Genomic DNA, 72,089 nt, shown 5'->3' on the forward strand with positions numbered 1-72,089 from the left:
CAAGGAGTTAATCCCGGCAGGAGCCATCCTAAAGGGAAGATTACATTGCCGGTGACATTTGGGGGAGAACTGAACTATCAGACTGAGAAGATTGTGGTTGATGTGGTTGATCTCCACCTGCCGTACAATGGGACTCTTGGACACCCGGCCCTGGCAAAATTCATGGCGGCATCCCACTATGCCTACAACACCTTGAAGATGCCTGGGCCACTGGGAGTCATTACTATCCCATCAGATGAGAAGGATGCAATTATCTGTGTGGACAAGATGTACCGGGACGCAGTCACAGCAGAGGCAGCGGCAGTGGTAGCTCCCGCCAAGGAAAGCAATGGAAAGAAGAGGGATTGTAGGACCTCCGGCAAGGAGTCCGGGAAGCGTGCCCCCTCTGAGTGCACGGCACCCATTGACGACGTGCCGGAGTGTTCCAACAGCAAGGGATCCAAGGTTGCTGCGCCCCAAGTGAAGAAGGTCCCGACAGGGCTGGCTGGCGTTGATGGTACTTTCACTACCAGCGTCGCCCTCGATGACAAATAGGAAAGCGCGCTCGTTGCCTTCCTGCGGGCGAATGTCGATGTGTTTGCCTGGCAACCATCTGATATCCCCGGTGTTCCCATGGAGGTAATCGAGCACCACCTTGTTGTCTGCTGATGTCTACTACACAACCTTCTTCTTGTAGACGTTGTTGGGCCTCCAAGTGCAGAGGTTTGTAGGACAGTAACAAATTTCCCTCAAGTGGATGACCTAAGGTTTATCAATCCGTGGGAGGCGTAGGTTGAAGATGGTCTCTCTCAAACCCTGCAACCAAATAACAAGGAGTCTCTTGTGTCCCCAACACACCCAATACAAAGGTAAATTGTATAGGCGCACTAGTTCGGTGAAGAGATGGTGATACAAGTGCAATATGGATGGTAGATATATGTTTTTGTAATCTGAAAATATAAAAACGGCAAGGTAACAAGTGGTAAAAGTGAGCGTAAACAAGGCCTAGGGTTCATACTTTCACTAGTGCAAGTTCTCTCAACAATAATAACATAATTGGATCATATAATTATCCCTCAACATGCAACAAAGAGTCACTCCAAAGTCACTAATAGCGGAGAACAAACGAAGAGATTATTGCAGGGTACGAAACCACCTCAAAGTTATCCTTTCTGATCGATCTATTCAAGAGTCCGTAGTAAAATAACACGAAGCTATTCTTTCCATTCGATCTGTCATAGAGTTCGTACTAGAATAACACCTGAAGACACAAATCAACCAAAACCCTAATGTCACCTAGATACTCTAATGTCACCTCAAGTACCCGTGGGTATGATTATATGATATGCATCACACAATCTCAGATTCATCTATTCAACCAACACAAAGAACTTCAAAGAGTGCCCCAAAGTTTCTACCGGAGAGTCAAGACGAAAACGTGTGCCAACCCCTATGCATAAGTTCACGAGGTCACGGAACCCGCAAGTTGATCACCAAAATGTACATCAAGTAGATCACGTGATATCCCATTGTCACCACAGATAAGCACATGCAAGACATACATCAAGTGTTCTCAAATCCTTAAAGACTCAATCTGATAAGATAACTTCAAAGGGAAAACTCAATCCATTACAAGAGAGTAGAGGGGGAGAAACATCATAAGATCCAACTATAATAGCAAAGCTCGCGATACATCAAGATCGTACCACCTCAAGAACACGAGAGAGAGAGAGAGATCAAACACATAGCTACTGGTACATACCCTCATCCCCGAGGGTGAACTACTCCCTCCTCATCATGGAGAGCGCCGGGATGATGGAGATGGCCACCGACAAGGGATCCCCCCTCCGGCAGGGTGCCGGAACAGGGCCCCGATTGGTTTTTGGTGGGTACAGAGGCTTGCGGTGGCGGAACTCCTGATCTTTTGTGCCCTCGATGTTTTTAGGGTATATGAACATATATAGGCGAAAGAAGTCGGTCAGGGGAGCCACGAGGGGCCCACGAGGCTGGGGGCACGCCCAGGGGGTAGGGCGCGCCTCCCTGCCTCGTGGCTTCCTCGAAGCTTCCTTGACGTCTACTCCAAGTCTCCTGGATTGCTTTCGTTCCAAAAATAACTCTCCCGAAGGTTTCATTCCGTTTGGACTCCGCTTTATATTCCTTTTCTTCGAAACACTGAAATAGGCAAGAAAACAGCAATTTGGGCTGGGCCTTCGGTTAATAGGTTAGTACCAAAAATAATATAAAAGTGTTTAGTAAAGCCCATAAACATACAAAACAGATAATATAATAGCATGAATACTTCATAAATTATAGATACATTGGAGACGTATCATCTGCCCACATGCTCGACCTGTCAAGCAGAAAGTCCGAAAGCAGGCCTTGGAGAGGCAGTAGTTCATTGCCGAAGAGATCAAGAAACTGGAGGCAGCTAGTTTGGTCAGAGGAGTACTGCATCCCACATGGTTGGAAAATCCTGTGGTAGTCCGGAACGCTAATGGGAAATGGAGGCTTTGCATTGATTTCACGGATCTCAACAAGGCTTGCCCGAAGGACCCATATCCCTTGCCGCACATCGACCAGATTGTGGATTCCACTTCTGGTTGTGATTTGCTCTCCTTTCTGGACGCATACTCCGGATATCACCAGATCTTCTTGTCCAAAGAAGATGAAGAGAAGACGTCGTTTATCACTCCATGTGGTACGTACTGCTTTGTCCGCATGCCATTTGGATTAAAGAGCGCCGGGTCCACTTTTGCAAGGGCAGTCCAGATTGGTTTTGAGCCACAATTACACAGAACTATAGAAGCCTATATGGATGATATCGTGGTCAAAACCAAGGATATGGTCACCCTTCTCCAAGATTTGGAGGAGACATTTGCTGATCTGCGCAAGATCAGTCTGAAGCTTAATTCATAGAAGTGCTTGTTTGGTGTTCCCTCTGGCAAGCTACTTGGTTTCTTCGTGTCCCATCAGGGGATCGAAGCTAACCCCGACAAGATCAAAGCCATTGAGCTGATCCAAGCGCCAAGGATAGTTAAGGATGTGAGGCGCTTAACAGGATGTGTTGCCGCACTAAGCAGATTCATCTCCAAGTCTGCCGAGCGTGCCCTGCCGGTCTTTAAAATTCTAAAGAAGGCAGGGCCTATGAAGTGGACCCTGGAAGCAGATGCAGCTTTGCAGGAGTTGAAGGCCTACCTATCGTCTGTGCCTACCTTGGTTGCGCCCAAACCCCATGAACCATTGTTGTTATACTTGGCGGCAACCAACCAAGTGGTCGGTGCGGCCTTGGTAGCGCAGCGAGAAGTGGATGAGGCAGAAAGTGAGAAGAAAACAGCAGAGTCAGATAAGGACCAGGACATCAATGAGCACGACAATGAGAACAACCCCAAGGATGCGGCAAGGAAGAAAGTGGTGCAGCGCCGAGGTACTCTGGTGTGCAGAAGTTGATCTTTGGTCTCATTATGGCCTCAAGGAAACTGTGCCACTACTTCCAAGCCCACGAGAACATGGTTGTCACCCGTTTTCCATTGCAAAGGATACTCCAAAACCCTGAGACTATTGGCAGAATAGTGGAGTGGGCTTTGGAGTTATCCAGCTTTGGTTTGAAGTTTGAGAGCACATCAACTATTCAGAGGAGGGCACTAGCAAAGTTTATTGTAGAATGGACGCCAACCCCTGATGACGAAATAACGGAGACAACTATCCCCGGCAAGGGATCACCCCAAGAATGTATTATGTATTTTGATGGTGCTTTTTCCCTACAAGGTGCAGGGGATGGCGTGCTTCTTGTTGCCCCCTCCGGGGAGCACTTGAAGTACGTCGTCCAAATGCATTTTGCCAGGGAAGAAGCCACCAACAATACAACTGAGTATGAAGGGCTCCTCGCCGGGCTCAGGGTTGCAGCAGAATTGGGAATCAAGAAGTTGATCATTCGAGGAGATTCACAACTTGTGGTGAGACAAGTCAACAAAGATTATCAAAGCCCATTGATGGAAGCATATGTCGAGGAAGTGAGGAGATTGCAGGATGATACATCCATTTTGCATCATGTTTATTTACTGTTATTTATGATGTTTTTATCCATAATAATGCTTTTTGGAGTAATTCTAATGCCTTTTCTCTCATAATATGCAAGGTATACACATAGAGGGAGAATTATGGCAGCTAGAAATCTGGACCTGGAAAAGCTACATCAGGCTACCTATTCTGCACAACTCCAAACAAGCTGAAACTTCATGGAGATTTTTATGGAATATTTGAGGAATATTGGAGCAAATAACTACCAGAGGGGGCCCACCTGGGCGCGCCAGGGAGCCCAAGCGCACCCTGGTGGGTTGTGCTCACCCAGGCCCACCTCCGGTGCCCATCTTCTGGTATATAGGTCATTTTGACCTAGAAAAAAAATAAGGAGAGGACTTTCGGGACGGAGCACTGCCATCTCGAGGCGGAACTTGGGCAGGAGCAGTTTTGCCCTCCGGCGGAGCGATTCCGCCGGGGGAACTTCCCTCCCGGAGGAGGAAATCATCGTCATCATCATCACCAACAACTCTCCCATCTTGGGGAGGGCAATCTCCATCAACATATTCAACAACACCATGTCATCTCAAACCCTAGTTCATCTCTTGTGTTCAATCTTGTTACCGGAACTATAGATTGGTGCTTGTGGGTGACTAGTAGTGTTGATTACATCTTGTAGTTGATTACTATATGGTTTATTTGGTGGAAGATTATATGTTCAGATCCATTATGCTATTTAATACCCCTCTGATCTTGAGCATTATTATCATTTGTGATTAGTTACTTTTGTTCTGGAGGTCACGAGAGAAATCATGTTGCAAGTAATCATGTGAATTTGATATGTGTTTGATATTTTCATAGTATGTATGTTGTGATTCCCTTACTGGTGTCATGTGAACGTCGACTACATGACACTTCACCATATTTGGGCCTAAGGGAATGCATTGTGGAGTAGCAATTAGATGATGGGTTGCGAGAGTGACAAAAGCTTAAACCCCAGTTTATGCACTATTCCGTAAGGGACCGATGGACCCAAAAGTTTACTGCTATGGTTAGAATTTATTCTTAATACTTTTCTCGTAGTTGCGGATGCTTGCCGCAGGGTTAATCATAAGTAGGAGGTTTGTTCAAGTAAGAACAGCACCTAAGCACCGGTCCACCCACATATCAAATTATCAAAGTACCGAACACGAATTAAACCAACATGATGAAAGTGACTAGATGAAAATCCCGTGTACCCTCAAGAACGCTTTGCTTATCATAAGAGACCGTTTTGGCCTGTCCTTTGCCTCAAAAGGATTGGGTTACCTTGCTGCACTTTTTTTACTACTATAGTTACTTGCTCGTTACAAATTATCTTGCTATCAAACTACTCTCTACTTACAATTTCAGCACTTGGAGACATCACCTTGCTGAAAACCACTTGTCATTTCCTTCTGCTCCTTGTTGGGTTCGACACTCTTACATATCGAAAAGAGCTACAATTGATCCCCTATACTTGTGGGTCATCAAGGCCATTTTCTGGTGCCATTGCCGCGGAGTGAAGCGCCTTTGGTAAGTGGAATTTGGTAAGGAAACATTTATATAGTGTGCTGAAATTTATTGTCACTTATTACTATGGAAAACAATCCTTTGAGGGGTTTGTTCGGGGTATCTTCACCTCGACCGGAACCACAATTAGCTACCCCTCAACCTTCTGCACCTACTGAAAATATTGAATATGAAATTCATTCGGGTATGATAGAACAACTGCTAGCTAATCCTTATGCAAGAGATGGCACCGAACATCCTGATATGCACTTGATACATGTAGAACAAATTTGTGGATTGTTCAACCTTGCAGGTTTACCCGGAGATGAAGTTATGAAGAAGGTTTTCCCTTTATCTTTGAAGGGAAAAACATTGGCATGGTATAGGCTATGCGATGATATTGGATCTTGGAATTGGAATCGATTGAAATTGGAGTTCCATCAAAAATATTATCCTATGCATCTAGTTCATCGTGATCGGAATTATATATATAATTTTTGGCCTCGTGAAGGACAAAGTATTGCTCTAGCTTGGGGGAGGCTTAAGTCAATGTTATATTCATGCCCCAATCATGAGCTCTCAAGATAAATTATTATCCAGAACTTTTATGCTTGGCTTTCTTGTAATGATCAAACCATGCTTGATACTTCTTGTGCTGGTTCTTTTATGAAGAAGACTATTGAATTCAGGTGGGATCTTTGGAAAGAATTAAATGCAACTCCGAAGATTGGGAACTCAACGAAGGTAAAGAGTCAGGTATCAAACTTAAGTATGATTGTGTTAAATCTTTTATGGATACCGATGCTTTTCAAAAGTTCAGCACAAAATATGGACTTGACTTTGAGATAGTAGCCTCCTTTTGTGAATCATTTGCTACTCATGTTGATCTCCCTAAATAGAAGTGGTTTAAATATCACCCACCTATTAAAGAAGAAATTAAAGAACTGGTACCAGTTAAAGAAGAAAATATACTTTACAATGTTGATCCAGTTGTTCCTACTACTTATATTGAGAAACCACCTTTCCCTGTTAGGATAAAGGAACATGCTAAAGTTTCAACTGTGGTCAACAAAAGCTATATTAGAACACCTAAACCTGATGAACAAATTAAAGTAGAACCTAGTATTGTTATGGTTAAAGATCTCTTGGAAGAAGATATGGATGGGCATGTTATTTACTTTTGTGAAGAAGCTACTAGAATTGCCAAACCTGATAAAAAGGATAAACATAGACCTGTTGTTGGCATGCCCGTCATCTCAGTTAAAATAGGAGATCACTGTTATATATCATGGTTTATGTGACATAGGTGCTAGTGTGAGTGCTATTCCTTACACCTTATATCAAGAAATTATGAATGACATAGCACCCAAAGAGATAGAAGACATTGATGTTACTATTAAACTTGCTAATAGAGACACTATATCACCAATTGGGATTGTTAGAGATGTTGAAGTCTTGTGTGGGAAAATAAAATACCCTACTGATTTTCTTGTTCTTGGTTCCCCACAAGATGACTTTTGTCCCATTATCTTTGGTAGACCTTTCTTGAACACCGTTAATGCTAAGATAGACTGTGAGAAACAAATTGTTGGTGTTTGTTTTGGTGATGAGTCTCATGAGTTTAATTTTTCCAAGTTTAGTAGAAAGCTTCATGAAAAAGAATTTCCTAGTAAGGATGAATTAATTGGTCTTGGTTCTATTGCTGTACCACCTACTGATCCTTTAGAACAATATTTGCTAGACCATGAAAAATGATTTTCATATGCATGAAAGAAACACAATAGATAAGATTTTCTTTGAACAACGTCCTCTGCTTAAACACAATTTGCCTATCGAAACTCTAGGAGGTCGTCCTCCACCTAAAGGTGATCCTGTGTTTGAATTAAAACAATTGCCAGACACTTTAAAATATGCTTATCTTGATGAAAAGAAGATATATCCTGTTATTATTAGTGGTAACCTTTCAGAACATGAAGAAGAAATATTATTGAAAGTTCTAAGTAAGCACCGCGCTTCTATTAGATATACTCTGGATGATTTAAAAGGCATTAGTCCCACTCTATGTCAGCACAAAATTAATATGGAACCTGATGCTAAACTAGTTGTTGATCACCAACGTCGGTTAAATCCAAAAATGAAGGAAGTGGTAAGAACGGAAATCTTAAAACTGTTGGAAGTAGGTATAATCTATCCTATAGCTAATAGTAGATGGGTAAGTCCTGTTCATTGTGTCCCTAAGAAAGGAGGTATAACTGTTGTTCCTAATGATAAGAATGAACTTATTCCACAAAGAATTGTTACAGGTTATAGAATGGTAATTGATTTTAGAAAATTGAACAAAGCAACTAGAAAGGATCATTACCCCCGCCTTTTATTGATCAAATGCTAGAAAGATTATCTAAGCACACACATTTTTGCTTCCTTGATGGATATTCTGGTTTTCCAAAAATACATGTTTCTCAACCTGATCAAGAAAAGACCACTTTTACTTGTCCCTTTGGAACGTATGCTTATAGACGTATGCCTTTCAGTTTATGTAATGCACCTGCTACCTTTCAAAGATGTATGACTGCTATATTCTCTGACTTTTGTGAAAAGATTGTTGAGGTTTTCATGGATGACTTCTCTATTTATGGGAAGTCTTTTGATGATTGTTTAAGCAATCTTGACCGAGTTTTGCAGAGATGTGAACAAACAAATCTTGTCTTGAATTGGGAGAAGGACCACTTTATGGTTAATGAAGGCATTGTCTTGGGTCATAAAATTTCTGAAAGAGGTGTTGAAGTGGACAAAGCTAAGGTTGATGCAATTGAGAAAATGACATGTCCTAAATATATAAAAGGTATTCATAGTTACTTAGGTCATGCTGGTTTCTATAGGAGATTTATCAAAGACTTTTCTAAAATTTCTAGGCCTCTTACGAGTCTTTTGCAAAAGGATATTCCTTTTGTTTTTAATGATGATTGTTTAGAAGCTTTTGAAACACTCAAGAAAGCTTAATTTCTGCACCTATTGTTCAACCACCTGATTGGAACTTGCCTTTTGAAATTATGTGTGATGCTAGTGATTATGCTATTGGTGTTGTTCTAGGGCAAAGAGTTGATAAAAACTGAATGTTATTAATTATGCTAGTAAAACTCTAGATAGTGCTCAACGAAATTATGCTACTACTGAAAAAGAATTCTTAGCAGTGGTGTTTGCTTATGATAAATTTAGACCTTATATTATTGATTCCAAAGTAATTATTCACACAGACCATGCTGCTATTAAATATCTTATGGAAAATAAAGATGCTAAACCTAGACTTATTCGATGGGTTCTCTTATTACAAGAATTTGATTTACATATAATTGATAGAAAAGGAGCTGAGAACCTCGTAGCTGATAATTTATCTAGGCTTGAAAATGTGCCTGATGACCCACTACCTATTAATGATAGTTATCCCGATGAGCAGTTATCTGAAATAAATGTTGCTCATAATACTCCTTGGTATGCTGACTATGCTAATTACATTGTTGCTAAATATTTACCACCTAGCTTTACATACCAATAAAGCAAAAAATTCTTCTATGATTTAAGACATTACTTTTGGGATGACCCACATCTTTATAAATAAGGAGTAGATGGCATTATTAGATGTTGTGTACCTGAGCATGAACAGGGAGAAATCCTACGGAAATGTCACTCCGAAGCTTATGGAGGGCATCATGCTGGAGATAGAACTGCTCACAAGGTATTTCAATCTGGATTTTATTGGCCTACTCTCTTCAAGGATGCCCGTAAGTTCGTCTTATCTTGTGATGAATGTCAAAGAATAGGTAACATCAGTAAGCGTCAAGAAATGCCTATGAATTATTCACTTGCTGGTTAACCATTTGATGTTTGGGGATTTGATTACATGGGACCTTTTCCTTCCTCTAATGGGTATACACATATTTTGGTTGTTGTTGATTATGTTACTAAATGGGTAGAAGCTATTCCAACCACTAGTGTTGATCACAACACCTCTATTAAAATGCTTAAGGAAGTTATTTTCCCAAGGTTTGGAGTCCCTAGATATTTAATGACTGATGGTGGTTCACACTTTATTCATGGTGCTTTCCGTAAAATGCTTGCCAAGTATGATGTTAACCATAGAACTGCATCACCTTATCATCCTTAGTCTAGTGGTCAAGTTGAACTTAGCAATAGAGAAATAAAATTAATTTTGCAAAAGGCTGTCAATAGGTCCACAAAGAATTGGTCTAAGAAATTAGATGATGCACTTTGGGCTTATAGAACAGCATATAACAATCCTATGGGTATGTCTCCTTATAAAATGGTTTATGGAAAAGCTTGTCATTTGCCTCTTGAGTTAGAACATAAAGCATATTGGGCCAACAAAGAGCTCAACTATGATTTCAAACTTGCTGGTGAAAAGAGGTTATTTGATATTAGCTCACTAGATGAATGGAGAACCCAAGCTTATGAAAATGCAAAATTATTTAAAGAAAAAGTTAAAAGATGATGACAAAAGAATCCAAAAGCGTGAGTTTAAGGTCGGAGAATATGTCCTTTTGTACAACTCTCGTTTTAGATTCTTTTCAGGAAAACTCCTCTCAAATGGGAAGGCCCTTACGTTATCGAGGAGGTTTATCGGTCTGGAGCCATCAAAATAAATAATGCTGAAGGTACTAACCCGAAGGTTGTCAATGGGCAACGAATAAAACATTATATCTCAGGTATGCCCATTAATGTTGAAAGTAATATTATCCAAACTTTTACATCGGAAGAACACATAAAAGAGTCCTTCCAGAACACTCCAGAATCGTGGAAATAAGGAGGTACGTGATACGGTAAGTAAACGGATTCCGAAAAATCCACAAAAATATTTTTTACCACTTTTGGAATATTTAGAAAATTAGGAAATAAAGAAACTTCCAGGAAGCCTACCCTGGTGGGCACAAGACACCAGGGAGCGCCAGGCTTGCCTGACGCGCCCAGGTGGGTTGTGCCCACCTGGGACACCTTCCGGACTCCGTTTTTCTATAGTTTGCTTGTCCCCCAAGATAAAAAAATCTATATATACTTCCCGAACCTATTAATCACCGTATCACGGAGAAATCCTCTCTCTTCTTTTCCTTGTTATTTTCTATCAGATCCCATCTACCATGGCTGCTTCAAGCTCCTCCAAGGACAAGTTCTTCAAGAACATCGTCAACCCATACCTTCGGGAGGTGGTGCGGCATCCTCAGGTCATCTAGATGCATGAGGGCGTGCTTCACCTACGCGATGTGCCATGTCCCAAGGGGACGGGAACCGTGGAGGCCAGGCTTGAAGCTATGGAGCAAGACATCTTGCGGTGCAAGGGGATGGTAGAGCGTGGACTCAACGCCAATCACCTTATGATCACGGACCTCTCCCTTGATCTCAAGGTGGATGGCAAGCCCATGAAGGACATCGTCTTCACCCTCAACGAGCAAATCAACTTCCTTCAAAGCCAGATCTATGATCTCCAAAACCAAGTCTTTGAATATGAGGCGAGGTTTAAAGGTATGAGTTTGGCTGCTAGTTGCAGGACCCGTGAAACTCACTCCTCCTCTAATGATGGTGGACCACTGCCATGGAAATCTGAGGACAAGATCTCTTCTTCATCACCACCACCTTCTTCTTCACCACCAAAGGAAAATTGAGTATCGGGTATGGGCACTCCCCTTGGCTTCCGCCAAGCTTGGGGGAGGTGCCCCGGTTTCGTATCATCCCACTATATTTTTGCCTTTACTTATTTTGGTTCAATCTTTTTTCCTTAGATGAAAAAAAGTTTAGTTTGATCCTTTCTTCTTTGAGATTTTGCTTAGTGATCTATCCTTGTAATCGTGTGCAAGTTATATAATAAAGTTTAGTTTGAGTTTTTGCTTTCTTTACTTCCATGTTGCAAATAAAAGAAAATAAAGAAGAAAGAGATTTTAATAAGGAAAAGTATAAGTAGAAAATTTTATTAGAGATTGAAAAACATAGCATTAGTCAATGATGCAACTCATGATAGAATTAATAAGGGAAGAGAAGATTCACATATGAATATACTATCCTAGAAATCTTTTGTGATTGTGAGCCCTCATCAAAATATTATATGCCAAAATTGTTGACGTTGGACAAGGAAGACAACTTAATGGTTTATGTTTGTTTATATTCACATAGAAGTCATATTGTCATGGATCCTTTAACATGTGGTGCTTGCCCCCTATCTTTGCTAGCCAAAAATTCCGCACTAAGTAGAGATACTACTTGTGCATCCAAAAACCCTTAAACCCAAATCTTATTTACAAGTGTCCACCATACCTACCCATGGATTGAGCAAGATCCCTCAAGTAAGTTGTCATCGGTGAAAAAAGGCAATAAAATAGCTTCTAAATGTGTGAGATCATTTAGCGTACGAGAAAATTGAGTGTTGCACGAACTTGTGATGGTGAAGAATAAAAGCGACAGATTGCATAATAAAGGTTGCTATCACAAGGGGCAATGCAACGTGATGTCATTTTGCACTAAGGGGTTGAGCATACAAACAAATAAGCGCATGGCAACCTCTGCTTCCCTCTGCGAAGGACCTATCTTTTACTTTTATGCAAAGAGTCAAAGTTTTTCCTTCTATCCTGTTTTATTTTTCTCCTTTGGCAAGCATCATGTAGTGAGGAAAGATCTAGGCACATATGTCCAATTGAATATAGATAGCATGAGTTATATATTTTATTGTTGACATCAGCCTTGAGATGAATACGTTGGGAGGCGAAACTATAAGCCCCTACCTTTCTATGTGTCCGATTGAAATGTTTTGCTCATGTGTGCGCGGTGAGTGTTAGCAATCATAGAAGACTATATGATGGTTGAATATGTGGACTTGCCTAAAGGCTCCGATATGTGACCCTTCCTGAAAAGATGATGAAATGTAATTGCAAAGTTGACTGAGAACATAGTTTGTTGGTTTTAATAGAGTTTTTGCTTTATACTTCGATTGTGTGATGAATTGTCACTTATTCATGAGAAGTATATGATAAAGGTTCTATGATAAAAGTCTAATGTTTAATTTTGTTGTTGTTATAATAATCAACATGATGCTCTATGTCAATATTTTCTTTTTATCGACACCTCTCTCTCAAAGCATGTGGACATGTTTTTCGATTTCGGTTTTTGCTTGAGGACAAGCGAGGTCTAACCTTGGGGGAGTTGATACGTCCATTTTGCATCATGTTTCTTTACTGTTATTTATGATGTTTTTATCCATAATAATGCTTTGTGGAGTAATTCTAATGCCTTTTCTCTCATGATATGCAAGGTATACACAAAGAGGGAGAATTCCGGCAGCTGGAAATCTGGACCTGGAAAAGCTACGTCAGGCTACCTATTCTGCACAACTCCAAACAAGTTGAAACTTCATGGAGATTTTTATGGAATATTGGATCAAATAATTACCAGAGAGGGCCCACTAGATGGGCACAACCCACCTGGGCGCGCCAGGGAGCCCAAGCGCGCCCTGGTGGGTTGTGCTCCCCCAGGGCCACCTCCGGTGCCCATCTTCTGGTATATAGGTTATTTTGACCTAGAAAAAAATAAGGAGAGGACTTCCGGGATGGAGCGCCGCCGTCTTGAGGCGGAACTTGGGCAGGAGCAACTTCCCTCCCGGAAAGGGAAATCATCGTCATCATCATCACCAACAACTCTCCATCTTGGGGAGGGCAATCTCCATCAACATCTTCAATAGCACCATCTCATCTCAAACCCTAGTTCATCTCTTGTGTTCAATCTTGTTACCGGAACTATAGATTGGTGCTTGTGGGTGACTAGTAGTGTTGATTACATCTTGTAGTTGATTACTATATGGTTTATTTGGTGGAAGATTATATGTTTAGATCCATTATGCTATTTAATACCCCTCTGATCTTGAGCATGATTATCATTTGTGAGTAGTTACTTTTGTTCTTGAGTTCACGGGAGAAATCATGTTGCAAGTAATCATATGAATTTGATATGTGTTCGATATTTTGATAGTATGTATGTTGTGATTTCCTTAGTAGTGTCATGTGAACGTCGACTACATGACACTTCACCATATTTGGGCCTAAGGGAATGCATTATGGAGTAGCAATTAGATGATGTGTTGCGAGAGTGACAGAAGCTTAAACCTCAGTTTATGCGCTATTCCATAAGGGATAGATTAGACCCAAAAGTTTAATGATGTGCTTAGAATTTATTCTTAATACTTTTCTCGTAGTTGTGGATGCTTGCGGGAGGGTTAATCATAAGTAGGAGGTTTGTTCAAGTAAGAACATCACCTAAGCACTGGTCCACCCACATATCAAATTATCAAAGTACCGAACACGAATTAAACCAACATGATGAAAGTGACTAGATGAAAATCCCGTGTACCCTCAAGAACGCTTTGCTTATCATAAGAGACCGTTTTGGCCTGTCCTTTGCCTCAAAAGGATTGGGTTACCTTGCTGCACTTTTGTTACTAATATAGTTACTTGCTCGTTACAAATTATCTTGCTATCAAACTACTCTGCTACTTACAATTTCAGCACTTTGCAGACATCACCTTGCTGAAAACCACTTGTCATTTCCTTCTGCTCCTCGTTGGGTTCGACACTCTTACTTATCGAAAAGAGCTACAATTGATCCCCTATACTTGTGGGTCATCAGAGGAGCACTTTGACGGGTTGCAAACAGAGCACGTACCCCGTGCGGAAAACAACATAGTTGGTCACCTGTCAAAGTGTGCTGCGCAGAAGCTTCCTGTGGAACCAGGAACTTTTGTTCTTCGTCTCTCTCAGCCCTCCGTATCACCAGCAACAATGGCCTGGAAAAGTAGAAAGTTGGACTATGGTAAGCCTCTCCCGGTCGAGCCGTCCGCTCCCAGCAGAGACCCTGCCAGAAACAACTCCTCACAGCCTGCCGGACCACCCCCTCTAGCCGGGCCCATGGACCCCACGAATGAGGCTGGTGCTCCCGCAGTAGAGGAGGTGCCGCCAGTCCTCGTTGGCGAGCCTCAGGCTCCAACTTGGGCAAGGCACATTGTGCACTTCCTCCAGACCGGAGAACTCCCCGGCGACCAAGATGAAGCTGAAAAAGTAGCCCGGAGGGCCAGTACGTATCAGTTTGTCGATGCCACTCTGTATAGAAGGAGGCCCAACGGTGTGAAATTGAAGTGTGTCTGCCGGGAGGATGGAAAGGAACTGCTGGTTGAGATTCACAAAGGAATGCGCAGCTCCCACATTGGATCAAGGGCATTAGTTGGGAAAGCATTCCGGCAAGGATTCTATTGGCCCACAGCCCTCCAAGATGCGGCTGAGCTCGTCATGACATGTGACGCCTGCCAGTTCCATTCCAAGAAAACACACATGCCTGCCCAAGCTCTTCAAACAATCCCTCTATCATGGCCATTTCCGTTCTGGGGGCACGATATCCTCGGGCCCTTCCCCCGAGCAATCGGGGGCTTTAAATTCTTGTTTGTTGCAATCGACAAGTTTACAAAGTGGCCTGAAGTGACTGCCTTGAGAAAGGTGACTGCTCAGTCAGCTATCAAGTTCTTGAAAGAATTGGTGTGTCGTTTTGGAGTTTCGACAAGGATCATCACCGACAACGGCACCCAGTTCACAAGCCACACCTTCATGCAATATGTTCGTACCCTTGAATGTAAGATCTAATTCGCCTCTGTGGCACACCCCACGGAGAAATGGACATGCTGAGAGGGCAGCTGAAGTGCTACGTGGACTCAAGACAAGAACTTTTGATACGCTACAGAAGCACGGCAGACGGTGGATCGAGGAGCTGCCGGTAGTTCTCTGGTCCCTCAGAACGACACCTAACTAAGCTACCGGGCAGACTCCCTTCTCCCAGGTCAACGGGTCAAAAGAAGTTATCCCCATGGAACTCATTTACGGGTCCCCTCGAATGCTTGCCTACGATGATGTAGCGCAAGATCAGCACCGGCGTGATGACGCTGTGCTACTCGAGGAGAACCGTCTCCGGGCTGCTACGCGTGCTGCATGCTACTAGCATGCCCTGCATCGCTAACACAGCCGCAGGGTTCACGCCCGGTGTTTTGAGGATGGTGACCTTGTCCTTAGGCGCGTTCAGTCCGCCAAGGGTACAAACAAGTTGTCACCAAAGTGGGAAGGCCCTTACCGGGTGGTACGAGTCACCAGACCTGGCATAGTCTGTCTGGAAACCGGAGATGGCACTTAATTGCAAAACTCATGGAATATTGAGCATCTCCGCAAGTACTACCTGTAAGGCGCGACTGTCAGGCCGTGCCCGATAGCCGCCCTTTTGTACAGGCCTTGCCTCAACTGCATGTAACCCCTTGTATGAAGCCGGGGCGATGACCCCGTGCAAGAGAAAATAAAGAAGCGCTGTAGGGGGGGCCCATCTAAGATTGCATGCATGCATGAGCACACCAAGATCACTACATAGGCATTTCATGAGCATTTGCATATGCATATAGATAGGATTGCATCCTGCATTCATTCTCATCTACATGAAGTTGTAGGTTCCTGCCGTGGATTTGGCTTCGTCAAGGAGTTGAGAAGATGCCCCGGCGCTGCGATCCCCGACAATCCAAATAGATAAGTTCTACCTCTTGTCCATTAGTGTTCTGTAAGCTATAACTTGTGCATTAGAAAACCCCGCCTCCCTTTTGAAACTTAGGTTCTCCCATCCATGACTCGAACGCTGCTTCGGTCAGGATGGTTGTAGTGGCCTTTGGCGGAAAGGAGTTGGCTAGGGGCTGGTCCCTCTGTCTGTTCCCCGGCAGATGCAGCTCTCCGGCAGACAAAAAGGGTACCGGCAGGATAGCCTATCAGGGAAAACTCGTTTATTTACATTAAAGAGGCATCTCACCTCTGCATGGACATACACATGCGCGAGTTCCCGGCAAAGTCATCCTTTTCATTCATATGCTAATACAAGTACAAGCATTACAGAACGCAAAGATGGACTGGAGGGATCACATTATTTGAATTAAAATTTGCAGTTTCCTACAAATTTAAGATTGAAAAAAGATAAGTCTTCCGTAATGCCCTTTCTTGTGCCTCTCCTCCTAGGCACGGCCGTCGAAGACGAGGAGGGCAAAAGGAGCGCCCAGGCAGGAGCCCAGGCCGCTCCCATCGGGCTCCAGGAGAGGTAGCCCGGCGGGAACGGGGGCGCGAGGGAACGCCTCGATGGAGAGCACGGCGGAAGGCGGCCCCATCAACCACCATCACCAGGGCCAGCAGGACTCGGCAGGGCTAATGGAGCTGCAACCCGAGAGGAAGCCTGCCAGGGTCCAGCTAGAAGTCTGCTGGAGGAGCCCGGCAGCACCATCCACACCTCTGTACCCAACCCCCAGCAAATCGCATTGCCGGGGAGGAGACGCAGATGCAGATGATGGTGCTGCCGCCTGATGAAGATGGTGCGGGCGACGATCAGCCGGAGTCAGAGTTGTTGCTCCTCCGCCTATTGCCATCGTCATCATTGTCACTGTCCTCCTCGTCGCTTTCACTCGAGGAGGAGCTTTCGTCGTCAGTCGAGCTCTCCGCGCAGCACCCTAAGCGACCTCCCGAGCACCCGAAGATTTTGACGGAGAGCAGGCCGTCCTCCATTAATTTGAACTGGAGAACATGCCCCTCCGAGAAGCCGTGGGCACGGCCAAAGGTCTTCCAGCCACGACGAAGTTACATCACATGAGGGGCGGGGAAGTCGACATCGACCCTCATACCTCCATTCCCACAGCCCCTCATGTGCAGCCGCAGAGCGCGTGGTTGCTCGAGCCCCATCTCCCGCGCGAAGGGAGTTGGGAGACGAAGATGACCACACAGAGGCTTGTATAGCCTGATGATGAACTCCTGAGGTTGGTCACCGACGTGGCCTTCCATCGGGGGAGGAGCCGCCGGCGGGGGCTCCACCAAGGCACCGCCCTCCTCCTCCTCGAGCACCACGGCGGCCGCGGCCTCGTCCCCTTCCTCCTCTCTTCGCAGACGATCCCGCTGCCTCAGGGTGCGGGGGAGGAGGGGCACGCTGTCGAGCAGAAGCCCTCGTCGCCGCCACCGGGGCACCGCCGCGCCCTCGCACCATTACTAGAAAGAGAAGGATCACAGAGAAGAAGGAGAGTGTGCAGAGAGGCACCGCCCCGACTCCTTTTTATAGGGAAATGGGGCTGGGGCTGGCTCTTCATATGGGAAACGGCCACCCCTCTCCTCCAATGCGGCCTCTCTGCACCCACTGCAGCTTTGAGAAACAAGGCCGACCCTCTGCTCCAACCGACGAAGCTCGGTTTTCAGCCATGGCACTCCTCCCCGTGTCCACCGCATCCACCACCTACCACGCCCAATGCATGCGGAACATGTGGCAAGTGCGTGCGGAACGGGAGGCAAGTGGGATGGCAGTTTCTGCCCCGTGATTGTGGGGCGAGGAAAATCCACGGGCCACGATCAAAATTCTTCCATGACGTCGCGCACGGCACACGGAGGAACTGGGAACTGGCCCGGAACCAAGACTAATGAAGAAGCAAGAGGAGACTTCAAGAGACCAACCTCTTCAACAACCCTTGCCTGTGCACTTATTAGGCCCTACTGCTACCTCTTGAGCATGCGTTGGTTTTCCCTTGAAGAGGAAAGGGTGATGCAGCAAAGTAGCGTAAGTATTTCCCTAAGTTTTTGAGAACCAAGGTATCAATCCAGTAGGAGGTTACACGCAAGTCGCCTTGTACCTGCACAAACAAATAAGAACCTTGCAACCAACGCGATAAAGGGGTTGGCAATCCCTTCACGGCCACTTGCAAAAGCAAGGTCTGATCGAGATAATAAGATAAATATTTTTGGTATTTTTATGATATAGATTGGAAAGTAAAGATTGCAAAATAAACGGCGGAAGAAATAGTAAATTGATAGGAAAATAATATGATGGAAGATAGACCCGGGGGCCATAGGTTTCACTAGTGGCTTCTCTCAAGATAGCAAATTCTACGGTGGGTGAACAAATTACTGTCGAGCAATTGATAGAAAAGCGCATAGTTATGAGAATATCTAGGCATGATCATGTATATAGGCATCACGTCCGCGACAAGTAGACCGAAACGATTCTCCATCTACTACTATTACTCCACAAATCGACCGCTATCTAGCATGCATCTAGCGTATTAAGTTCATAAGAACAGAGTAACGCATTAGGCAAGATGACATGATGTAGAGGGATAAACTCAAGCAATATGATATAAACCCCAACTTTTTATCCTCGATGGCAACAATACAATACGTGCCTTGCTGCCCCTGCTGTCACTGGGAAAGGACACCGCAAGATTGAACCCAAAGCTAAGCACTTCTCCCATTGCAAGAAAGATCAATCTAGTAGGCCAAACCAAACTGATAATTCGAAGAGACTTGCAAAGATAACAAATCATACATATAAGAATTCAGAGAAGAACCAAATATTGTTCATAGATAATCTTGATCATAAACCCACAATTCATCGGATCTCGACAAACACACCGCAAAAAGAATTACATCGAATAGATCTCCAAGAGAATCGAGGTGAACTTTGTATTGAGATCCAAAGAGAGAGAAGAAGCCATCTAGCTAATAACTATGGACCCGAAGGTCTGTGGTAAACTACTCACACATCATCGGAGAGGCTATGGTGTTGATGTAGAAGCCCTCTGTGATCGATTCCCCCTTCGGCGGAGCGCCGGAAAAGGCCCCAAGATGGGATCTCACGGGTACAGAAGGTTGTGGCGGTGGAAATAGGGTTTCGTGGTGCTCTCGGATGTTTTCATGGTATATGAGTATATATAGGTGAAAGAAGTAGGTCGGTGGAGCCACGAGGGGCCCATGAGGGTGAGGGGCGCGCCTCCCTGCCTCGTGGTCGCCTCGTTGCTTCCTTGACGTCCACTCCAAGTCTCCTGGATTGTGTTTCTTCCAAAAGTAACTCTCCCGAAGGTTTCATTCCATTTGGAATCCGTTTGATATTCCTTCTCTACGAAACACTCAAATATGCAAAAAAACAACAATTTGCACTGGGCCTTTGGTTAGTAGGTTAGTCCCAAAATAATATAAAAGTGCATAATAAAGCCCATTAAACATCCAAAACAGATAATATAATAGCATGGAACAATAAAAAATTATAGATGCGTTGAAGACGTATCAAGCATCGCCAAGCTTAATTCCTACTCGTCCTCGAGTAGGTAAATGATAAAAATAGAATTTTTGATGTGGAATGCTACCTAGCATAATTCTTAATGTAATTTTCTTTATTGTGGCATGAATGTTCAGATCCGAAAGATTCAAGATAAAAGTTTAATATTGACATAAAAATAATAATACTTCAAGCATACTAACTAAGCAATTATGTCTTCTCAAAATAACATGGCCAAAGAAAGCTTATCCCTACAAAATCATATAGTTTGGCTATGCTTCATTTTCGTCACACAAAAATGCTCTCATCATGCACAACCCCGATGACAAGCCAAGCAATTGTTTCATACTTTAGTAATCTCAAACTTTCTTCTACTTTCACGCAATACATGAGCGTGAGCCATGGACATAGCACTATGGGTGGAATAGAATATAATGATTGGGGTTGTGTGGAGAAGACAAAAAAGGAGAAAGTCTCACATTGACGCGGCTAATCAACGGGCTAGGGAGATGCCCATCAATTGATGTCAATGCAAGGAGTAGGGATTGCCATGCAATGGATGCACTAGAGCTATAAATGTATGAAAGCTCAACAAAAGAAACTAAGTGGGTGTGCATCCAACTTGCTTGCTCACGAAGACCTAGGGCATTTGAGGAAGCCCATTGTTGGAATATACAAGCCAAGTTCTATAATGAAAAATTCCCACTAGTATATGAAAGTGACAAAACAAGAGACTCTCTATCATAAAGATCATGGTGCTACTTTGAAGCGCAAGTGTGGAAAAGAGGATAGTAGCATTGTCCCTTTTATTTCTTTATTTCTTTTTTCTTTTTTTGGGCCTTCCTTTTTTTATTTGGCCTTTCTCTTTTATTTTCTATTTGGGACAACGCTCTATTAATGATGATCATCACACTTCTACTTATTTACAACTCAATGATTACAACTCGATACTAGAACAAAATATGACTCTATATGAATGCCTCCGGCGGTGTACCGGGATGAGTAATGAATCAAGAGTGACATGTATGAAAATTATGCATGGTGGCTTTGCCACAAATACGATGTCATGATCATGCAAGGCAATATGACAATGATGAAGCGTGTCATAATAAATGAAACAGTGGAAAGTTGCATGGCAATATATCTCGGAATGGCTATGGAAATGCCATAATAGGTAGGTATGGTGGCTGTTTTGAGGAAGATATAAGGAGGTTTATGTGTGATAGAGCGTATTGTATCACGGGGTTTGGATGCACCGGTGAAGTTTGCACCAACTCTCAAGGTGAGAAAGGGCAATGCACGGTACTGAAGAGGCTAGCAATGATGGAAAGGTGAGAGTGCGTATAATCCATGGACTCGACATTAGTCATAAAGAACTCACATACTTATTGCAAAAATCTACAAGTCATCAAAAACCAAGCATTATGTGCATGCTCCTAGGGGGATAGATTGGTAGGAAAAGACCATCGCTTGTCCCCGACCACCACTCGTAAGGATGACAATCAAAGAACACCTCATGTTTCGAATTTGTCACACAACGGTTACCATACGTGCATGCTACGGGACTTGCAAACTTCAACACAAGTATTTCTCAAATTCACAAATACTCAACTAGCATGACTCTAATATTACCATCTTCATATCTCAAAACAATCATCAAGTATCAAACTTCTCATAGTATTCAATGCACCTTTTATGAAAGTTTTTATTATACCCATCTTGGATGCCTATCATATTAGGACTAATTTTATAGCCAAAGCAAATTACCATGCTATTCTAAAGGACTCTCAAAATAATATAAGTGAAGCATGGGAGATCAATAATTTCTATAAAATAAAACCACCACCGTTCTCTAAAAGATATAAGTGAAGCACTAGAGCAAAATTATCTAGCTCAAAAAATATAAGTGAAGCACATAGAGTATTCTAATAAATTTCGATTCATGTGTGTCTCTCCAAAAGGTGTGTACAGTAAGGATGATTGTGGTAAACTAAAAATCAAAGACTCAAATCATACAAGACGCTCCAAGCAAAACACATATCATGTGGTGAATAAAAATATAGCCTCAAGTAAAGTTACCGATAGACGAAGCCGAAAGAGGGGATGCCTTCCGGGGCATCCCCAGGCTTAGGCTTTTGGTTGTCCTTGAATTTTACCTTGGGGTGCCTTGGGAATCCCCAAGCTTAGGCTCTTTCCACTCCTTATTTCATAATCCATCAAATCTTTACCCAAAACTTTAAAACTTCACAACACAAAACTCAACAGAAAATCTCACGAGCTCCGTTAGTATAAGAAAACAAATCACCACTTTAAGGTACTGTAGTAAACTCATTCTTTATTTATATTGGTGTTAAACCTACTGTATTCCAACTTCTCTATGGTTCATACCCTCCGATACTAGCCATAGATTCATCAAAATAAGCAAACAACACACGAAAAACAGAATCTGTCAAAAACAGAACAGTCTGTAGTAATCTGGATCAAACGTATACTTATGTAACTCCAAAAATTCTGAAATAAATTTGTGGACGTGAGGAATTTGTCTATTAATCATCTGAAAAAAGAATCGACCTAAAATCACTCTCCAGTAAAAAATGGCAGCTAATCTCGTGAGCGCTAAAATTTCTGTTTTTTACAGCAAGATCATAAAGACTTCACCCAAGTCTTCCCAAAGGTTCTACTTGGCACAAACACTAATTAAAACATAAAACCACATCTAAACAGAAGCTAGATTAATTATACATTACTAAACATAAACAAAAAGCAAGAAACAAAAATAAAATTGGGTTGCCTCCCAACAAGCGCTATCGTTTAACGCCCCTAGCTAGGCATAAAAACAAGAATAGATCTAGGTATTATCATCTTTGGTATGCAATCCATAAGAGGCTCTCATAATAGATTCATAAGGTAATTTAATTTTCTTTCTAGGAAAGTGTTCCATGCCTTTCCTTAACGGAAATTGGAATCTAATATTTCCTTCTTTCATATCAATAATTGCACCAATCGTTCTAAGGAAAGGTCTACCAAGAATAATAGGACATGTAGGATTGCAATCTATATCAAGAACAATAAAATCTACGGGCACATAATCCCTATTTGCAACAATAATAACATCATTAATCCTTCCCATAGGTTTCTTAATGGTGGAATCCGCAAGATGCAAGTTTAAAGAACAATCATCAAATTCACGAAAACCTAACATATCAAACAAAGTTTTCGGAATCGTGGAAACACGAGCACCCAAATCACACAAAGCATAGCATTAGTGATCTTTAATCTTGATTTTAATAGTAGGTTCTCACTCATCATAAAGTTCTCTAGGGATAGAGACTTCTAATTCAAGCTTTTCTTCATAAGATTGCATTAAAGCATCAACGATATGTTTAGTAAAAGCTTTATTTTGATCATAAGCATGAGGAGAATTTAACACGGATTGCAACAAGGAAATACAATCTATTAAAGAAAAATTATCATAATTAAATTCCTTGAAATCCAAAATAGTGGGTTCATTGCTATGTAAAGTTTTGACCTCTTCAATCCCACTTTTACCAATTTTTGCATCAACATCTAAAAAGTCCGAATCATTGGGACGCCTCTTAACTAAAGTTGACTCATCTCCAGTCCCATCATTATCAAGATTCATATTGCAAACCAAAGATTTAATATGAGACACATCAATCACTTTTATATCTTCATCCTTATTATCATGAAAACTAGAAGAACACGGTTTTCATAAAGCAATTTTTTTAGCACGCATCCTAGCGGTTCTTTCTTTGCACTCATCAATGGAAATTCTCAAAGCTTTGAGAGACTCATTGATATCATGCTTAGGTGGAATAGATCTAAGTTTCAAAGAATCAACATCAAGAGAAATTATATCCACGTTCCTAGCCAACTCATCAATCTTAGGCAATTTTTCTTCAAGCAAAGCATTGAAATTCTTTTGCGAAATCATAAATTCTTTAACACTAGTCTCAAAATCAGAGGGAATCTTATTAAAATTTCCATAAGAGTTGTTGTAGGAATTACCATAATTATTAGAGGAATTACTAGGAAACGGCCTAGGATTAAAGTTTCCTCTATACGCGTTGTTACGAAAATTGTTCCTACCAACAAAATTCACACCCATAGATTCATTATTATTATCAATCAAAGTAGACAAAGGCATATCATTAGGATCAGAAGAAACACTCTTATTAGCAAACAATTTCATAAGTTCATCCGTCTTTCCACTCAAAACATTAATCTCTTCTATCACATGAACCTTTTTACTAGTAGATCTTTCGGTGTGCCATTGAGAATAATTAACCATAATATTATCTAGGAGTTTAGTAGCTTCTCCTAAAGTGATTTCCATAAAAGTGCCTCCCGCGGCCGAATCTAAAAGATTTCTAGAAGCAAAATTCAATCCGGCATAAAAATTTTGTATATTCATCCATAAATTCAAACCATGTGTAGGGAAATTACGTATCATTAATTTCATCCTCTCCCAAGATTGTGCACATGCTCGTGATCAAGTTGCTTAAAATTCATAATATCGTTTCTAAGAGAGATGATCTTAGCGGGAGGAAAATACTTAGAGATAAAAGCATCTTTGCACTTATTCCATAAATCAATACTATTTTTAGGCAAAGACGAAAATCAAGTTTTAGCACGATCTCTAAGCGAAAACGGAAATAGCTTCAATTTAACAATATCATTATCCACATCTTTCTTCTTTTGCATATCACACAAATCAACAAAGTTGTTTAGATGTGTAGCGGCATCTTTACTAGGAAGGCCAGAGAATTGATCTCTCATGACAAGATTCAGCAAAGCAGCATTAATTTCACAAGATTCAGCATCGGTAATAGGAGCAATCGAAGTGCTAAGAAAATCATTGTTGTTGGTATTGGAAAAATCACACAATTTAGTATTATCTTGAGCCATCGTGACAAACAATCCAACACACAAGGACACAAGAAGCAAGCGAAAAAGAGGCGAACGGAAAAAGAGGGCGAATAAAACGGCAAAGGTGAAGTGGGGGAGAGGAAAACGAGAGGAAAATGGCAAATAAAATGTGAGGGATAAGAGTTTGTGATGGGTACGTGGTATGTCTTGACTTGTGCGTAGATCTCTCCGGCAATGGAGCCAGAAATCCTTCTTGCTACCTCTTGAGCATGCGTTGGTTTTCCCTTGAAGAGGAAAGGGTGATGCAACAAAGTAGCGTAAGTATTTCCCTCAATTTTTGAGAACCAAGGTATCAATCCAGTAGGAGGTTACATGCAAGTCTCCTTGTACCTGCACAAACAAATAAGAACCTTGCAACCAACGCGATAAAGGGGTTGTCAATCCCTTCACGGCCACTTGCAAAAGTGAGATCTGATAGAGATAATAAGATAAATATTTTTGGTATTTTTATGATATAGATTGGAAAGTAAAGATTGCAAAATAAACGGCGGAAGAAATACTAAATTTATAGGAAAATAATATGATGGAAGATAGACCCGGGGGCCATAGGTTTCACTAGTGGCTTCTCTCAAGATAGCAAATTCTACGGTGGGTGAACAAATTACTGTCAAGCAATTGATAGAAAAGCGCAATGTTATGAGAATATCTAGGCATGATCATGTATATAGGCATCACGTCCGCGACAAGTAGACCGAAACGATTCTGCATCTACTACTATTACTCCACACATCGACCGCTATCCAGCATGCATCTAGAGTATTAAGTTCATAAGAACAGAGTAACGCATTAGGCAAGATGACATGATGTAGAGGGATAAACTCAAGCAATATGATATAAAACCCAACTTTTTATCCTCGATGGCAACAATACAATACGTGCCTTGCTGCCCCTGCTGTCACTGGGAAAGGACACCGCAAGATTGAACCCAAAGCTAAGAACTTCTCCCATTGCAAGAAAGATCAATCTAGTAGGCCAAACCAAACTGATAATTCGAAGAGACTTGCAAAGATAAAAAATCATACATATAAGAATTCAGAGAAGAACCAAATATTGTTCATAGATAATCTTGATCATAAACCCACAATTCATCGGATCTCGACAAACACACCGCAAAAAGAATTACATCGAATAGATCTCCAAGAGAATCGAGGTGAACTTTGTATTGAGATCCAAAGAGAGAGAAGAAGCCATCTAGCTAATAACTATGGACCCGAAGGTCTGTGGTAAACTACTCACACATCATCGGAGAGGCTATGGTGTTGATGTAGAAGCCCTCCGTGGTCGATTCCCCCTTCGGCGGAGCGCCGGAAAAGGCCCCAAGATGGGATCTCACGGGTACACAAGGGTGTGGCGGTGGAAATAGGGTTTTGTGGTGCTCTCGGATGTTTTCAGGGTATATGAGTATATATAGGCGAAAGAAGTAGGTCGGTGGAGCCACGAGGGGCCCACGAGGGTGGGGGCGCGCCTACCTACCTCGTGGCCGCCTTGTTGCTTCCTTGACATCCACTCCAAGTCTCCTGGATTGCGTTTGTTCCAAAAATAACTCTCCCGAAGGTTTCATTCCGTTTGGATTCCGTTTGATATTCCTTTTCTGTGAAACACTGAAATAGGCAAAAAAAACAGCAATTTGCACTGGGCCTTTGGTTAGTAGGTTAGTCCCAAAAATAATATAAAGGTGCATAATAAAGCCCATTAAACATCCAAAACAGATAATATAATAGCATGGAACAATAGAAAATTATAGATACGTTGGAGACGTATCACCTACCCCGACGACGCTCGGCAGCGCGTTCGGGGCAGGCCCGGGGGCTTCTGTCGAGGCAACAGACCCTAGGTCTGTCGCCCAGACTGTGCACAAGCACGGGAACAAGATTGGAGCACGAGCCCAAGTCTGGATACAAGGAATCGAGAGATTCGGAGAACCAGCATACAGATCAGAGGGACCAAGATCGAGCTAGAGAAGCAGAATATCGACAAGAGAAGGGCCTCCCTTGTCGGGCAGGCGAGCCCGGCAAGGGGCAAGGCCACCCCCAGAAGCAGGCGCCCAAAGCACCCCGGCAAGGCCTGCCGGGGCTCACAGAAGCAAAACCACCTCACTGGCCACTCCAGCATGACCCATGTCGTCCATCAGTGCAGTCTCAAGCCGCAAGGTGATTAAGTGGCAGCCATTCGCCATATGGCATCCATTTTCCTATAGAAGAAACCAACAGATGACACCCGTCTTGCGACGTGTCAAGAGAACAGGCGCGGAGCTAGCAAGATAGCTCGGCAAGCCTTGCCGGGCAACTAGGGATGTGACACTAAGCGGTGCATTTAATGCGCCCTGTCAGCCCGCAGAGTTAGGTATGATAGCACTGTTTGCTATCATATCAGTGCATAATGACTACTTTGCCATTGTGGTGACCCCTTGGTCTATAAAAGGAGGCCCATGGCAACCGTAGAAAGGGTCGGAAAGTTGACGAACCCACACCCACATACGCGCGTAGTCGCTACTGCCCTAAGGCAACCCCTACCGGGCAAGTGTACTATGCTTCACCACCACCATTCCACCATCAATCCACCAAAGCAAGAGTAGGGTTTTACGCCTCGCGGCGGCCCGAACCTGGGTAAATCACTTGTGAGCTCTCTGCCGTGCTGCCTGATACATCCATTTTGCATTATGTTTTCTTACTGTTATTTATAATCTTTTTATCCATAATAATGCTTTTTGGAGTAATTCTAATGCCTTTTCTCTCATAATATGTAAGGTATACACAAAGAGGAAGAATTCCGGCAACTGGAAATCTGGACCTGGAAAAGCTACGTCAGGCCACCTATTCTGCACAACTCCAAACAAGCTGAAACTTCACGGAGATTTTTTATGGATTATTTGAGGAATATTGGAGCAAATAACTACCAGAGGGGGCCCACCAGGTGGGCACAACCCACCTAGGCGCGCCAGGGAGCCCAGGGGCGCCCTGGTGGGTTGTGCTCACCCAGGCCCACCTCCGGTGCCCATCTTCTGGTATATAGGTCATTTTGACCTAGAATAAATAAGGAGAAGTCTTTCAGGATGGAGCGCCGCCGTCTCGAGGCGGAACTTGGGCAGGAGCACTTTTGCCCTCCGGTGGAGCGATTCCGCTGGGGGAACTTCCCTCCCGGATGGGGAAATCATCGTCGTCATCATCACCAACAACTCTCCCATCTTGGGAAGGGCAATCAACATCAACATCTTCAATAGCACCATCTCATCTCAAACCCTAGTTCATCTCTTGTGTTCAGTCTTGTTACCGGAACTATAGATTGGTGATTGTGGGTGACTAGTAGTGTTGATTACATCCTGTAGTTGATTACTATATGGTTTATTTGGTGAAGATTATATGTTCAGATCCAATATGCTATTTAATACCCCTCTGATCTTGAGCATGATTATCATTTGTGAGTAGTTACTTTTGTTCTTGAGGTCACGGGAGAAATCATGTTGCAAGTAATCATGTGAACTTGATATGTGTTCGATATTTTGATAGTATGTATGTTGTGATTCCCTTAGTGGTGTCATGTGAACGTCGACTACATGACACTTCACCATATTTGGGCCTAAGGGAATGCATTGTGGAGTAGCAATTAGATGATGGGTTGCGAGAGTGACAGAAGCTTAAACTCCAATTTATGCGCTATTCCGTAAGGGACCGATTGGATCCAAAAGTTTAATGCCATGGTTAGAATTTATTCTTAATACTTTTCTCATAGTTGCGGATGCTTGCGGGAGGGTTAATCATAAGTCGGAGGTTTTTTCAAGTAAGAACAACACCTAAGCACGGGTCCACCCACATATCAAATTATCAAAGTACCGAACACGAATTAAACCAACATGATGAAAGTGACTAGATGAAAATCCCGTGTACCCTCAAGAACGCTTTGCTTATCATAAGAGACCGTTTTGGCATGTACTTTGCCTCAAAAGGATTGGGCTACCTTGCTGCACTTTTGTTACTATTATTGTTACTTGCTCGTTACAAATTATCTTGCTATCAAACTACTCTGCTACTTATAATTTCAGCACTTGCAGACATTACCTTGCTGAAAACCGCTTGTCAATTCCTTCTGCTCCTCGTTGGGTTCGACACTCTTACTTATCAAAAAGAGATACAATTGATCCCCTATACTTGTGGGTCATCAAGGCTATTTTCTGGCGCCGTTGCTGGGGAGTGAAGCGCCTTTGGTAAGGAAATTTATATAGTGCGCTGAAATTTATTGTCACTTGTTACTATGGAAAACAACCCTTTGAGGGGTTTGTTCGGGGTATCTTCACCTCGACCGGTACCACAATGAGTTACCCCTCAACCTACTGCACCTACTGAAAATATTGAATATGAAATTCCTTCGGGTATGATAGAACAACTGCTAGCTAATCCTTATGCAGGAGATGGAACCGAACATCCTGATATGCACTTGATATATGTAGAAATTTTTTTGTGGATTGTTCAAGCTTGCAGGTTTACCCGGAGATGAAGTTATGAAGAAGGTTTTCCCTTTATATTTGAAGGGAAAAGCATTGGCATGGGATAGGCTATGCGATGATATTGGATCTTGGAATTCGAACCGATTGAAATTGGAGGGAGTTCCACCAAACATTTTATCCTATGCATCTAGTTCATCATGATCGGAATTATATATATATATATATATAACTTTTGGCCTCGTGAAGGAGAAAGTATCGCTCTAGCTGGGGAGGCTTAAGTCAATGTTATATTCATGCCCCAATCATGAGCTCTCAAGAGAAATTATTACCCATAATTTTTATGCTCGGCTTTCTCCTGATGATCAAACCATGCTTGATACTTCTTGTGCTGATTCTTTTATGAAGAAGACTATTGATATCCAGTGGGATCTTTGGAAGGAATTAAACGCAACTCTGAGGATTGGGAACTCGACAAAGGTAAAGAGTCAGGTATTAAACTTAAGCATGATTGTGTTAAATCTTTTATGGATACCGATGCTTTTTAAAAGTTTAGCACTAAATATGGACTTGACTCTGAGATAGTAGCCTCCTTTTGTGAATCATTTGCTACTCATGTTGATCTCCCTAAAGAGAAGTGGTTTAAATATCACCCACCTATTAAATAAGAAATTAAAGAACCGGTACCAGTTAAAGAAGAAACTATACTTTACAATGTTGATCCAGTTGTTCCTTCTACTTATATTGAGAAACCACCTTTCCCTGTTAGGATAAAGGAACATGCTAAAGTTTCAACTGTGGTTAACAAAAGCTATATTAGAACGCCTAAACCTGATGAAAAAATCAAAGTAGAACCTAGTATTGCTATGGATAAAGATCTCTTGGAAGAAGATATGGATGGGCATGTTATTTACTTCTGTGAAGAAGCTGCTAGAATTGCCAAACCTGATAAGAAGGATAAACATTGACCTGTTGTTGGCATGCCCGTCATCTCAGTTAAAATAGGAGATCACTGTTATCATGGTTTATGTGACATAGGTGTTAGTGTGAGTGCTATTCCTTTCGCCTTATATCAAGAAATTATGAATGACATAGCACCCGTAGAGATAGAAGACATAGATGTGAAGAGTGAGATGGGCATAGGTGTCAAGATAGAAGACATAGGTGTCATGGGCATAAGTTCGTACTAAGTCACACCATTCGATCAACACGCACATGACGGAATGACTTGTAGGTGATTTATATGTTGATATATTGTGAGCAGTAACAGTTTGGCAGGATGATGATGATGATGTTGTGATGATCTCTAGGATGATCATTCAGTTGTGATATGGTCACGAGGTGAGCATGTGGATGATTTTATCACGAGATGATCACGTGGATCACAAGGTGATCGAGATGATATATTGCTTGGCCGGATAGCCAGGAGTGAGATGGTTATTGAGATTAAGATGTTGGTTTATTAGTATGATAGTAGTTTCATATCATGCTTAGTAGTTGTTTTCACATCATGGTAGCTGTTAATTAATTAACCTGTCTAATGCTATGTTGTGGTCTTGCCTTGATGCTTTTGGTTGTTGTGAGCTTGCAAGTACATTCAATGTACTGACCTAGCATGTCACGCCAGGTTGCAGGTGATGCCATGATTAATTGATTGCTTGTCGAGGTTTCCATGCGTGCGAGCTAGATCGTGTCCCAGCCAGAGTCCCTGTGGAGTGGAGTTCACCACCTTCGTCGTTGTTCCGCTGCTAGATGTATTCCGTTGCTACGAGTTGTTCCGCTGCTAGCATAGAGCAAGTGTAGTATCGCAGGCGTAGTGTCGCCGTGCTGATGTGATCCTTTGTAACATCAGACACTTGTATCAGTATCCTTTGTAATAAGAGCTGATTTGTTATATGTCAAGCAGTGCCGTATTCCAGAAGACTTCATCTCGATCTCTGGGCTGGAATACGGGGCATTCCGGTTTCTCTGAGCCGGGGTGCCACACTAGAGTGGCAGAAGCTTAAACCCTAGTTTATGCATTGCTTCGCAAGGGGCTGATTTGGATCCACATGTTTAATGTTATGGTTAGATTTATCTGAATTCTTCTTTCATAGATGCAGATACTTGCGATTGGGGTTAATCATAAGTGGGAGGCTTGTCAAGTAAGGGTAGTACCCAAGCACCGGTCCACCCACATATCAAATTATCAAAGTAACGAACGCGATTCATATGAGCATGATGAAAACTAACTTGATGATAATTCCCATGTGTCCTCGGGAGCGCTTTGCTTTATATAAGAGTTCGTCCAGGCTTTTCCTTTGCTATAAAAAGGATTGGGCCACCTTGCTGCACCTTTGTTACACTTGTTACTTGTTACCCGTTACGAATTATCTTGCTACCAAACTATCTGTTACCGATAATTTCAGTGCTTGCAGAGAATACCTTGCTGAAAACCGCTTGTCATTTTCTTCTGCTCCTTGTTGGGTTCGACACTCTTACTTATTGAAAGGACTACGATAGATCCCTATACTTGTAGGTCATCAGCGAGCGGGGCACCATGGCTATGGGTCTCACCCTGACGGCATCACCCGACACCAGCCTCGTCGCCTACTCCTACGCCGACTGGCTGGGTGTCCCGACACTCAGTGCTCCACTTCTGGCTACTGCGTCTACCTCGGGCCCTCTCTGATTTCGTGGCCGTCTAAACGACAACCCACGGTCTCACGATCGAGCGCCCAGGCCGAGTACAGGGTTGCGGCCAATGCCGTCGCGGAGTGCTCCTGGCTACGACAACTCCTTCAGGAGTTGCTATGTGAGGTTCCCAGGGCCACGCTTGTCAATTGTGACAACGTCTCCGCGGTTTACCTCGCTGCCAACCCTGTTCATCACCGCCGGACGAAGCATATTGCGCTCGACATTCACTTCGTTCGGAAGCACGTCGCACTTGATCGTGTTTGAGCTCTGCATGTGCCCACCGATCAGCAGTTCGCCGATGTTATGACGAAGGGACTACCCACCTCGACTTTCGAGGGCTTTCGGTCCAGTCTTTGCGTCACCGGCGACGCTTTAGGTCCAGGTTTTGTATGCCGCACCTGTAGTGTCTCTCTCCCTCTGTATTTACTTGTATCTTGGGAGACAAGACACCGGTCGCACCCCTTGTACCTATATATATGTGCCTAGTGCACGATCAATGAGATATCGATGCACACAATCATTCTCTACACTATCAAACTGCCAGGCAATAAAATCCTCATGATGCTCGAGATTGGGATCTTAAGAATGACCGCTGCTTCCTCCTGATTAAAAGTTTGAGAAACAAGTTGGGAATCCTACGTATGTGTAAGTGGGTTGATCAACTCGGAAACTCTTGTCAGGAGCGTATTTCCTCTACGTGTATGAGGTATCCGGACAGCAGCTGAGGGTAGCCACGGGTCCTCCCAGATCCGGATGTTTTCACCTGTACCTACCCTCCAAACCATACCCTCTTTGATAACTTGTACCCCTTTCAAAATGCTACGCCAGACATAACTAATCCCAGGGGCTGGCTCGGCCATTAGCAGGTTGCTGTCCAGGTAGTACTTGGCACTCAGAACACGCGCACACAGAGAATCAGGCGCCATACTTGTCGTGCCAGCATAGCGATATTAAAAGCGTGGAGGTCCCTGAACCCGAGCCCGCCTTGCTCTTTTGGAAGTGTCATTTTCTCCCATCCCATCCAGTGGTGCTTGTGCTCATCTTCCTGGTTGTCCTATCAAAATTAGCATATCAGATGACTTATACTGTCGCATAGCGAGCTAGTCAGGTCGAAGCATGACATGGCATAGGCTGGGATAGCTTGAGCGACTATCTTGATAAGTGTTTCCTTCCCTTTCTTTGATAAGAGTTTCACCTTGTAACCTTGCAGTAGTTCCCAGATCCTATCTCGTATATACTAAAAGCAGGCTTGTCTTGATTTTCCTACATAGCACGGCAAGCCCCAGTACTTTCCCTGCTGGCCTTCGTTCTGCAGTCCAAGTAGTTGCAACAGAAACTCCTTTGTTTGACGTGATGTATTCTTGCTAAAAAGCACCGAGGATTTATCACGGTTTATGTTCTGCCCAGAACCCTTCTCATATATCTCCAGAATGTCATTGACCACTGCCACACTCTCCTCCGTGGCTTCCATAAGCAAAAGCGAGTCATCAGCAATTTTTTCTCATATATGCTCCCTGAAATCTACGAAGCCATCATGGTCTCTAGTCCAATTTTCTGCAGCCGGGGATTCCCAGCTCCACAATTTTCGGAATAGTTCTGATTATTTACCACCGTATTGCCACCGCCAGAGAAAACGCTTCGGCCCGCACACATCACCTAACTCACATCTTTCCCCTCACCCTCGTCTTCTCCTGTCAAGCCGTCGTCGCCGCCGTTCCCGCCGCCAGGCCCGGCAGCCCCCGTCGCCGGCCGGAATCTCTCCTCCGCCAACAGATCCGGCCGTCCCAGGCTGATTCCTGCGGGATCCCGTCCTCGGCGCCGCCTTACGCGCGGGGTGGAAGGAGCTGCGACACCAGGACGACCGCTGTTCTTCCCCATCCCGAGCAAGGTGAGCACGCCCAGCTCGTTTCTCTCCTTTTTTCAGCCTCTGTGCAGTTTAGCCCGAAATGGGCTGCTTCCAGCCGGCTACGTAGGTGGCAAGAGGCTGGGCTTCAACGCCCCAGCTGGGCTGCCAACTCACTCAGGCGCTACGAGAAGTTGCCTCGCCTCCAGAACGGTTCGCGTAGCGCCACCTGAAGCGAGAAGTCGGGGCAGAAGCTACGAGAAGTTTTGCAGAAGCTAGCGTGTTTCAGAACAGGCCCTAGAACTTGGGGCCTGACTGCCCGGGGGACGGCACGAATTTCAAGTTTGCCACGGGGACAGGAACGTCTTTGCGTTGCTGCTCGTTTGGCCCCTCCTCTCCCCTCCTCTCTCAAGTCTGATGGCCTGAACTCTGAACTCCGCTGCTGCCTTTTCCCGATAACCCCAGCCGCGTCCCCTCCGGATCTCTGCCGCCGCATCCCACCCACCCACCTCTGGATCTCTCCACCGCCGCCACTCCGCCTTACCCTTCTTCACATCCCCACCTCTCTCCATCGCGGCACCCCCTCTCTTCGCCTGGATCTCCACCGCCGGTGAGGTCCTCCCCTCACCCCCCGAAGCCTCTCGGTCAGTACTCAGTACGCGCCTCTTCTTCCCCTTCATCTTTGCCCGTTGGTTCAACTATCGAAATCTAGAGCTAGCTGACGGCTAGCTTTGGTTCATGCTTGCTTTGGACACACACAATGTGCCAACTGTAGGACACGATTTGCAGTCCACTCACTGTTTTCATCGTAAACACTCGAGCTAACGTTTTCCATCCGCTCCCCGCATCATCTAACAGACATTGGATTTTTTGTTTTGTTTGCAGGTTCATTGCGCCGGTGGCAAGCAGTTGGCAGTCCATCCTCAGATTTTTGTCTCCCTTGCACCCAATATGGACGAGTAATGATCGCTTCAGAACAGGCATCCTTCCATTCTTAGGCGGCGTTAAGCTTCTGTTGTAAACTAAGTTCACCATGTTTCAACTTGACCAGAGAAAATCCTGTTGAGCTGCTACAACGTTATCGCCGTGATCGCCATGTGTTGCTCAATTACATCCTTTCTGGTAACTTGATCAAGAAAGTTGTAATGCCGCCTGGTGCTATCTCTCTGGATGATGTGGATATCGATCAAGTCAGTGTTGATTACGTCCTCAATTGCGCTAAGAAAGGTGAAGTAGTTGTAGCCTCATTCAAGTATCTCACTTTGTCTCCTTATATTTGTACTGATGATCCTTTGATGTTGTAGGGGATCCACTTGACCTTGGAGATGCCATCCGGCTTTATCATGACAGCCTTGATTACCCATATGTCGTGAGTTTATACTTAAGGTTTCTTTATGTATTGTATTTTTTTTCTTCTAAAAATTACCATTTGGCAAAGGAGGAACGATATGATTTAGGAATTTCAAACATTCATGACAGCGCCGCCTGTATTACTTTACTGATCATTCTGCTGAATGCCCATGGATACCAAATGGCTCCTCATAGCATTTTTATATAATCTTCCCAATTTCAGTGTTGAAATTTTCACATTGGGCTACATGCTTAGTTCCTTTGTTTTGCAGACCATGATCAGAGTCATTAAAATTCATTTCCCATTGAGTTTTCATATACCTCAACTTTGTTTTTTCAGGATAACACAGGAGATGTCGAAGGGTTCTATTTAGTTACAAGACCTGAATATTCTGGATCAGCACCAACAAGAGAACCACCCTCTGTCCCTGCCACTGCACCATCACCAGTTGTGGTACCACCACCAGTTGTTGAACAACCACAAATTGCTGTGCCATCATCAGTTACAAACTTACCAAAATCATTATCATTGGACTCCCCCACCGAGAAGGAATTAACCATAGATGACATTGAAGACTTTGAGGATGATGAAGGTGAATTCGATAGTCGAAGGGCTTCTAGGAGGCATCAAACTGATGCCAACGATTTATCCTTGCGCTTACCATTATTTGAAACAGGTAATAGTTATTAATTGGCAACTATCAGAATAGATTGAACTTAACTAGCCATGCCTTATGTTCTGGTACAATAATTATCATGCTATTGCTACTACAGACAATTTCGATGATATTCTATCTGTCCCTTTTGCCTTTACATGCATTTTGTTGGTTGTCTCATAACTTGCCAGTGATGCACTATCGCTTTCTTTAGTTTATGGAATCATGTGAAGGCGTTCACTTTTGTTGTTGGAACAATAACTTGGTTGTCATTATTATTCACTTCAGTTACTTCTTAAACATGTTAATTTGTAATATTAAACTATTTGGATAAAAGAAGTTAAGGCGTTTGCTTTAGTTAGTGATGTAACTAGGCCATCGTTGATCTCTTTGTTTGACTCTGAATTCTGAACTATCGGCTAAAGAAAGTTATTGAAAACAACATCTGTCTTACTCTTCCAGGTATCACAGATGATGATCTTCGTGAAGCAGCATATGAAATCCTTGTTGCTGCTGCTGGTGCTTCAGGGTAGGCCTGTGCAGTTCACTGTGTCGAGCATAGTGTTTTCATCAGAAGAGAACGGTTTCCAAGATTATCATAGTAATTAACCTATTTCTACTGCTTATAGGGGGCTTATAGTTCCTAAGAAAGAAAAGAAGAAAGAGAAGAGACACAGATTAATGAGGAAACTTGGCCGTAGTAAGAGTGAAAGTGCTGAATCGCAAACTCACCGGCAACCAGGTTTAGTTGGCTTGCTTGAAATCTTGAGAGCCCAACTTGAGGTGACTTGTCTTGCCTCTGTTCCTGGTTAATAAATTGGAAGGCAAAATTGCGCCTTTGTGTTTTCTGTTGTTCTGTACTATATATTTATTTCACTCACTTGAAATTATATTTGTACATTTCAACATTAGTAGCTTGCAAATCCCTTTTGCTGTTTGAAACTGCATATAGTGCAACTCGTTGAGTTTAAGGTTACTGTTCCTTTTTTATATTTTTGTGAACAACCAAATTTAATAAAGATACTCAGAATGCTAATCTTACATCTGCTTACCTCCTTCACCCCTCTGCTTTTGAATAGATAACGGAGTCCATGGATATTAGGACTAGACAGGGGCTACTCAATGCTATGGTGGGTAAAGTTGGAAAACGGATGGACAATCTCTTGATACCACTGGAACTACTGTGCTGTATATCTAGAGCTGAATTTTCCGACATGAAGGCATATCTTCGTTGGCAGAAAAGACAGGTTAGCCATCCATTTGTGCTTTAATGATTTTGAACCATACCTGCATGACTTAACAATATAAGGTCTGCTTATATCTTTGCTTAGCTGAACATGCTGGAGGAGGGCCTAATAAACCATCCTGTTGTTGGATTTGGAGAGTTAGGTCGAAAAGTCAATGAGCTAAGAAATCTTTTCAGAAAGATTGAAGAATCTGAGGTTTTATGCTTACCGCAGTTAGTTCTTATGGTTGATTTATTTATTCAAATAGGCACTATATGAACTATACACTAAATGGAGGTTATGATGTTGTATTGTTTGCTAGTCCCTATCCCCATCTGCTGCGGAGGTTCAACGTACAGAATGCCTACGTTCACTGAGAGAAGTTGCTACATCTTTCTCTGAAAGGCCTGCTCGTGGTGATCTTACCGGTGAGGTTTGTCATTGGGCTGATGGTTACCATCTGAATGCCGCCTTGTATGAAAAAATGCTTGGCAGTGTTTTTGACACCTTAGATGAGGGAAAACTCACAGAGGCCAGTACTTCAAATCCCTGTTTGCCATTTTCCGCTGTCCACCCCATTGGTTGCAATATTTGTCTCATATTTTTGCTTTTATCAACCAGGAAGTGGAAGAAATCCTTGAGCTCCTAAAGTCAACTTGGCGTATACTAGGAATCACAGAGATAATTCATGATACGTGCTATGCATGGGTATTATTCCGACAGGTAAAGCACTAATCAAGAAGAGGCTATCCTTCTTGGTATTTTTTTGACATGTATCCTTCTTGGGAGTATTTTGTGCTTATGCTGCGGCTGGCCTTAGATATCTCTATGGCAGCTTGTTTAGTTTTAAGAGTTCCGAGTGAGCCAAAAGCAAGGGAGGATCTTCTCATCCTTATCCAGTATTTAGTGACAGCACTTCTAGCCTTTTCTCTTCATAGTCAGTCTGTCAGAGAAAGTTATTTGAAAAAAAAAACCTTAGTGCAAACTCCACTTTTTGTCTTCACCATTTTATGGAAATGATACCTTTTCCTCAGAGACAGTTATCTGAAAAAAGCCTTAGTGCAAACTCCCCTTTTGCCTGTACCATTTATGGAAATGATGCCTTTTCATAATAAAGTAGTTCAAGTTAAGCCTGTCATAATGTAGGATTATCGTTAAAGTGGTGAATCATATCTAAAACCAGTAACCACTGGGTCATTAGTTTTTCTTGAGATCAAAAGATGCTCTTGCATAAACCATACTGGACTAAATATGTAGTCCTGTTCAGTAGCATGCTACTAATTTATTAGCCCATGAACCAAGTCACCATGACACCATCACCATAGTATGATAATTAATGTGTTCTGCAACACAGTTTGTTTTTACAGGCGAGCAAGGACTCCTGAAAGTTGTGATTGAGCATCTGAGGAAGATACCCTTGAAGGAACAGCGTGGTCCACAAGAACGCTTACACTTGAAAAGTCTACGTAGTTCTGTTGATGCCGATGATAGCTGCCAGGACTTCACGTTTTTCCAGTCTTTCCTGTCTCCAGTTCAGAAATGGGTGGACAAGAAATTGAATGATTATCATCTGCACTTCTCAGAGGTTTGTTTTCTCAATCCTGGTTTGCTAATGTGCACCTAACATGCATGTCAAGTGAACCTCTTTGAAACTAATCCTTTCATTTCAACAAGGAATAGATCTGGGTTTGTTTGCTTTATACAGTAAATATGTACCATGTCAGTGAAGATGAGTAATACAATCATGTACCACTCCCTGCAGGTTATGTCTGATTTGTTATTCCCTAAATGCTTAATAGTGCAGCTGTATTAATTGGGCTTCACGAGCGCCGCGCGGTACACCGCAAAAAACTCACACTAAAAAAAGGGTAATTAGCATTTTGTGTCATCATTACACTACGAAAAAGGAAAGTATCTGTTCCTCATTCCATCCAACGCTCCTATTTTATACAAATCAGTTAAAAAAGGATAAATACGTGCATTTATTTGGGCTTAATAAAATTTTAAAAATGCATAACTTTTGATTCAAGATTCGGAATTCAGATTCGTTTTCACCATTGGGTTTCTCGCGATTAGTTCTTCAAAACTAGATCTCATATGGATATGTTTCGACAAACTTTCTGTTTTAAGCAACTTTGGGTGCTAAAGAGGCAACTTTAGTGCTACAGGAAAGCAACTTGATTGCCTATCAAGGAGAAGTCATTATTGTTAGGAAACGTGAGGAAGAGAGAATGACCGAGCAGTTTTCTGTATTGAGGAGGAGAGAGATATATACAAGGTTACATGGGCCTGGGCCTCACTCTAGACTATGGGCCTGGGCCTGTACAAGACAAACACAACATATATACTTAACACCCCCCTTCAAACTTAAGGTGGGTCAGGAGCATCTGATACACCAAGTTTGAGAGTGTGAAACCTATGCTGATCTCTAGTTTGTGCCTTGGTGAAGAAATCTGCGACTTGAAGCTCTGATGGGACATATTGTAGCTTGACAGTGGATTGTTGACAATGAGATCGAGTGAAAAAGGCATCCACACCAATGTGTTTGGTCAACTCATGCTTGACTGGATCATTAGCAATCTGAATAGCAGCAGTGTTGTCACAAAGAAGAGGTGTTGGTGTATGACATGAGACACCAAGATCATCCAATAACCAGCGAAGCCATACAATCTCTGCTGTAGTAGTAGAGAGAGCCCTAAGCTCTGCCTCGACGCTGGAGCGAGACACAGCAGTTTGCTTCTTTGATTTCCATGCAATGAGAGATGTACCAAGAAATATGCAATAGCCAGTGACCGAGCGACGATCAATAGGATCACTCGCCCAAGTGGAATCAGAGTAAGCATGAAGCTGGAGCTGACTGGAATTAGCATAGAACAAGCGGCGAGATGTAGTTCCCCTTAAATACCTAAGGACTCGGAATAGGTGACCATGATGAACTGAGGTGGGAGCACAGACAAATTGACTGAGAATATGGACTGCATGTGCGATGTCAGGTCTGGTCACTGTGAGGTACACTAGACTGCCGACAATGTGACGATAGCGAGAGGGATCCTCAAGAGGAGTGCCATCAGTAGGACGCAACTGCAGATGAAGCTCCATAGGTGTAGCAGCAGTGCGCGTGTCAGTGAGACCTGAGCGAAGAATCAAATCCTGAGTGTACTTTTGCTGGGAGATATAGTAACCATCATCAGTATGCTCGACCTCAATCCCGAGAAAATAGCTGAGAGACCCCAAATCTGACATCTGGAATTGTTCACAAGGAGAAAAACCGGCAGCTTGAATCACAGAACTGAACCGCTCAAACCAGGCACGAGGGGCTTGCTTAAGCCCATAAAGAGCCTTTCGAAGACGACAAACATGACCTGATGGAACCTTGATACCTGGAGGTGGCTGCATATATACTTCCTCATGTAAATCACCATGAAGGAAGGCATTCTTCACATCCATGTGGGAAATTTTCCATGACCGAGTAGCAGCCACAGCAATTAGAGTTCGAACTGAAGTCATGTGAGCAACAGGAGCAAACGTCTCATCATAATCTTTCCCATGAGACTGCTGAAAACCTCTTGCAACAAGGCGAGCCTTGTAGCGTTCCACAGAACCATTTGACTTGGTTTTAACCTTATACACCCATTTGCAAGTGATAGGGACTGAACGAGGAGGTAATGGTACCAAATCCCATGTACCAGTACGCTCTAAGGCTGCAAGCTCCTCAGACATAGCCAGTTGCCACTCAGGTGACACAACTGCCTCCTGATAGGTACTAGGCTCAGAAACAGCCCCTGCATATAAGTCCTTTTTGTATCGCGTTGCTAGAGAAGAGCCGTCAGTGCAAGGATCAGTAGTATTGGCTGGAGGAGTAGAAGACAAAGGCATAGATGACTGCGTGTCACATGGAACTTTAGAACGACGAGTGTAATGGAAAGTACTGACTGGAGGAGTAGAATAACGACGAGTGTAATGGAAAGGAAGACTATCTAGAGGTGGAGCTAGTGGAAGAGTGAAAGGAGCTGGTGAGGAAGGAGATGAAACATGTGGTGGAGATGGTTCTGATGTTAGGACAGAGGAAGGTTGTTCAGCTATGGACTCATCTAAAAAGATAGGTGGAAGTGAAAGAAACGAGGTAGACTCTAAAGAAGTTGAGGATGATGGTTTAGTGGAAGGGGAATAGAAGAAGGGTTGATCCTCAACAAAGTGACATCGCGAGAAAAGCGAATGCGGCGAGCAGAAGAATCATAGCAACGGTAGCCCTTATGTTCAAGACTATATCCAAGGAAGACACACTGAGCAGACTGAGCAGTCAACTTGGTACGCTCACGAGGTGCTAAAAGAACATAACAAGTACAACCAAAGACACGGAGGTGGTCATACGTGGGAGGAGAACCAAACAAAACCTCACCAGGACACTTGCCCGCAAGGCGAGTAGAAGGTTGGAGATTGATAAGATAAACAACAGTTGAGATAGCTTCACCCAAAAATGAGTGGGGACAAAGGAAGAAATCAGAAGGGTACGAGCTGTCTCAACAATATGGCGATGCTTACGCTCAGCAACGCCATTCTGAGCATGGGCACCAGGGCATGAAAGCTGAGGGAGAGTACCCTCAGATGAGAGAAACTCGCGAAAAGCAGTAGATAGATACTCCCCCCCGGAGTCAGAACGAAAAACACGAACAGCACTGGAAAACTGAGTATGGACCATATGTACAAAAGCCTTATATATAGAAAACAACTCAGAACGATGCTTCATAAAATAGACCCAAGTATGTCGAGAGTGATCATCAACAAATATGACATAATGTTTGTGGCCACCTTTCGAAACAAAGGGGGAAGGACCCCATACATCAGAGTGCACTAAATCAAAAGGATGACTAGAATGAGTAGTGCTGGAAGAGTATGGAAGCTGTATTTGTTTCCCTAGCTTACAACCCTTACAGTGAAAACCAGCATCTATGGAAACATGACCCAAAACACCTTGTCGAACAAGGGTAGATAAACGAGAACCACACAAGTGACCTAAGCGATGGTGCCATTGGGCAAAAGAAAACGACGAAGTGGATCTTGATGTTGATGCAGCCATCCGGAACACGGATGTGGTGGAAGCTGAAGGAAGGTGTAAGGTGTCAAGGATGTAGAGGGATGTGGATCCTCTACGGCGATGGCCAGTTCCAGTGACCCTCTTGCTCTGACGGTCCTGCACATAACAAAATGAGTCATCAAAACCAACAAAGTAGTTCATATCAGCAAGCTGGCCAACAGACATAAGATTCATGGACAGCTCTGGAGCAAAGGAGATGGCAGGAACAGAAAACTTGGATGTGCAAAGAGAACCCTGATGAGTAATAGAACAAGGTGTACCATCAGCAGTCTGAACAGAGGCACCATCCCACACTGGCTGGCAAGACACAAGCTGAGAGTGATCAGAGGTCACATGGAAAGAAGCTCCAGAGTCCAGAACCCAAGGCTGGGTTGCAGCAACAGCGGGCTGAGAGAGAACAGATGCAGAAGCACCCCTCGCTTGCTGCTGATAAGGAGCCTGGGGTGCACGACGCTGCTGATTGAGGGCCAGTCTAGCCTGAAACTCAGCTAACAGCTCTGGATGAAGCTTGAAACAACCATCTCTGTGGTGTCCTGCCTTCTTGCAGAACGAGCAGACGACAGCTGAAGGTGTGGCCTTGGAGGCACCTGGCCGCTGAGGAAAAGCCAGAACACTAGTGTGTAGAGTCTGCGCAGAAGTAGCCCCAAGAGAACGGAGACGAGTCTCCTCAGCGATCAAGCTAGCAAGTGCCTCTGTCAAGGTGGGAGGAGTCGTACGACCAAGCAATTGAGTGCGAATGTTCTCAAAGTCTGGCTTGAGACCCATCACAAACTGAAACATGAGAGTCTGATGGTCATACTTTTCCTTTGCTGCACATGACTCACAACCAGAATTACCCTTTGGAACCATGGAACCTAGCTGCCCAGTGATGCGAGTGAAAGCTCCATAGTACTCTTCTATGGACATGTCTTCTGGCTGCCGAGTGTTGTGTAAATTCTGCAACAAGGAGAAATGAAGTGCACTGCTGGGCTGAAGGTAGCGCTGCTCAAAGTACTTCCATATCTCTTTAGCTGAAGTGTGATGCTCAAGACTCATTCGGAGTGAGGGTTCAACACCCAGAATTAAAACTCCCATCACACGATCATCGATCTTTTGCCAAGACTTCCTTGCTGCATCATCATTTGGACTAGGTGGATCATCTGTCAGATGAGAAACAAAACCAGCCGTCCTCAAGACAGTCCGGGCAGAAAATGCCCATTCCCTGTAGTTTGAACCATCAAGCTTGATATCTATGATCAAAGAACCAAATCCGAAATCATTTCTTGCCATAGTGGTGAGCGGCCAGCAGCTGGAAACACCCAATCTGATAGCAGCTGCAGGCAGCAACAAGAGAAGAGCAGCAGACAGCCACAAACAGGAGCTGGATCTCACTGGATAGAAGGTGGAGCTTGCTGGATCTTGCTGGATAGAAGGGGAACGCCTGGAGCTTGCTGTAGAGCAGGGAAGGCACCAAGAGCTTGCTGGAGATGGCTGCTGGAGAGCAGGGGAAGTATTCTCAGAGAGTAGCTGTGAGGACACACAGAGGAGCTGCTGGAGAGCAGCTCCTACAGGTTGATGACGAAGATGGGATGGGGCAGCGATGTGGATGTCTCTTTAGCTGAAGTGCCTGAATCACCTCACCGGCGGCGATTCCATGGGTGGCGGCTAGAAGAGGGACTAGGGTTTGGTCCTGGTCTGATACCATGTTAGGAAACGTGAGGAAGAGAGAATGACCGAACAGTTTTCTGTATTGAGGAGGAGAGAGATATATACAAGGTTACATGGGCCTGGGCCTCACTCTAGACTATGGGCCTGGGCCTGTACAAGAGAAACACAACATATATACTTAACAATTATAAGCTGCCTCCCATGACTATCCTGTTCACTAAATTCACATATAACTTGTCCCCAAATGCTTATTAGTGCAGCTGCACTATTTGGAGACGTCGAGCGCACCCACCCGAGCAATTCGATTTTGCACAAATTGTGCGCAGGTGCTTTCCTGTCTGGTGTGGAAGCGCCGCTCCCACCCCCACCCCCACCCCATTTTTCTGTCGGTTACCGTCGAAGAGACGACGAGAGAAGGGGAGGGGATTCGCTCGCACCCCGCCGTGATTCGCAGTCGGAGGGAGGCAGCAGGTGACCTTGGCGACCACACAAATCACAGCTGGATTTCGAAAAAACTATCACACAACAAAAGCAACAAACACACACAGAAAAAGATACTTGGATCCCTTTTTTATGCACAATACATGAAAGATAACATAGTTGCCCACAATTAACCATACAGATGCCTAAAACCATGTATCTCATTGCGCAATCCTCATGAACAGAAACATTACCAAGACCACGATTTGGCCAATATCTCAAGGTTTTAGATACCTTTCAATTAAGTTTGTGTCACAGTGCTGTGTCAAGAATTTCTTCTCTTCGGGTGGGATCCAATGGTATGATGGTAAACACTTGGTGAATGATCATAGAGGGTGGCGGGGTGGAGCTGGTCATGGAGACATAACTAAAACCATGAAGTTTTTTATGGGATTAAGTTTATCTCTGAACCCCTAAAAAACGAACATGTGTATGTTCGTTATCCCTTTTTCAGGTGTCATAGTTGCCCACAATCAGCTATACAGTTGTCTAGAACCATGAATCCAGTTGCCCAATCCTCATGAACAGAAACGTTACCAAGTCCATAATTTGGCTAATATGTAAAGGTTTTAGATACCTTTCTGTTAAGACTGTCATAGAGATGCATCAAGAATTTCATCTCCTCGGGGTGGGATCCCTTGGTATGATCATAAATACTTGGCGAATGATCATAGAGGGGGAGCGGTGTGGAGCTGGTCATGGGGACATAACTAAAACCATGCAGTGTTTTTAGGGGATAAAGTTTATCTGTGACCCCCTCCAAAAATGAACATGTGTATGTTCTTTATCCCTTTTTTTAGGTGTCATAGTTGCCTACAATCAATGATACTGTTGCCTAAAACCATGCATCCAGTTGCCCACAATCAACCATACAGTTGTCTAAAACCATGTATCCAGTTGGGCGGTCCTCATGAACAGAAACATTACGAAGACCATAATTTGGCTAATACGTAAAGGTTTTGGATACCTTTCAAGTTTGTGTCATAGAGATGTGTCAATAGTTTATCTCCTCGGGGTGTGATCCCTTGGTACGATTGAAAATACTTGGCGGGTTATGCTCCTCTTGTTGTCTGAGGAGATGGGATCCAGCTTCATGTCGGAGGGAGCAATGGACGCTGAGGGGCCCTGAGAACGCCCCCTCGTCGCTCGGTTTGGAGGATTCGGGACGTATGGACTAGTTCAAACAAATTGGTGACCGTCATTGGATGGTTAAAGGTGTCTAGAGAGGTCGATCCCGACATTTGGGGTGATTGGGTGTCCTTATGGTAGGCAAGTTAGAGGTGAAGCTAGTCAATTGGTAGTCATGGTAACCAACTTAGAAGGATCCTCCGCTGATAGGTAGTCATACTAGGGAAACAAGGAGTTACTTTCCTGTAGCACTGAAGTTGCCTCTGTAGCACACAAAGTTGCTCGGAAAAAAAAGTTTGTCGAAACCTACTCATATGGGATCTAGTTTTGAAGAACTCGTCGCGAGAAACCCAATAGTAAAAACGGATCTAAATTCCGACACTCGAATCAAAAGTTATGACTTTTAAATTTTTTTGAAACCCCAAATAAATGCACGTAGTCTCTCGGCTGAGATAACCTGAGGATGGGAGAGTACATACTTTCCTTTTTTGATAGGCTAGGATGACATGTCACATCAATTTTCTAATATGATGGGTGTGCCCGAGCAGTCCATCGAGCGCCTATGCGCTGCCTAGCCACCTCCTTGTTATTCACCACCAAATGTTGCAACACATATACGCATAAGGCAGCCCATCATTATTGCTGGTTGCTTATCATTTGTTACTGAATGACTGCATGTGCCTTGCTATGATAAAAATATGCAAATTGTATATTCAAGTTTCCCATTTAAAGTTCGCAGGCATAGTTTCTATTGTCAAGCTTGTCATGTTCATCTCTTGTGCTTGTTAGGCTCATGTGTGTTTCATATTTGATCTAACCTGCACATAGATTTGAGCACATAATTTTCTTCTAGTCCACCATTTTTTTTCATTTACGTTGCATACACACATGTGCGGGCGGTTTTACAGTCCTTCAGCCCAGGGCTTGACGGCGGTATGATGCCGTGTTCTGCGTCTCAGATGGATCTTCTTTGATCCGCCACAGTACTCGCGTGTGCGCATCCACTACAAGCCCTACAACTATTGTAGAGGTATAGGAGCCTCATGTTACACGGGTGCACACTTTTGCACCGAACACACATATGTATGTACTTCGATTAAATATGGCACACCATGTTGATCCTAGAGGTTGAACCCAGGTGGGTGGGAACTGTTTGAGATAATTGTATTGTTGTAGCACTCTTTATAATATTCCTTGTCCTAGAATTCCTACTTTATCTCCTCTCATGTACATGTATGTATTAGACATAGAGTCCGTGGAATAGATTAAGTCATTATTCATATCATGGTATGAAGAGCTGGCTTCTAAGGTTCGATTTTTTTGTTTCACTTGGCTCCTTTAAGATCGATCTGGTTGATTCCCTCTCCTCTGTGTTCTTCTGCACGCCACGAGTGTGCGCAGCCACCATGCCATCTGTACCATGTTGATTTCTTTTCTGGCGGCTGCTGCTTTTCAACACGCCATATCTGCCCTCTGTTTCTGCTGAGCTTCCATGCTCCTGCTCTCCCGAGCTCTGCTGCTGCAACCCTCTTCCTCAGGTTGCCGAGCAGACATTCTGCTCTATTTTCAGAGTGCACTGTCTGTATGTAGATGCTCTTTACAAAATGCCATCTTCATGTTCCCCTCCGCCTGGTGATCTTCGATGGTATCAATTACCATTTGGGATCTGGTGAACAGGACTGAACACCCTCACTTCCACCGTGCATGTTGCTATTTCTGTTCTGTTCAGACTACCATTTGGGATCTGCTATCTCTAAGCTAGTGTAGATTCTAGTGGACCTGTTCATCTCTTATTTTTGTTTGTAATGACGGTCTTATTTTTTCCCCACATTAAATTTGTCTTTACATCTGCAGGGTTCCAGTATGATGGTTGATATCGTAACAGTAGCAATGCTTACTAGGCGAATCCTTGGTGAAGAAAATGACAAGGTGCTGAAGCTTTACATTCAATCCTTCATTTCTCATCCAATATACCTTTTTTAATCTAAAAGTCAGACCGTCTGCCTGTGGCTAGTGTACGTATGAGCACCAACGCTTCCAGGCATTTCTTGAGCAAGTCACTTGAGTACAAACAAATCTAGTAGTGTTCCTCACAAAATGGTCTCTAACCACCACACTTCTCGTCTTCTAACTTGTGGTAGTATACAGTAGCAACCTTTTGTTCTCAATAGCAAGCGCTGCAGAATGGGGAAAATCAGAACTTTAGTGTTTGCACATACATACAAATCTGATTTGGCACCGCATCTGCTTTTCTGCATCAGGCAATGGAGTCACCTGATCGAGACCAGATTGACCGTTACATCACTTCTTCTGTCAAAAGTGCTTTCATGAAGGTGACCTTATTTGCAGCTGCAATTATTCTTTTGTAGTGTAGCTCTAATATTGCTGATCATTCTTTCCTGATGTATTTTTCTCATTTTATCATGAGATGGATATAATAAGATCACTTATTCACCCATGCCTGCTTATGCAGACCTTGAATGTTGGTCCATTATAGTTTACATGGATTTGTTGTGTTGTATTTGATCACCTTCACTTCTAGAAATCTATGTTATTGCCACCGTTGGTGAGATTCTTTGCAGTTAGAGGTGTTCGATCACCTTGTAATCTTGTATATTTGAATGTGGCATGACCTCTGTTATATTTAGTAGGACTGTATTTTGGTTCTTTGCCCCAAATTTTATGTATGCTTTTTGGCATTTGGTCTAGAGGATTTGTTCTGGTCTGTTCCTGGTCACTGTATTCCTCAAAAGTGAAAAGTCAGTATGACATGCGGCCTTCTATGCAATATTCATGTTCTACATGCGTATAAGAGTTTAAGCACGTGGTTTCATCTGCATATCAAATGATATAAATGCTATACTCTATATCTTCATATTTGTACTGTTAATTGTAACTTTTTTTCTGGTCAGATCATTAGTTTTTTAGTGTACTGGATCGGAAACCCTGTCTGCAACTCAAGTGGACATCGCTATCTATATCCATATAGTGCAATCTGTAGTTGTATAGGTCATGTACTTTCCTACTTCCATCTATATGTCAACACTATGGATTATTTTTTGTTTTGTTTCAGATTGTACATTCCGTAGAGATTAAAGCTGACACATCGCATGAGCATGTTTTAGCATCTCTAGCCGAGGAGACAAAGAAGCTATTGAAGATAGAGACAAACATTTTTTCCCCAGTTTTGTCAAGATGGCATCCACAGGCAGCAGTTCTTTCTGCTTCCCTTCTCCATAAACTGTATGGAAACAAATTGGTAAGTTATAATAAATAACTGTTAAATCCATCATAACCTTGTGAAGCTGCATGCTTACGTTAAGTTGTGGCAGGGACCTTTTCTTGAGCACGCTGAGCATCTTACGGAGGACGTAGTTTCCGTATTTCCGGCAGCTGATTCTTTGGAGCAGTACATAATGTCAGTGATGGCTTCTGTTGTGGGTGACGATGGTTTGGACAGTCTATGTAGACAAAAGCTAGTTCCTTATGAGGTTAGATCTTTTCTTCCTCAACTAGAAACAATCACAAAAACACAAATTGCTTGGGTGTCACCTTGACAATTGACGTGCTATGGTCATGCCCCCCCCCCCCCTCTAGCATCCATTATTGCATTGAGGCTTCTTTGTGTGTTTATCCTGATTTTTGCTGCCTTTTTGTTTATCTCAGATTGAAAGTAAATCGGGCACGGTTGTTTTACGCTGGGTGAATGGGCAACTGGAGAGAGTCGAAACTTGGGTTAAAAGAGCTGCTGAACAAGAGGTTAGCACATTCCTTTTTATATATGACTCTGTTTTTGAGTTTGTGTAAACATCTTACTGGGTATGCTAGAGCATTTTGTTTTACTGCCACTTGTTACAGTATATCCTTTTCCCCTGCCACTTGTCTTTGCTTCCTAACATTACTTTGGTACTCATCGAGTGTTCTTATAAATTTTCCGCACCATTTTCTCTATGCTAAAATTTTATGTTTGACAGACTTGGGATCCTATATCCCCTCAACAACGCCATGGGGGTTCTATTGTTGAAGTCTATAGAATCATAGAAGAGGTGTTGCTTCTGTCCTCCATTATCTCTTTAATTTTTTGTTCATTAATTTCTCCTTACATGTTAATCTCTAAGGTTGTTTCTCTTCTATGCCACAATATTTCAAAGTTATGTACATGTCTTAATGGTTTAAAATATAATGTTTTGATTGATAAATGAACTGTCTTTGTGAATTTAATGATCACTTGTGAACTGTTACAGACTGCAGATCAATTTTTTGCATTTAAGGTTCCTATGCGAATTGGGGAATTAAATAGCTTCTGTCGTGGTATCGACAAGGCATTTCAAATTTATACACAACTTGTTACTCAACCCATAGGTTTGTATCATCACCATTTTCTTTCTCCTTAAGTACCTTTCTGTTTATCTTGCTGGACGTTTATATATTTTCCCTTCACCTTTATTTCCTGTCAAGTAGCTCTAAAGTCAAATATTACTCCCTCCGTCCCAAAATAAGTGACTCAACTTTGTACTAACTTTGTACCAAAGTTAGTATAAAGCTGAGTCACTTATTTTGGGACGGAGGGAGTATCTGTTGTAGAGCACAAACCTATAAAATTGTGCTTTAGATAGATGGTCCCTGCTATATAGTATAATTGAGATAGTATCTAGTATGGACAAAAGAAATATCTATCTCATTCATTTTAACCCTCATGCTTTGGTTTAACCCTCTTTATTTTCTCTAGCTCTTAATTGATAATGGTTTTTGTGTGCTTGCAGTTGACAAAGAAGATTTAGTTCCACCTGTTCCTGTCCTTACTCGATATAAAAAGGAGCTTGGAATCAAAGCTTTCGTAAAAAAGGAAATCCAAGAAGTCAGACCTGTTGATGAGAGAAAATCGAGTGAAATAGTTCAACTTACGATGTCAAAGCTATGTGTGCGGCTTAACAGTCTATATGTGAGTTTGTTACTTACAACTGATGCTGCTATGTTACTTTTATTTAGAATGACTTACCAAGTTCCTGAGCAATTTTTGGTACACAAAGATGTAAATGAGAAGGAAAAAACACATAGCAATTTTCATAGAATATTTTGGAATGGTTGGCAACTTACGCTGGAGCAGTCTTCCTTAAATTGTAGACTTCAGATATGGAGTTTATAATTATGCTGCTAACCTGCTATAGCTTAGTCACATTAAATATATCTTTTGTAACTGGCTGTATCTTTCACGGTTTCTGGTTTGATGCTGTTCCCCTATTGATTGTGCTGATGGCTCTGGACTTGACACAATATTCTAGTATCGAGTCAATAGCTGGTACTGGCTATTGCCATGATTTTTACATCAACAGGATTCATGGCATTCTTTTTTATTTAACCATGATTTACATCAACAAGATTCATGCCATTCTTTTGATAATTGATGTTCTTGCTATTCTCTTGTTCATTTCGATTACTTTGAGAGTTTCTGAACTGGAAGTTTTTTTGTTAATATCCAAACAGTATGCTATAAGCCAGCTAGGCAAGTTGGAGGACAGCATAAGTGAGCGGTGGGCTAAAAGGCAAAGTGATAAAATTAACATCAGTAAGTGTGCATCTTAAAAAAAGTAATCAGTTCATCTGTAGGATACTCTGATAAGATTGCCACTTAATCTGTTTGGTCTAGTCCACATAGATCAAACTAATTCATTTATATACTCAAAATATTTTGACTGTGTTAGGACGATCAATGAACGGCAAGTCAAAGAGCGTAGTCTCCAATCAGAAGAATCAATTTGATGGCAGTAGAAAAGAAATCAATGCTGCTATTGATCGGGTATGTGAATTTACAGGTAAGAAAATGTGTATGCACTCAGCAGTGGTACTTGGAAGCTGATAGCTTGTCAATGTTGAAGTTTGCATCTTTTCTTTCGTAGGGTTAAAGGTCATATTTTGGGACCTCCAACAGCCATTCATCGACAATATGTACAAAAACAGTGTTTCGCAAGCTCGATTGGACACTATTGTCGAAGTGCTTGATTTGGTACGTTCATAAGTTTGCATGCGAGGAATCTTATGGACGGTTTTTATGTCAGAATTTCGGTTTTCATCAAATGCTAAGCATATGCTGATACCTCATACTTTGGACAAGCATATTTATTAGCATTTCTTTCTAAAGGTTTCCACTTGTAGTCTAGCTGGTAAGCTACTAAGCTTCTGTCGAACTAATTGGCATTTATTTTATGTCAATGCTCAATCTTTAGGTGCTTGCTCAACTCTGTGACGTCATTGTGGAGCAACTGCGAGATCGTGTTGTTACAGGGCTTCTGCAAGCATCCCTGGTGATAATTTTGGCTGTTGAAATCAGTGAGATGATGTAAAAGTTTTGTTTATAATTTTGTCGTAATTTCTCTTTTGGTAGGATGGCTTAGTTCGGGTAATACTAGATGGAGGTCCTACACGCGTCTTCTCTCCAAATGATGCCCCTCTTTTGGAGGAAGATCTTGAAATTCTTAAGGTATATTGTTGTGTCTGGAACATCTTGCCTTGTCTTTATTGTCTGACCAGTAAATATGTTGTTGTCTTAAGGTATATACAAGGGACATCTTGTGTGTGGCTGTATCATTCTATAACGAACATGCTTATCATGTGTCTGGAACATATATTCAATCTTGCCTTATCTTTACTGTCCGACCAATAAAATGTTGTCTTAACCCGTTCTGACTACTTGTTTGCTTGCCTAAAAAAGTTACCCCTTTTTTTGCCGTAGGAATTCTTCATATCTGGCGGAGATGGGCTGCCTCGTGGAACTGTTGAGAATTTGGTCTCGCGTGTTCGTCCTGTAATAAATCTGATCAAGCAAGAGGTAATTTGGATTAAATTTCTCATGAACCTTTTGGGGGAATTGGTTAATACTGATAGAACAAGTGAACCATTTTCTTTTTTGAGAAGCACCATCTATAATGACCTTGCCATATCTCCAGTTATATGCATAATGCTTTAAATGCCTACTAGAGTGCACTTAGTGATTTCTTTTTTGTTCAAACTAGCTACAGTCCAATTCTAGAAAATATTACATAATTGAATCAAAGACTGCTCAGCAGTGTGCTGTCGAGTTGTCAAGACTTGGGACTGGGGATGCTGTAGTATAAGAAATCGAGTAGCCTTTTGCTGTAATCATATTCGTAAATGACTAGATGTCATTTCTTATCCCAGACCCGTGTGCTTATTGATGATCTGCGCGAAGTTACTCAAGGGGGCAAAAGCAAATTCGGAAGTGACTCCAAAACCCTGCTGAGGGTCCTGTGCCACAGAAATGATTCTGAGGCATCACACTATGTAAAGAAACATTTCAAGATACCCAGTTCAGCTCCCCCGAGCACCTGATTTACGGGGAAAATCTGGAAACGCCTCGAAGGTACATATAACGGATGGACGGTGCTCGGCCTTGTGCAACCTAGGAAGCGTATTTTGTAATGATTGTGCATTATTAGCAGTAGAAGCTAGGGAACCATACGCTAGTTCTGATTCATGGGCATTGGATTGATTGGTTGCTTCTGCCCAGGAAAGATTTAGATGTCTTACCCTTGTTTCTGTGGGGAGTTTTTAGCTGGATTTTGATGACATTTCTGACTGATGGGAATGTTGGTCTGTTTGTGTGGTTTCAGAACTGATGCCTACAATTCTGTAGGTGATTTTTTATGGTTACGATGAATGTGATTTTTTGCAGTCATTTGTTGTGGTATGTAATGTTAGTGTGAACTTTATAAAAATTGGTTTAGGTCCACTTTTGATTTCATGAACTCAAGTTGATTCTCCCTCTGTTTTGAAGCTCGACCCTAGGAAATTTAAAGACTTAAAAGTTCATTTTCGTGTAATGACAAGTTCATCTCGTTTTCACAAGAATGTAACTTTGACGTAGCGATGGTTATAGAAACCCAAGAATTTGTAACAAATACTCCCTCCGTCTCACAATTGTAAGATGTTTAGTGTCATAAAACGTCTTGCATTATAGGACAGAGGGAGTATATAGCAGTAACATTATCATACGTAGTAAATTAGTAACATCATGAAAAACACAAGAAAGAATTTCTGAAAACGCACGCTTAAGAAAAAAAATTCATTATCATATATAGGAGTACATCGTAGTACAAGGTGCTTTGTTTCGCCTGATCTACACATTAAGAATCAAGAACGGTTTAGTAGTACATGTACATGGAAGCAAGGAAAGACTCCTCGTGATCCTGCAGCATCTATCTCTCCTCAGACGCAGGCAACTCCAGCGGACACCGGCGTAGCCTTCCCGCCGTCTTCGAGCTTCATCAGTTTGGCGCCGTGATCGTCTGGCGGCGGACAGGCGCTCGCCCGCTTCTTCCTCTTTGCCTCGCCGGCAGCATCCACACCGAAGCCTTCAGGAAGGGAATCGGCGCCGAGGGCGTCGACTTTGGTGCGGCTGCCACGTCGGCCTGGAGTTTCCCCCGGATCCATGCCCACCCGTCAGATCCGTCTAGCCAGCATCGGGTAGGTATTGGAACTAGCACGAACCGGAGCTGATCGAGTCGGAGATGACGTTACCGGGATTCACAGCCGGCCGCCGCCTGCCAAATTCCCACCGCCGCGCACGTCAGAGCTGACTCCGAATAATGCCGGCCTCACGCACACACCTTTGGCCACCCCCAACCACGCCGGTGAGTGGGGGCAACCTCGGCGCGCGCCCATCGTTGCTCAGGGCCACCAGGCCGGCGCCCGAGCCCACACCATCTGGAGGGGAACCGATCCGGGGTGGGGGGCCCAGATCCGCCGCCGCCAGCTGCCATGGCCGGCCCCACGTTGCCCCCGCAGCCGTGGAGGCACAACCGCCGCCGGAATCTGATCGGGCCGCCGCCCCATCACGCCCACTCTGCCTCCACGCCGGACGACCAGGTTCGCCATCACGTTTCGGCCAGAGGATCCCCTCGCGAGGAGAGGAGGAAGGTCCGCTGTCCGCCGGGCGAGCTTCGCTCACCGGCCTCCTCCGGCGACGCCGGAGATTAGGGGGGGGGGGGGGGGAAGGGAGGGCCTGGAGGCGACGGCGGCTAGGGCGCCCGAGCCCCCCCCCCCCCCCCCCCCCCCCCCCCCCCCCCCCCCCCCCCCCCGGAGACGACGTGAGCGCTAGCAGATCCACCTCCGTGACGAGCCTGATTCAAGGGGGCAAAAGCAAATTCGAAAATGACTCCAAAACCCTGCTGAGGGTCCTATGCCACAGAAATGATTCAGAGACATCACACTATGTAAAGAAGCATTTCAAGATACCCAGTTCAGCTTCCCCGAGCACCTGATTTACGGGGGAAATCTGGACACTCCTTGAAGGTTACTCCTTGAAGGGGTTCTCGGCCTTGTGCAACCTAGGAAGCGTATTTTGTAATAATTGTGCATTATTAGCAGTAGAAGCTAGGGAACCATACGCTAGTTCTGATTCATGGGCATTGTATTGATTGATTGCTTCTGCCCAGGAAAGATTTAGATGTCTTACCCTTGTTTTTTTAGGAGTTTTTAGCTGGATTTTGATGGCATTTTTGTCTGATGGGAATGTTGGTCTATTTGTGTGGTTTCAGAACTGATGCCTACAATTTTACAATTTTGTAGGTGATTTTTTATGGTTAAGATCAATGTGATTTTTCGCAGTCATTTGTTGTGGTCTGCAATGTTAGTGCGAATTTTATAAAATTGGTTTAAGTCCACTTTTGATTTCATGAACTCAACTTGAGTCTCCCTCTGATTTGAAGCTCAGCCCTAGGATTTTGATTTCATTTTCGTGTAATAACCAAGTTCATCTCTTTTTTCACAAGAATGTAACTTTTTTTTTGCGGGATAATGTAACTTTGACGCAAACCCAAGAATCTGTGAAACAAATATATAGTAGTAATATTGTCATATGTAAATTTTGCATTATCATACTGTATATAGGAGTACAATCGTAGTACAAACTGTTTTGTTTCGCCTGATCTAGTACATGTACATGGAAGCAAGGAAAGACTCCTCGTGATGGCGCACTTGCTGAGGCGTCGATCTCTCCTTCTCAGACGCAGGCAACTCCAGCGAACACCGGCGTAGCCTTCCCGCCGTCTTCGAGCTTCATCAGTTTGGCGCCGTGATCGTCCGGCGGCGGACAGGCGCTCACCCGCTTCTTCCTCTTTGCCTCGCCGGCAGCATCGTCCGCTGCAGCCATGTCGAGCAGGCGCTGCACCATCTCCATGGCGATGTCCAGCCCTGGGACGTACTCCGTGAGTACCTTGCAGTTCTCGGGGCCGCAGTTCTCGAACGTGTCCAAAGCTTCCCGCAGCTCGTGCCTGGACGCGCCCGCCAGGTGCCGCGTGACGGAGGACACGACGGCGAGGCGCCCGCGGTCGTTGACGAGGGATGCGGCGTGGATGGCGTCCTCCATCCCGACCGGCTCGTGGTCTCCCCGGCGCCTCCGGCGCGCCGCGCCGGCCCTTTCGGCGAGGCCGACCCGCAGCTCGCGGTCGAGCAGCCGGTGGCCGTGCAGGTTGCGGCACGCGCTCTGCGCCGTGGCGTCGTCAGCGTACTCGACGAAGGCGTAGCCCTTGCGCTTCCCCGTGTCGGCGTCGGCGGCGAGGTTGAAGGAGAGGACGGGGCCGATGAGCTCGCAGGCGTCGCGGACCTCCTTCTCCTCGGCTTTGAAGGGGATGTTGCCGACGTAGACGACGCGGCTGCAGCGGCAGTTGCCGGCGGCGGCAGCGATGCTGTCCATGATTGGCAGCTTGAGTCGATTGAGACGGCCAAATGCGATCGAGACGGGCTGGATCAAGGCTTTGGCGAAATATATGGAGTCGAATCATCATCGTTCAAGACTCGGATTCGGCGTCCTTTTTCTCTGGAAGCGCGTCTCATGTCGTAAGTCGGTTCAGGGGCGCGTAAGTCGGTTCAGGTGCGCGTGGTTCAAGACTCGGATTCGATGTCGTAAGTCGGTTCTGGGGCGCGTGGTTTAGGGACGCGTCGTAATAACTCGGTGTCTTTTTTTTTAACACAACACAGTATCTGATCCCGAAGTTGTACATTTTTTCCCTTAAAGAAAAGTTGTACATTTTTTTTTTAGAAACTAAGTTGTACAATTCATGCATACCTTCCAGTCCATCCTTTGAATCTTTCGCTATGTGCCAGGCCGGGAGGACCCCGATTGACCCAAAAAGGCCCAGTTAGTTGTTCTTTTATATCTGGCTCAAAAAAAAAAGTTGTTCTTTTATATATAGAAAAATGCCATCACCTAAAAAAAAATGCCATGAACCCCAAAAAACGGTGGATCCTATTTGACGCTCGTGGGCGTCGAAATGTCGTGCATCCGCTGAAGGCGCTCACAGTTGGGCGGGCCCATGTAGGCGCTACAGTTTTTCTGTTTCGTTTTTTTTCTGTTTCCTTTTTCGTTTCTTTTCTTTTTTCTTTCTTTTCCTTTTCTTTTTTCTTTTTTCAAATATTTTGTTCTAAAAGATCAAATACTGCACGGAATACCAAAACATGTTCTCATTTCAAAATCTGTTCACAATTTTGTATATTATACGAAAAGTTCAACGTGTATTGCAAAACTGTGCATTGTATATTTAAGAAAATGTAAAATTATCATAAGAAAATGTTCATTATGTATTAAAAACTGTTCAATGTATATCACAAAAATGTTCGACGTGTATTTTAAAATTGTTTAGTGTATATCACAAAAATGTTTAATGTGTATTTGCAAATTGTTCAGAATAGATTACAAAAATGTTCAATGTATATTTAAAAAAATTTCAGCCTATATGAAAAATTGTTTATTTTTTTTCAATTTTTGTTCACCTTCTCAAAATTTGTTCGCGTTTGTTCAAATATTGAAATTTTGCACATTTTCAAACATTAGTCGCATTTTCCAAGAAATATTGCAAAATAAAAAAATGGATTGAGCATGCAAAATAAGTCGGTGTCTTTTTTTTAACACCGCACATATGCAAACGTCCGTACATATGCGCATACACATGTACTCCTATATCTTACCTCTGTAAGCACCTTCGAGAGACTGAGTTGACATATCATCTTGAGATTTTACGAAGTTGGCGTAAGCGTCTCGTAGTCAACGGGAACGTCTCCTTCCATTAAACACGTATCACCGAAAATACTAAAATATATCCAGAATAGATGCGAGCACTACGACTTCAACCCTAGTGGGATGAGGATACAACTGTCCACCTAACCATCCAACCACAGTTGGGTCCTTGAGGCACTAATTTTGCAAGGAGCACAATATCTGGCGTCCATGCGCTAGGAGGACCCTATCAAATAATCACACATGTATACCCTACCCCTATGAGCACCTCCGAAAAACAGAGTCGGCATATTATCTTGAGATTTTACGAAGTCGCCATAGGCGTCTCGTAGTCAATGGGAACGTCTCCTCCCACTGAACGCATATCGCCAAAAATCCTGAAATAAATGCTGAATAGATGCGAGCACCACGAATTGAACCCTGATGGGCTGGGGATACCACTGTCCATCTAACCATCCAACCACATTTTAGTCCTTGAAGCACTAATTTTGCAAGAACCGCAATATCTGGCGTCCATGCGCTGGGAGGACCCTACGAAATAATCCTAAATAATAAGTGTCCATGTGGCACAAAGCACTCTGGCCCTGATGTTTTCTACAACTAAAGTTGTCATCCGAAAAGAAAAGGAAAAAAACTGAAACTTGCCATCTGAACATAAAGTTGCCATCCTCGCGTCACTAAACTTGTCATAAAAATGTTCGGAGTTGCCGTGTGTTCGCGCCACACGTATGACACTTATCAGGGTCCCAAACAATTCATTCACAAGGGGTAATGGGAAGTTTTGCAATTCTTTTTTCTTTTTTTGAGAAACCTCTTCATGCTTTATTCAACCGAAATGTTCAGAGGAATGGTTACAATGCCATGTGGTGAAACTAACCACACATGTCTATCAAAATTGAGGGAAAACAAAAACTTTGCTAAACTATCTACCTCAAAATTTCTACGTCTGGATTCATAGGTAAAGGAGCAAGCAGAAAGCTTCCTGGATCACCGCAGCATTAACACCACCTGAGTTGGTCTCTATATTCTTGACGATTGCCAAAGAGTCTGAAGCAACAAGTATCTGATCCCGAAGTTGTACATTTTCCCCCTCAAAAAGAAAAGTTATAAATATATTTTTAGAAACAAAGTTGTACAATTCATTTTTTAGCGGTAAACCAACACTTTATTTAAGATGTGGTTCGGTTTACAGGAATTGCAAACGGGTCATGGGGTAAGCCCAGCCATACATGGCGACCCACTGCTAGAGACGAAGAAAACTTGGCCAAACTATGAGCCTCAAAATTCAAAACACGACTTTCAAAAATAAAAACGCAACTATCAAGATCCCTTGCTGAAGCTTCAATCTCCTTAATGATCACACTGTAAGAGCCAGCCGATCCCTTATGAATCTCTTCCACCATTGTTTTGCAATCACAAGCGATAACTATTCTTCTTAAAGAGAGATCTTGCGCAAGTGCCATAGCTTCTCTGCATGCAAGAACTTCTAGTGTCGCCGGGTCATGAATATCGCTGAAAACCATCGCCGAAGAGCCCAGGTAGGTGCCATCCTGGTCCCGGCACAATGCTGCTGATGATCCTCCATTCCCAACTCGCTCCAGACCCCCATCAACGTGGATTTTTGCCATGCCAGGAGCTGGTGCCCTCCATTCATACCTCGCATCTGCGCTCCTTGATGCCACAATCCCTTGACGAGGCTGTTGTTGATTTGTTTCGTTAATGGCTTCAAGCTCCGCAAAAAACTGATAACGAAGGAGTTGGTGGCGTGAGGACTCTGAAGAATTCCTTCATGTATTGCTTTGCGGCGTGCCGACCAAATCGCCCACAACGTCACAACAGTTTTTATTAGGTGTGCATGCGGCATAACTTCTATCAATGAAAAGATCCATCTCTTGGCATTCCCTTCTGTTGTAGCCTGTAAAAGAGACGATATATCATCATCTGTAAGAGCCCACACGCAGCGGGCCATAGTGCATTCCAGTAGGGAATGGCACCATGAGTCCTGCGCCCCGCATATCTGGCACTGATCTATGGTCGCCATATTCCTGTGTAGTCTTACATCTTCTGTTGGGATTGAGTGCTTTGCAAGTCTCCAGAGGAAATTCCTAATTTTTCCTGGTACCTTTACTGACCACAACGATTTCCATGATTTCGCTTCTGCTTCATAGTTTGAACTTCTTGCCCTTCCTCCAAGCCAGTCTTCTCTTCTCCTCTTTGTATCAACTAGCATCCGATAAGCAGAGCATACCGAAAAAACCCATTCTCCTCATGACTCCAGGCCCAAAAATCGGTCATTCTTCTTGTGCTCAAAGGGATCCCTAGAATTATGTGTGAATCGGCAGCAATAAAAATCTGTTCCACCATTTCCTTCCTCCAAGAAGCATTCGTATTATCTATCAAGTCCCTCACTAGCTGCGGTGGGTTGGCAGAAAGACAAGCTATCGGCCTCATTGTCCCATTTCTAGGGATCCAATTATCTTGCCATATCCGAGTGGTTGCACATCACCGACTCTCCTTATCAGCCCCTGGAGCAAAACATCACGGCCTTCCAAGATTGCCCTCCATACCTGGGAGGGGCGTCCCCCAAGTTCAGCTGAAAGTATGTTGGAGTCTGGAAAATATATGGCTTTTAGAATACGGGCACAAAGCGAGTCCGACTGCTGCAACAGGCGCCATGCCTGACCTGCTAAGAGAGCCAGGTTAAAAAGCTTAAAATCCCGGAATCCTAGTCCTCCCATAAACTTTGGTTGTGTCATTGTGTGCCAAGATACCCAGTTGGGTTTTCTCTTCCCCTCCTTGCTTCCCCACCAAAATTGGCGTATTAGTTTGTTCAGGTGCTCACACAAGCCTCTAGGGAGTTTAAAATAGGACATTGAGTATATCGGCACTGCCTGCGCAACTGACTTCACCAGAATCTCCTTCCCTGCTGAAGAAATAGATTTCTCTATCCATCCTTTCACTTTACTCCATAATCTATCCTTTAAATATTTGAAAGCCCCATACTTAGAGGCACCTACGTCAGTAGGCATCCCTAGATACTTGTCCTTTAGAGTTTCATTTGGGACGTTCAAAATTGTTTTAACCACCTCTTTCACACTAGCTGGGCAACCCTTGCTAAAAAATATAGTAGATTTCATTGGGTTAATTCTCTGACCCGATGCTTGACAGTAAGTTTGCAGCAGGTTTGACACCTCCGTCGCCCCTCCACCATTTGCTTTGAAAAACAGCAGGCTATCATCTGCAAACAAAAGGTGGTGAACTGGCGGTGCCGAAGGGGCCACCTATATCCCACCCATCTGAGATGACTGATTCACATTCTTCAAGAGGCACGAAAGGCCCTCTGCTGCTAACAAAAATAGGTAAGGGGAGATTGGATCACCCTGTCGAATTCCTCTGCTCGGTTTAAATTCTTCCAACTTCTTGCCATTAAGCAAAACCAAAAAGGACACTGAGCTTACAAGATGCATGACACCGAGAAGCCCAGCTTAACATGATCGCTCTCAAGTACTCCCATTCAACTCTATCATAAGCCTTCATCATGTAGCTTGAGTGCACAATGATGGTGTTTGACAGCTCGGTTGCGCTTCATAAAATGCAAACTCATAGGCAACGATAATGTTATCAGTAATCATACGCCCCGGGGCGAAAGCTGACTATTCTGCAGAAATAATCTCTGGAAGCACTTCCTTTAAAAGATTGGCAATGACCTTTGATGCTATCTTATATAGGACTTTGCACAAACTTATTGGCCGAAACTGCGAAAGAAGGGTCGGGTCTTTTACCTTTGGAATTAGCACCAAGTAGGTTTGATTAATGCCTTCCGCACTCTCCTTTCCCTCTACAATCTTCAGAACAGCTGCCGTCACCTCAGCTCCACAAATGGACCAATGTTTCTGAAAAAAGTGGGCCGGAAAGCCGCCCGGACCCGGAGCCTTTGTCGGGTACATTTGATACAACGCCTTCTTCACTTCTTCTTCAGAATATACAGCATCAAGCCGGGCTCGCATATCATCTGTTACTTTTGCAGGGACAGCCTCCAGTACGTCCTGCATATTATTGCAACCTTCTGAAGTATACAGCTCCTTGTAGAACTGCGTTGCCATGGACTCAATCTCGTCCACGTCTTCTGTCAACTGTCCATCAGGTTTTGCTAACATAGATATTCTTTTTTTTCCGCCTCAATGTAGCTCTTCTCTGAAAATACTTCGTGTTCTTATCACCATGTGTTAACCAGTCCACTCTTGATCTTTGTTTTTCTAGAATTTCTTCTCTCTGGTACAACTCAACCAGCCTATCTGTCACTTTTATCTCCAAATGGCTCGGTTCCACTCTTCCCGGAACACTTCTTAAGACCTCGAATTCTCTCTTCAAACGTTTTATTTCTCCCTTGACATGGCCAAAAGTATTCCTATATAGCTAGACAAATTTTTGCCCAAACTTCTGAGCTTTGCCTGTACTTCCTGGACGGACGAACCAGCATTCAATCTCCCCCACTGAACGAAGGTTGGAAGCTCGGTGTGTCTCTCCCACATCAACTCATACTTAAAACTTTTCGGTGCTCTTTGTAAGGGCATATTTATCCCTAAGATGTTTTGGTGATTGATGACAATGCTTTTGCGGACTAATCGTGTGCGTTGAGTGTTTTTCAGAGATTCATTCTTTTGGGCACGAGACGATATCCTCCCCTCGGAGCTTAAAGCGAAGACGGTGTAGTCCTTTCGGATTAGTTTGGTGGACTAGTTTCATAGGGATCACCGTACTATCAAGAGGGGGTCCGTTTTGGAAAGGCTAGGGCGGAATCATCACGTACACTTGCTTTGCCCCTCCCTCCGAGCCTTTCCGTTTCGATGATGGGCTTGGTTCTCCTTTCTTTGTGCCCTCTCTGGTCCCAGCGGTAGTACCGCGGGCCAGAGCGGTAGTACCGCTTGGGTGGTACAAGCGGTAGTACCGCTCCGGAGCGGTAGTACCGCCCAGAGCAGTAGTACCGCTAGTAGCTCCGTGTGTGTGCTATCTCTGGTCCCAGCGGTAGTACCGCGGGACGGAGCGGTAGTACCGCTTGGGTGCCACAAGCGGTAGTACCGCTCTGGGCGCGGTAGTACCGCTCCAGAGCAGTAGTACCGCTGGTGGCCCCAAGCCGTAGTACCGCTCTGGTCTCGTGCTAGTACCGCCTCGATTCGAGGGCTCCTTTTTCGTGTCGGGTTTTACGGTACTGGCCGCGGCTGTGGGGGGCCGTAGTACCGCTCCTGTGCGGTAGTACCGCCCTCCCTCCGCGGTAGTACCGCTGTGGACCAAGCGGTAGTACCGCGCTTTTGGGCGGTAGTACCGCTTATTGTTGCAAGCGGTAGTACCGCTGGCACAGCGGTACTACCGCTCTCTTCGGGGCAGAGGGGGGGTAACGGTTGGTTTGTTCCCCCCACTATATAAAGGGGTCTTCTTCCCCAAAGTTGACTTACCTCTTCCCCCAAAAGCTCCATTGTTGCTCCAAGCTCCATTTTCGCCCGATCTCTCTCCCTAGCCAATCAAACTTGTTGATTTGCTCGGGATTGGTTGAGAAGGCCACGATCTACACTTCCACCAAGAGAAATTTGATTCCCCCCACTTATCCCTAGCGGATCTTGTTACTCTTGGGTGTTTGAGCACCCTAGACGGTTGAGGTCACCGCGAAGCCATAGTCCATTGTGGTGAAGCTTTGTGGTGTCGTTGGGAGCCTCCAATTAAGTTGTGGAGATTGCCCCAACCTTGTTTGTAAAGGTTCGGTCGCCGCCTTCAAGGGCACCAATAGTGGAATCACGGCATCTCGCATTGTGTGAGGGCGTGAGGAGAATACGGTGGCCCTTGTGGCTTCTTGGGGAGCATTGTGCCTCCACACCGCTCCAACGGAGACGTACTTCCCCTCAAAAGGAAGGAACTTCGGTAACACATCCTCGTCTCCACCGGCTCCACTCTTGGTTATCTTGTTCCTTTACTTTCGCTAGTTTACTTGTGTTATTTCTCTTACTTGCTTGCGTGCTTGTTGTCGTTGCATCATATAGGTTGCTCACTTAGTTGCATATCTAGACAACCTATTTTGATGCAAAGTTTAATTTGGTAAAGAAAAGCTAAAAATTGTTAGTTGCCTATTCACCCCCCCCTCTAGTCAACTATATCGATCCTTTCAATTGGTATCAGAGCCTCGTCTCTTTATTAAGGACTTTACCGTCCAAAGAGTATGGTTGACGTCGTAGACGGTGCGGAGGAGCACTCCGGTGAGAATCCTGTCTCGTCTACGGGAGATGGGGGAACCGCGGTCTCTCGTGAGGAATTCAATGTGGCGTTGGACACATTGAAAACCTCCATGACGACCAAGGTCGAAAGCATGTTGAATAAATTCTTAGAAGGGCTTAAACTTACAACCGCACCGTTGAAAGTGGGTGATCCCGCTAACAAGGTGACGGATGCTACCTCCGACAAGGGGGAAGCTTCGAGCGAGAAGGCTCCTTGTTCTAGTGATAAAAATGGGACCGGCATCTTTGCCCATGTGGAACCTCCACCCGTCTATGGTGGACCGCTTCCTTCCACTCATTTGAATCATGCCGGCCCGGCCCCTAAGATTGAGAAGAATGTAGATTTTGATTCTTGGGTCTATCGTTTTAAGCGTCATTTAAATCATGTGAACACTAACCTTTGGAGAATCATTGAAGAAGGCTTTTATCCGCATGACCGAAGCAACTTCACTCCTAGAGAAGTTGTGGATCATCAATTCAATGAGAATGCTCTCTTCATCATCCAAGAAGCAATCCCGCCCGAAGATCTTCCTCATCTCCGGCCTTACACCGTGGCCAAAGATGCTTGGCTCCAAGTTGTTTCCCTCTATCGGGGAAGCGCAAGCATTCAACGCTCCAACTATGAAGTGGTGCAAGATGAAGCCGACGAGTTTGCAATGAAAGAAGATGAAGAACCTCGTGAGCTTTTTCGGAGAGTGACCAAACTCGCGGTCTCTCTCCGAGATCATGGAAGTAAGGACACGGATGACAATTGGATCAAGCGCAAATTCCTCAAGGCAATGATGCCCTACCACAAAGCCATGTCCTCTGTAATTCGTCAAAGGCCGGACTTCCACACTTTGTCATCAAGTGAAGTGTTGGATGAGTTTGTTGCTATGAGCATCTTGGACAAGACCGCCGACAATGCGGTTCTTCGCTCTCAAAGAGTAAAGAAGCCCAACCTTGCTCTAAAGGCCAAGGCTAGTATGGAGGAAGAGGATGAAGAGGAAGAAGAGGAGGGCAACCTCGAAGATACGAAGTATGCCTATCATGAACACATGGCTCTTGCTTCAAGGCAATTTTGGAGCAAGAAGAACACGAGGCCAAACTTCAACAAAAGCAACTCAAGTGGCGCAAAGGGCAAGCAACGGATGAGGACTTGCTTCAATTGTGGCAATGTGAGCCACTTTGTTGCGGAGTGCCCTTACGAGAAGAGGGAAGACAATGGTGGCAAGCTCATTAGAAAAGACAAGGCCAAGTCGTTCCCCAACAAGAGCAACTTCACCAAGAAGACTCCCTTCAAGGCGTTGGTGGTTCAAGAAGAGTACAATGAGGATGATGACGATGATGAAGATAGTGAGTCGGTTGCCATGGCCTCCGTTGCCGTTGCAAGACTCCACGGGTGTCTCTCTTCGACTCACCCAATGAGAACATCACCGCCAAGTGCCTCATGGCTAAAGCCACCAATAAGGTAACCTCCAACATCAAAACTACCATCATTAATCATCCTTCTTCGACGGATAGCATTGATGAACATGAGGGAACAAATGTGGAGGAAAATGAGTTTGAGATCTTTATGAGTAAACTCAAGGGTAAATCCAAGAAGCACTTCGTTGCTCTCTTGGAACAACTTGGTGAAGCCAATGACATGATCGAGGCTCACGAAGATACCATCTCTAAGATGGAGGGGCATAGTCGTGACTATGCCGATGAGATTTCGGATCTTTCCAATGCTCTTGACGAAGAGCGTGGTCTTCGTTTGGCTCTTGAGGAGTCATACAACGATGATCATGCTAAGTTAAAGAAGGATCTTGATCATGCTCTTGTTGTGTCTCGTGTGCTAAACTCCGAGAAGGCAAAACTTGGGGTTGATCTTGCTAGACTCAAAGAGGAGTTTGGCATTCTCGACAAGGCTCACAAAGTCTTGAAGGGTGTTCATGCTAGCCTCAAGGAGTCTCATGATCAACTCCAAGTGAAGCTAACAAAGGAGAAAGCCACCTTTCCTCATATGGTGTTAATTGATAATGCAAATGCTACTAACCCGTGTTGTGAGCATGTGCATCTTGTTGAGGAGAATGCTAAGCTAAAGGAGCAACTTGAGAAAGGCCTTATGTCATGCATACAAGGTGAGAAGAACCTCAACGACCTCTTGAGCAATCAAAAGGAAGTTGTGGCCAAGGAGGGGATTGGGTTCGCACCCAATCCCAAGAACAAGAAGAAGAATGACAAGACCAAGCGACCTCCTCCTCTCAAGCAAACTTTTGTGAAGGAGGGAGAGGGTGCTTCCAAGGAGAAGAAGAACAATGCGAAGGGTGGAGGTGTCAAGAAGAGCAATGCCACTCCTTCCAACAAAGCCGGCGACTTTAATCCTTCTTATGTGTTATGCCGTGCTAGTGATGGGCATGTTTATGCCAAATTCGTTGGTTCTCCTCATGAGTACATTGAATGGTCTATTTGGGTTCCTAAGACCCTTGTTGCTAACATCAAAGGACCCATTACAAAATGGGTACCTAAAACCAAGCATTGATCTCTTGTAGGTGTTTGCTTCCGGTGGGGGATCATGGTTGCTCGATAGTGGAGCTACAAATCATATGACCGGAAGCAAGGACTTGGTGGTGGACGTGCACAAGAATCCATCTATGCCCACCAATGTCGAGTGGGGTGATGCCTCGTCTTCTAAGGTACTGGGACTCGGCAAAGTTGCCATTTCTCATGATCTCACGATCGAGAAGGTCATGCTAGTTGAGTCCCTTGCATACAATTTACTTTCCGTTCGTCAACTTGCTATCATGGGCTTTGCCACCTTCTTTGATATTGATACCGTGGCCCTCTTGTGGAGCAAGACTCTTAAAGTAGCCTTTGTTGGGCATGTCGAGAACGGTCTCTATGTGATTAACTTTTCGGAGCAACCCACTAAGACCGCGACATGCCTAATGGCTAAAGTTGACGTGGGGTGGCTGTGGCATCGCCGTTTAGCCCATGTCAATATGAGATCTTTGCAAAGTCTTCTCAAGGGGGACCATGTCCGTGGACTAACGAACGTTAGTTTTGCCAAAGATCGTGCTTGCAGTGCTTGTATCGAAGGAAAGCTTCATGAGAAGGCTCACCCTCCCACGACTCTTATTTACTCGAAGAGGCCGTTGGAGCTCCTTCATTTGGATCTCTTTGGGCCTCCATCCTTTGATAGTCTTGGGGGTAGAAAGTACTGCTTGGTAATTGTGGATGATTATTCTAGATACACGTGGGTGTATTTCTTCAAGAGGAAGAGTGAGACCCAACAAACAGTCATTGACTTTGCAAATGAAGCCCAACGTCAACACAATACAAAGATCTTGACAATAAGAAGTGACAACGGCACCGAGTTCAAGAACTACACCTTGGATGAGTTTCTCAGTGATGAGGGGATCAAGCATCAATATTCCGCACCTTACACCCCTCAACAAAATGGTGTTGCGGAGAGGAAGAATCGGACGTTGATGGATGCGGCAAGGACCATGATGGCGGAGTTCAAGTCTCCATACAACTTTTGGGCCGAAGCCATCAACACCGCGTGTCATGCTTCAAATCGGCTCTATCTTCGCAAAGGCTTGAACAAGACTCCATATGAGATCCTCACCGGTAACAAGCCCAACCTCAAGTACTTTCGGGTGTTCGGGTGTAAGTGTTTCATTCTCAAGAAAGGTGTTCGTTTGTCTAAATTTGAGACTAGAGCTCATGAGGGCATATTTGTTGGTTATGCTACAAACTCCCATGCTTACCGTGTTCTCAATAAGTCCACGGGACTTATTGAGGAGACGTGTAACGTGGAGTTTGATGAAAATAACGGCTCCCAAGTGGAGCAAAGTGGTACTTGTGATGTAGGTGATGAAATTCCTCCCCAAGCCATAAGAAGAATGGGTATTGGTTATATCCTACCCATTGAGGAACCCCTTGTGGCCGAAGGAGAAGGACAATGCTCCACTCAAGTGGAGCCATCACCAACCCAAGACCCACACGCTTCCGAAGAACAAAGTGAAGGCCCTCAACCTCATGAACAAGATCAAGGGCAAGATCAACCTCAAGATGGTGGTGATCCACCAAATGATGCCCAAGGTCAAGTTCTTCCCCTCGAGCTAGTTCAAGATCAAGAACAAGCTCAAGACGATGCTCAAGATGATCAAGTTACCCCTCCTCACTTCACTTCCGAGGAGGAATTGGAGCGTCGTGCCGCTAAGATCGCTTCCAAGCTCACCACCAAAGGTCATCTCATGGAGAATGTGGTTGGAAGCCTAAGAAAGGGGGTAAGCACTCGTAGACAATTAGCAAACTATTGTGAACATCATGCGTTTGTTTCTTGTGTCGAACCCCAAAAGGTTTATGAAGCGCTTGAGGACCCGGATTGGCTCAACGCCATGCATGAAGAACTCAACAACTTCGAACATAACCAAGTGTGGAAGTTAGTGCCAAGGCCAACCGGGAATCATAATGTCATTGGAACCAAGTGGATATTCAAGAACAAGCAAGACGCTCATGGAATCATTGTTCGCAACAAGGCTCGTCTAGTGGCACAAGGCTACTCCCAAGTCGAGGGTATCGACTACGGTGAAACCTTTGCCCCCGTTGCTCGCCTTGAATCTATTCGTTTGTTGATTGCTTATGCTTCTCATCATAATTTCACTTTGCAACAAATGGATGTGAAGAGTGCCTTTCTTAATGGTCCCATAAATGAGTTGGTATATGTCAAACAACCCCCCGGGTTCGAAGATCCCTATTTCCCCGATCATGTGTATCAACTCCACAAGGCGCTCTATGGCCTTAAACAAGCCCCACGTGCGTGGTATGAGCATCTTACGGAGTTGTTACAAGATCGTGGATTCGAAATCGGGAAAATCGACCCCACTCTTTTTACTAAGAAGGTCAAAGGGGAGTTGTTTGTGTGCCAACTATATGTTGATGATATTATTTTTGGTTCCCCTAACAAAGCTTTCAATGAAGAATTTGCCGCTCTCATGACCTCAAAGTTCAAGATGTCTATGATGGGAGAGTTGAAGTTCTTTCTCGGATTCGAAATCAAACAAAGAAGAGAAGGAACCTTCATCAACCAAGCCAAATACACTCAAGACATGCTAAAGAGATTCAAGCTAAGTGATGTCAAGCCGGCTTCCACTCCAATGCCCACCAAGTGCCAACTTGACATTGATCCCAATGGTAAAGCGGTGGATCAAAAGGTATATCGCTCTATGATTGGATCCTTGCTTTACCTTTGTGCATCTAGACCGGATATCATGTTGAGTGTGGGAATATGTGCACGGTTTCAAGCCGCACCTAAGGAAAGCCACTTTGTGGCGGTCAAGCGAATCTTTCGATATTTGGCTCATACCCCAAACTTTGGCCTATGGTACCCAAGAGGAGCAAACTTCAAGCTTGTAGGTTTTTCGGACTCCGATTGGGCGGGAGACAAAGTGGATAGGAAGTCCACTTCCGGAGGGTGCCAATTTCTTGGTTGCTCTTTGGTAAGTTGGTCTTCCAAAAAGCAAAGTTGTGTGTCTCTCTCGTCCACCGAAGCGGAGTATGTGGCGGCCGGAAGTTGTTGTGCACAACTCTTATGGATGAGGCAAACTTTAAAGGATTACGGTGTCATTTGTGACAAAGTGCCTCTTTGGTGTGACAATGAAAGTGCTATCAAGATTTCTCTCAACCCGGTGCAACACTTCAAGACAAAGCATATTGAGATTCGGTATCACTTCATCCGGGATCATATTAGGCGAGGGGAGATCGAGCTCAACTATGTCAACACTCATGATAACCTTGCAGATATTTTCACGAAGCCATTGGATGAAGCAAGATTTCGCGAGTTAAGGCATGAGCTAAATATCATTGATTCGAGCAATGTGGTTTGAACCTTTGCACACCCCTCACATTCATTGTGCTTTCTTGTCTAGGTGTAGGCATGGACGTAGGGGGAGTGTTGTTCTCTCAATGAACTTTCCCTCCCCCCACAATGCATAAACTGATCTCACTCTTTCACATTAGCCATTTTTGATGGTACTTGTGCTTCATAGACGAGCTTTGGTCATGGGCCCAAGGATAATTCTTCGCGGTGCCATACCAAGTGACTCAAACATAGGTGGCCTCGGCCACCGCCCTCTCGTATAGAGGTGTGTGATTCTTGTTCTCTTGCTAGTGCTCTTGTTGGTCTTCTTGCCGTTGTTTCCCGTCTTTCGTTTTGCACCATGTGTGTTGAGTCTGGTTTGTGTTGCGCTGGGCGGTACTACCGTTGTGAAGGAGCGGTACTACCGCTGGAGCGGTACTACCGCTCAACAGAGCGGTACTACCGCTTATTCGGCTAAGCGGTACTACCGCCCCTCACCACGGTACTACCGCTGAGGGGCGGGGCCAGGGGGTTAAGTCGTGGGCAGGGGTGGTTTCCTCCACCCCATACCCATTTGCTTCGTCCCCTGGTTCCTCTTCCTCTCTCCAGCGCCATCTCGCCGCGGGAAGGCTCCGGCGGCCCTCCGTCTCCGGACCATTCCTCTCCATTTCCTTCGGTGGAGTCGATCCCCACCTCGTCCTCTTGCCATGGATGCCGGTATTGCCCCCGTTCCTCTTCTCTTCGTGTCTAGTTTTCAGATCTTGCGTTTTAGGGGCAATAGTAGTTGCATCTCTAGATTTTTGGCCAAATCTAGGCTTGAGTAGGTTGGAGAAGGCAACTAGACTCTTTGGATTGATGTTTGGTAGGTTTATTTTTGAATTTGGCATCCCCGGTAGTGCCGGATCTGACCACGGCAGTAGGGATCCGCCGTGCCCCGTCTCGAGCGGTACTACCGCCCATATGGCACGGTACTACCGCTGGAGCGGTACTACCGCTCCACGGAGCGGTACTACCGCTTATGTGGATAAGCGGTACTACCGCTGAGCAGGCACGGTACTACCGCTGGATGCCCAGTTCCATTGTTTCCTACCACATGTTGATCCATCTTTGTTGTGTTTATTTGGTTTTGATCGTTTCTACTGGTTGTTTCTTGTGTCCGTGTGTTTGGTTCCAGGTGATGAACATCCTGAGCAGCAAGTCCGTCGTGTCAACCCCGGGCGTTCAACGTCGAAGCGGTACCGCTCATCTGAGACTGCAGGTGGTTCTTCCAGTGCTCCACAGCCGGCAGGGGGTGCTTCCTCAAGTGCTAATCCTCCTCGCACGAAGAAGATTGCCAGCCGACCAAAGCCAAGTGGCAGGAAAGTGACTGAGATGTCTAGCAGGGAATTCTGGGACAAGCGTCGGCGCAACCCCTATGAGGAAGAACAAGAACCCAATCTTGTCAACCGCCCGTTCTGGAACCGGTTTCAGTATTCCACATACTTTGATGTGATCAAGCTAAGAAGAATCTCTTTGTCAATGTTCATTCCATCAACACGGATGCTATGGAGAAGGACCCTGAGTACTTTGGTGATGCTCTACAGATGTGCTCTCAGTTGAACATTCTCAGGATCATGCAGTTCAACAAGGACTTTGATGCAGATTTGCTGGCACAGTTCTTTGCCACTGTTCACCTAGGGACTGACGCAGACAGGACTCTGACTTGGATGACAAATGGAAAGGTGCTAGCTGTCAAGTGGCAGGCCTTCATGGGGCTGCTTGAGGTGGAAGATCAAGGGCTTGAGACTCCAGTTGGTTTTCGTCCTCACCAGAATACCACCTCCACTCACAAGCAAGCCCTCTGGCCCTACTGTACTCGGAAGGTCCACCCTGAGACCAGGAAGGAAACCTATGAGTTGTCTACCTATTTGGACATCCTTCACCGCATCTTCCGCGAGACTCTCTTCCCTCGTATTGGGAATCTGGACATGGTGCACTCTTACCTTGTGGACATGCTTCTCTTCTGCCAGCGTGAGAAGGACGCAAACACCGGCGAGTCTCTGGACATCTCTCATGTCATGTGGTCTGAGCTTTTGGCGGCTGTTTCTGAGCGCAAGTGCCCAATTTATGGTCCGTTCATCATGTTGCTTATTGAGAGGGCCTGGAGACGTACCTATCCTGATGAGCAGCTGGAAACTGGAGAGTTGGTCTCTCATGAGATCAAGCGTCTGAGGAAGAAGGATAATTGGGGTAGATCTGGAGCTCCATCTTCTGCTGCTGCCATGGAGACCGAGGACGAGGCTGATGCCGGGGATGATGATGAGGAGTATGTGCCACCTGGGACAGAGCCTTCTGCAGCAGAGCCCTCTTGGGCAAAGAAGCTGAAACACAAGATGAAGAAGCTGTTCTGCATGGAGTCTCATGGTCAGTACATGACTCATGTGGCTGAGAAGAAGGCAAGAGGACGACACAAGGAGCTGATGCGTCAGATGGGTGCGACAGTCACCAGCGGCTCAGAGGGTCAGATTACTGAGGAGGAGGAGTGGATCCAGCAGCACTGTCCATGGACCGACTCAGATGCCGAGCAGTTTCCGGGCGCGGACGGCAGTGCAGATGATCACGCAGAGTCCTGATGTTCGAGATCCTCAGCATGCTCTCACCTGGAGCCGTAGGTTAGCTCTTTGCCCCTTTTGGTGTCTCGATGCCAAAGGGGGAGAGAGTTTAGGGATTTGCGTCGTTGTCTTTGCCTTTGTGCTTTCGTTATGTGCTACTTTGTGCTTTGCTTGGAACTTGCGCTTTGCTTGGTTTTGTGTTCAGTAAGACTTTAGT

At 44.3% G+C, this 72,089-nt stretch overlaps 2 protein-coding genes across 5 annotated transcripts; one reads left to right on the top strand and one right to left on the bottom strand.

Annotated features, from left to right (window-relative positions):
• Positions 1 to 33,359: 33,359 nt before the first annotated feature.
• Positions 33,360 to 52,916, top strand: LOC123052432 (protein unc-13 homolog). Of its 4 annotated transcripts, none has more exons than XM_044475607.1 (27): positions 33,360 to 33,620; positions 34,461 to 34,534; positions 34,627 to 34,802; positions 34,880 to 34,944; positions 35,266 to 35,602; positions 36,044 to 36,110; positions 36,211 to 36,364; positions 36,661 to 36,828; positions 36,913 to 37,023; positions 37,130 to 37,339; positions 37,429 to 37,530; positions 38,162 to 38,392; positions 47,012 to 47,086; positions 47,419 to 47,490; positions 48,231 to 48,416; positions 48,490 to 48,648; positions 48,824 to 48,916; positions 49,132 to 49,203; positions 49,402 to 49,519; positions 49,921 to 50,099; positions 50,642 to 50,723; positions 50,860 to 50,970; positions 51,055 to 51,161; positions 51,382 to 51,459; positions 51,540 to 51,635; positions 51,888 to 51,983; positions 52,334 to 52,916. In XM_044475607.1, the coding sequence occupies exons 2-27, from the start codon at positions 34,527 to 34,529 to the stop codon at positions 52,502 to 52,504; spliced, it is 3,324 nt and encodes a 1,107-aa protein (XP_044331542.1). In that variant the 5' UTR covers positions 33,360 to 33,620; positions 34,461 to 34,526; the 3' UTR covers positions 52,505 to 52,916. The 4 variants fall into 4 exon arrangements, with proteins under 4 accessions (XP_044331542.1, XP_044331544.1, XP_044331543.1 ...); XM_044475608.1 differs by lacking the exon at positions 33,360 to 33,620 and adding an exon at positions 33,899 to 34,230; XM_044475606.1 differs by lacking the exon at positions 33,360 to 33,620 and adding an exon at positions 33,899 to 34,219.
• Positions 52,917 to 55,022: 2,106 nt separating this feature from the next.
• LOC123052433 (cleavage stimulating factor 64-like) lies at positions 55,023 to 55,969 on the bottom strand. The gene has a single exon (XM_044475610.1). It carries the CDS (start codon positions 55,866 to 55,868, stop codon positions 55,176 to 55,178), a length of 693 nt encoding a protein of 230 aa, XP_044331545.1. The 5' UTR covers positions 55,869 to 55,969; the 3' UTR covers positions 55,023 to 55,175.
• Positions 55,970 to 72,089: the final 16,120 nt, after the last annotated feature.

The sequence above is a fragment of the Triticum aestivum genome, chromosome 2D (genome assembly GCF_018294505.1).
Source record: "Triticum aestivum cultivar Chinese Spring chromosome 2D, IWGSC CS RefSeq v2.1, whole genome shotgun sequence".
Taxonomy (NCBI): Eukaryota; Viridiplantae; Streptophyta; class Magnoliopsida; order Poales; family Poaceae; genus Triticum; species Triticum aestivum.

What these genes read in the sequence shown, in the direction of transcription:
- LOC123052432 (XM_044475607.1), top strand. An exon ending in TCTTGAGAGCCCAACTTGAG is followed by an intron (nt 36,365 to 36,660) that starts GTGACTTGTCTT and finishes GCTTTTGAATAG; the next exon opens with ATAACGGAGTCCATGGATAT. An exon ending in AACTGTATGGAAACAAATTG is followed by an intron (nt 48,417 to 48,489) that starts GTAAGTTATAAT and finishes AAGTTGTGGCAG; the next exon opens with GGACCTTTTCTTGAGCACGC.
- LOC123052433 (XM_044475610.1), bottom strand. Translation starts at nt 55,868, where the DNA reads ATGGACAGCATCGCTGCCGCCGCCGGCAACTGCCGCTGCAGCCGCGTC.